Source organism: Balaenoptera ricei, chromosome 18 (genome assembly GCF_028023285.1).
Source record: "Balaenoptera ricei isolate mBalRic1 chromosome 18, mBalRic1.hap2, whole genome shotgun sequence".
In the NCBI taxonomy this organism is placed as follows: domain Eukaryota; kingdom Metazoa; phylum Chordata; class Mammalia; order Artiodactyla; family Balaenopteridae; genus Balaenoptera; species Balaenoptera ricei.
In genome coordinates this window covers 29,319,199-29,391,287 of record NC_082656.1, presented here as the reverse complement: position 1 = coordinate 29,391,287, position 72,089 = coordinate 29,319,199, and positions in this window count along the sequence as shown.

Below are 72,089 nucleotides of genomic sequence, written 5' to 3'. Positions count from 1 at the left end.
TATGGATGTAATTTTGAAATGCATCATTCATTATCAGGTTATATTTAGAGTAATTCAACAACATGACAGGAGTTTCCCACTCTCTTTAGATTTTGGGTGATTTCTATCAGCTAATGTGACATTCATAAAAAAGAACACAATATCAAGGGACAGGCCAAGGAGAGATGAGCAAATGTACCAGAAAAGAAGAATCTTTTTAATTAAACTGCATTTCCATCCTCTTATTGCATAATTTAATTATAGAGTTTGATTACTTGTTTAGAAATTTTAGCTGCTACACAAGAAAACTGACCGGAATTTATATTCATATGGACTTTTGTTATTTATAATAATGATTTACTTTTTTCATATTTTATCTTGCCTTAAGTGGATTCCTAGTGATTGAGTTTATAGTGATCACAAATATGTGAGATCACTTAATATTACATTTTGGTTTTAGATGTTTACATATGTAAAATGCTCATTAACATTTACACAATATTTTATTTCTTGACAATTTTAAGGTAACACAATTCACCAAACTATCTAACATATATATGTGTATGTGTGTGTGTGTATACACACTAACCCTAACTCTAAGCCTATCATTAGATCATTACTATTAACATCAATATAATTCAACCTAAATTTTTAATTCACACATTTTTTTATTTTCATTTTTTTAGAATAAAATACATAAAATAAAGTGAAACACAATGCTTTTTCCCCACCCATTTTGAAAGTTTTCTCATATTTTGCACCATATATATTTAATTTCATCATAATGTTCACAATTAATTTAGATAAGCTATTAATCAAAAACAGCCTGATGTTAATATATGTTTTCTTTGTTGTTAATTAAAGCCCAATCAAGCACTAATTACAATTACCCTAGAGAGTCCTCAATATGTTTATACTAGTGTTGTAGTAGAACAAATGTGTATGATTGGAAAAATTCTTTAAAATAGTGTGAGTACTGTAAAATATTTTCAGTGAACCAAAATACCTTTGCATAAACTATTCGGAGCCATTTGGTTAGCAAGTTTTAGTCTCTTCTAGATGTATCGAGATTGTTTCTGAATTTTGTATCTACTAAAGAAAACTCACTTGATTATTTTGAAATAAAAATACACTTATTCTTGTCATTTATTTGCTTTTATGAGAAAGCTTATGTTAATTTCTGTTAGATATACAGACTAGCACACTTTTTAAATTTCGGTTTTACAGTAATAGATAACACATCTTCTAACTAATATCTATATTTTCATACTAAATTTTTGAAAACCTACTTATTCATTGCAAATTATGAAATTAGCTATTTCAGTTTAAGCCTTATTAATTTGAAATAGACATATTGACTTAGATTATTATATGGACAATTTTTAGATGATATTCTAATCACTTTATTCTATTCCCACAGAAGGTATAAAATAGTCACAAAAATTATCCACAGGTAGAACTTTTCTCCCCATCACATAGAGTGATGAAAGAATAGGAATTCTCAGGCCATCCACAAGTAATGTTGCTATTTCTCTCAACTCTTTCAGAGCAGCTGTTTACACTAGACAAAGTGACATCCAGATCTTGGAGATACTTTTGGATTTTACAATAATACTAATTATTAGAGATTTCAGAATGTATCTGTGGTCAATGGGTCAGAGTGGTCTTAATGGAATCAGGAGATAAATGCTGTTTTGATCTAAGTCTACTATGGTAGATTGATGCATATCTATCACCCATACGATGTTTATTTCCCCACACCCTGCGTGTACTATCATAATAAATATTTTGACTAATTGAAAGAACACCCACAATGTTATCTTGCACAGAGATAATGGTTATGATGTTAGAAAAAGTCAGGTGGAAGTATTCAGAATTCCCACTCCCTCCCAAAATAGTAAATAGAAAATCAATTCCAATGGTATAACTTCAAGGGGATTACAAGAATTAGTGTCATACTGAAGGACTGTAAGTTTCAAAGATATTGATTCTTAAAACATCCACATTTCCACTCTCCAGCATAAGGATAGATCGTATTTGAGAATGGCAGTGGATTGTTTTAAGATTAATCATCTGTAAATACAATTACAGCCATTGTTTTTGATGTAAACTTACTGACTGAGCAAATCAAACAGTCCTTGGCAATCAATATGCAGTTATTAAGTGGGAAATACTGTTATCTCTAGTCCAAAGAACAGAGAATTTCATAATTGGCTGACTATTATCTGGAATAGATAGCAATACATGTTTCCTACCTTGGAAGACTGCTGAGAAGGAGAGTTGCAGAATGTTCAGAGGGATAACTACTAAAAACAGACTTAATTTGTAGAGTATTTTTGTCCCACATGAATTCTCTTACAGAGTTCCGCTATGAATATGCTCACTGATCAAGTGTAAAGGTGATGCTGGTCATCCACAGATCCCAACTTGTTTGACAGATTCATGGACAAAGTAGGTAGAATGGTAGCAATGGAGACTGTACATGGGGTAAAAAAAAATGGATTCTCTAAACCAGGGCCAATCTAGCCACCACTATTTTTTCAGTGCTCAAGTTGCCAGTGGCAGGGAAAAACCCAAACATTTGATATGGTGCTATAAACCATAGTGGACGAGCCAGCTTTATGTGGCAAATCGATTACACTGAACCTTTTCCTTCATTGAAGAACTAGTAATATGTTCTCATGGGAAGAGATGATGTATTTGGATTGGATTTCCTTATCTACTATTATTACAGTTGTCTATTCCTACATAACAAAATTTCCCAAATCTGAGCAGTTCGCTTCTAAGTCACGTGACATATGTTAGGGTGGGCTTCTGCTAGGGTATCCACTTCCAAGGTGGCTTCTTCTTTCACATGTCTTGTTCCTAATTGACCCTGAGTCAGCCTCTCTGTCTCTGTCTCTATCTCTCTCTCTATCCATGTGCTATCTACCTCCAACTTCTATTTACATGCCTTGAGCTTTTCACAGTATAAGAGTTTCTGGGCCTATTTCCCAAATTAAGTGTCCCAGTGTCCCAAAAGCAAGCACTCCATGAAGTCTAAGCAGCGGCTGCAAAACTTATCATGACCAAGACTCAACAGTCCAAGACTTATTCTATTTGCTAATCAAGTCACTAAGGATATCTTTATCCAAGAAGAGGAAAAGAATAGACATCTAGGAGTCAGAGAAGATGGAGGAAGAGTAAGATGCGGAGATCACCTTCCTCCCCACAGATACATCAGAAATACATCTACACGTGGAACTGCTCCTACAGAACACCCACTGAACGCTGGCAGAACACCTCAGACCTCCCAAAAGGCAAGAAACTCCCCACATACCTGGGTAGGGCAAAAGAAAAAAGAAAGAACAGAGACAAAAGAATAGGGACGGGACCTGCACCAGTGGGAGGGAGCTGTGAAGGAGGAAAGGTTTCCACACACTAGGAAGCCCCTTCACGGGCGGAGACTGCGGGTGGCAGAGGGGGGAAGCGTCAGAGCTACGGAGGAGAGCGCAGCAACAGAGGTGCGGAGGGCAAAGCGGAGAGATTCCCACACAGAGGATTGGTGCCAACCAGCACTCACCAGCCCGAGAGGCTTGTCTGCTCACCCGCCGGGACAGGTGGGGGCTCGGAGCTGAGGCTTGGGCTTCGGAGGTCAGATCCCAAGGAGAGAACTGGGGTTGGCGGCGTGAACACAGCCTGAAGGGGGCTAGTGAGCCACAGCTAGCCAGGAGGGAGTCCGGGAAAAAGTCTGGACCTGCCGAAGAAGCAAGAGACTTTTTCTTCCCTCTTTGTTTCCTGGTGCATGAGGACAGGGGATTAAGAGCGCTGCTTAAAGGAGCTCCAGAGACGGGCGCAAGCCGCGACTATCAGCGCGGACCCCAGAGACGGGCATGAGATGCTAAGGCTGCTGCCACCACCACCAAGAAGCCTGTGTGCAAACATAGGTCACTATCCACACCTCCCTTCCCGGGAGCCTGTGCAGCCCGCTACTGCCAGGGTCCCGTGATCCAGGGACAACTTCCCCAGGAGAATGCACGGTGCACCTCAGGCTACTGCAACATCATGCCAGCCTCAGCCGCCTGAGGCTCGCCCCACATCGATACCACTCCCTCCCCCCGGCCTGAGTGAGCCAGAACCCCCGAATCAGCTGCTCCTTTAACCCCGTACTCTCTGAGCGAAGAACAGATGCCCTCAGGTGACGTACATGCAGAGGTGGGGCCAAATCTAAAGCTGAACCCCAGGAGCTGTGCTAACAAAGAGGAGAAAGGGAAATCCCTCCCAGCAGCCTCAAGAGCAGTGGATTAAAGCTCCACAATCAACTTGATGTACGCTGCATCTGTGGAATACCTGAATAGACCACGAATCATCCCAAAATGAGGAGGTGGACTTTGGAAGCAAGATATATTATTTTTCCCCTTTTCCTCTTTTGTGTGTATGTGTATGCTTCAGTGTGAGATTTTGTCTGTATAGCTTTGCTTTCACCATTTGTCCTAGGGTTCGGTCCGTCCACTTTCTTTTTCTTTTTTTTACTTTAAAAAAAATTTGTTCTTAATAATTATTTTTTATTTTTTGTTTTAATAATATTTTATTTTATCTTTATTTTATTTTATCCTCTTTCTTTCTTTCTAATTTTTCTCCCTTTTATTCTGAGCTGTGTGGATGAAAGGCACTTGGTGCTCCAACCAGGAGTCAGTACTGTGCCTCTGAGGTGGGAGAGCAAACTTCAGGACACTGGTCCACAAGAGACCTCCCAGCTCCACGTAATACCAAACAGTGAAAATCTCCCAGAGATCTCCATCTCAACACCAAGACCCAGCTTCACTCAAAGAGCAGCAAGCTACAGTGCTGGACACCCTATGCCAAACAACTTGCAAGACAGGAACACAACCCCACCCATTAGCAGAGAGGCTGCCTAAAATCATAATAAGGCCACAGACACCCCAAAATACACCACCAGACGTGGACATGCCCACCAGAAAGACAAGATCCAGCCTCATCCACCAGAGCTCAGGCACTAGTTCCCTCCACCAGGAAGCCTACACAACCCACTGAACCAACCTTACCCACTGGGGACAGATACCAAAAACAACGGGAACTACAAACCTGCAACCTGTGATAAGGAGACCCCAAAAACAGTAAGATAAGCAAAATGAGATGACAGAAAAACACACAGCAGATGAAGGAGCAGGGTCAAAACACACTAGACTTAACAAATGAAGAGGAAATAGGTAGTCTACCTGAAAAAGAATTCAGAATAATGATAGTAAGGATAATCCAAAATCTTAGAAATAGAATAGACAAAATGCAAGAAACATTTAACAAGGACGTAGAAGAACTAAAGAGGAACCAAGCAATGATGAAAAACACAATAAATGAAATTAAAAATACTCTAGATGGGATCAATAGCAGAATAACTGAGGCAGAAGAAAGGATAAGTGACCTGGAAGATAAAATGGTGGAAATAACTACTGCAGAGCAGGATAAAGAAAAAAGAATGAAAAGAACTGAGGACAGTCTCAGAGACCTCTGGGACAACATTAAACACACCAACATTCGAATTATAGGGGTCCCAGAAGAAGAAGAGAAAAAGAAAGGGACTGAGAAAATATTTGAAGAGATTATAGTTGAAAACTTCCCTAATATGGGAAAGGAAATAGTTAATCAAGTCCTGGAAGCACAGAGAGTCCCATACAGGATAAACCCAAGGAGAAACACACCAAGACACATATTAATCAAACTGTCAAAAATTAAATATAAGGAAAACGTATTAAAGGCAGCAAGGGAAAAAAAACAAATAACACACAAGGGAATCCCCATAAGGTTAACATCTGATCTTTCAGCAGAAACTCTGCAAGCCAGAAGGGAGTGGCAGGATATACTTAAAGTGATGAAGGAGAAAAACCTACAACCAAGATTACTCTACCCAGCAAGGATCTCATTCAGATGTGATGGAGAAATTAAAACCTTTACAGACAAGCAAAAGCTGAGAGAGTTCAGCAACACCAAACCAGCTTTACAACAAATGCTAAAGGAACTTCTCTAGGCAAGAAACACAAGAGAAGGAAAACACCTACAATAACAAACCCAAAACATTTAAGAAAATGGGAATAGGAACATACATATCGATAATTACCTTGAATGTAAATGGATTAAATGCTCCCACCAAAAGACACAGACTGGCTGAATGGATACAAAAACAAGACCCATATATATGCTGTCTACAAGAGACCCACTTCAGACTTAGAGACACATACAGACTGAAAGTGAGAGGATGGAAAAAGATATTCCATGCAAATGGAAATCAAAAGAAAGCTGGAGTAGCAATTCTCATATCAGACAAAATAGACTTTAAAATAAAGACTATTACAAGAGACAAAGAAGGACACTATATAAGAATCAAGGGATCGATCCAAGAGGAAGGTATAACAATTGTAAATATTTATGCACCCAACATAGGAGCACCTCAATACATAAGGCAAATACTAACAGCCATAAAAGGGGAAATCGACAGCAACACAATCATAGTAGGGGACTTTAACACCCCACTTTCACCAATGGACAGATCATCCAAAATGAAAATAAATAAGGAAACACAAGCTTTAAATGATACATTAAACAAGATGGACTTAATTGATATTTATAGGACGTTCCACCCAAAAACAACAGAATACACATTTTTCTCAAGTGCTCATGGAACATTCTGCAGGATAGATCATATCTTGGGTCACAAATCAAGCCTTGGTAAATTTAAGAAAATTGAAATCGTATCAAGTATCTTTTCCGACCACAACGCTATGAGACTAGATATCAATTACAGGAAAAGATCTGTAAAAAATACAAACACATGGAGGCTACACCATACACTACTTAATAACGAAGTGATCACTGAAGAAATCAAAGGGGAAATCAAAAAATACCTAGAAACAAATGACAATGGAGATACGACGACCCAAAACCTATGGGACACAGCAAAAGCAGTGCTAGGAGGGAAGTTTATAGCAATACAAGCCTACCTCAAGAAACAGGAAACATCTCGAATAAACAACCTAACCTTGCACCTAAAGCAAATAGAGAAAGAAGAACAAAAAAACCCCAAAGCTAGCAGAAGGAAAGAAATTATAAAGATCAGGTCAGAAATAAATGAAAAAGAAATGAGGAAGCAATAGCAAAAATCAATGAATCTAAAAGCTGGTTCTTTGAGAAGATAAACATAATTGATAAACCATTAGCCAGACACATCAAGAGAAAAAGGGAGAAGACTCAAATCAATAGAATTAGAAATAAAAACGGAGAAGTAACCACTGACACTGCAGAAATACAAAAGATAATGAGAGACTACTACAAGCAACTCTATGCCAATAAAATGGACAACCAGGAAGAAATGGACAGATTCTTAGAAATGCACGAACTGCCGAGACTGAACTAGGAAGAAATAGAAAGTATGAACAGACCAATCACAAGCACTGAAATTGAAACTGTGGTTAAAAACCTTCCAACAAACAAAAGCCCAGGACCAGATGGCTTCACAGGTGAATTCTATCAAACATTTAGAGAAGAGCTAACACTTATCCTTCTCAAACTCTTCCAAAATATTGCAGAGGGAGGAACACTCCCAAACTCATTCTACAAGGCCACCATCACCCTGATACCAAAACCAGATAAAGATATCACAAAGAAAGAAAACTACAGGCCAATATCACTGATGAACATAGATGCAAAAATCCTCAACAAAATACTCGCAAACAGAATCCAACAGCACATTAAAAGGATCATACACCATGATCAAGTGGGGTTTATCCCAGGAATGCAAGGATTCTTCAATATACGCAAATCAATCAATGTGATACATCATATTAACAAATTGAAGGAGAAAAACCATATGATCATCTCAATAGATGCAGAGAAAGCTTTCGACAAAATTCAACACCCATTTATGATAAAAGCCCTGCAGAAAGTAGGCATAGAGGGAACTTTCCTCAACATAATAAAGGCCATATATGACAAACCCACAGCCAACATTGTCCTCAATGGTGAAAAACTGAAACCATTTCCACTAAGATCAGGAACAAGACAAGGTTGCCCACTCTCCCCACTATTATTCAACATAGTTTTGGAAGTGTTAGCCACAGCAATCAGAGAAGACAAAGAAATAAAAGGAATCCAAACTGGAAAAGAAGAAGTAAAGCTGTCACTATTTGCAGATGACATGATACTATACATAGAAAATCCTAAAGATGCTACCAGAAAACTCCTAGAGCTAATCAATGAATTTGGTAAAGTAGCAGGATACAAAATTAATGCACAGAAATCTCTTGCATTTCTATACACTAATGAGGAAAAATCTGAAAGTGAAATTCAGGAAACACTCCCGTTTACCATTGCAACAAAAAGAATAAAATATCTAGGAATAAACCTACCTAAGGAGACAAAAGACCTGTATGCAGAAAATTATAAGACACTGATGAAAGAAGTTAAAGATGATACAAATAGATGGAGAGATATACCATGTTCCTGGATTGGAAGAATCAACATTGTGAAAATGACTCTACTACCCAAAGCAATCTACAGATTCAATGCAATCCCTATCAAACTACCAGTGGCATTTTTCACAGAACTAGAACAAAAAATTTCACAATTTGTATGGAAACACAAAAGACCCCGAATAGCCAAAAGAATCTTGAGAACGAAAAATGGAGCTGGGGGAATCAGGCTCCCTGACTTCAGACTATATTACAAAGCTACAGTATTCAAGACAGTTTGGTACTGGCACAAAAACAGAAATATAGATCAATGGAACAGGATAGAAAACCCAGAGATAAACCCACACACATATGGTCACCTTATCTTTGATAAAGGAGGCAAGCATATACAGTGGAGAAAAGACAGCCTCTTCAATAAGTGGTGCTGGGAAAACTGGACAGGTACATGTAAAAGTATGAAATTAGAACACTCCCTGACACCATGCACAAAAATAAACTCAAAATGGATTAAAGACCTAAGTGTAAGGGCAGACACTATCCAACTCTTAGAGGAAAACTTAGGCAGAACACTCTATGACATACATCACAGCAATATTCTTTTTGACCCAGCTCCCAGAGAAATGGAAATAAGAACACAAATAAACAAATGGGACCTAATGAAACTTAAAAGCTTTTGCACAGCAAAGGAAACCATAAACAAGACCAAAAGACAACCATCAGAATGGGAGAAAATATTTGCAAATGAAGCAACTGACAAAGGATTAATCTCCAAGATTTACAAGCAGCTCATGCAGCTCAATAACAAAAAAACGAACAACCCAATCCAAAAATGGGCAGAAGACCTAAATAGACATTTCTCCAAAGAAGATATACAGATGGCCTACAGACACATGAAAGAATGCTCAACATCATTAATCATTAGAGAAATGCAAATCAAAACTACAATGAGATATCATCTCACACCGGTCAGAATGGCCATCATCAAAAAATCTAGAAACAATAAATGCTGGAGAGGGTGTGGAGGAAAGGGAACCCTCTTGCACTGTTGGTGGGAATGTAAATTGATACAGCCACTATGGAGAACAGTATGGAGGTTCCTTAAAAAACTACAAATAGAACTACCATATGACCCAGCAATCCCACTACTGGGCATATACCCTGAGAAAACCATCGTTCAAAAAGAGTCATGTACCAAAATGTTCATTGCAGCTCTATTTACAATAGCCAGGACCTGGAAGCAACCTAAATGTCCATCGACAGATGAATGGATAAAGAAGATGTGGCACATATATACAATGGAATATTACTCAGCCATAAAAAGAAATGAAATGGAGGTATTTGTAATGAGGTGGATGGAGTTAGAGTCTGTCATACAGAGTCCAGTAAGTCAGAAAGAGAAAAACAAATACAGTATGCTCACACATATATACGGAATCTAAGGAAAAAAAAAAAAAAAAGGCCATGAAGAACCTAGTGGCAAGACGGGAATAAAGACACAGACCTACTAGAGAATGGACTTGAGGATATGGGGAGGGGGTGGGGTGAGATGTGACAGGGTAAGAGAGTGTCATGGACATATATACACTACCAAATGTAAAATAGATAGCTAGTGGGAAGCAGCCGCATAGCACAGGGAAATCAGCTCGGTTCTTTGTGACCACCTAGAGGGGTGGGATGGGGAGGGTGGGAGGGAGGGAGATGCAAGAGGGAAGAGAAATGGGAACATATTGTATATGTATAACTGATTCACTTTGTTATAAAGCAGAAGCTAACACACCATTGTAAGGCAATTATACTTCAATAAAGATGTTTAAAAAAAAAAAAGAATGGATAAAATAAACAAATAATTAGTTAAAAACATATTTAATTAGCTACTGTGCAAAAGAATTGAAATAGAACAGAAAATGGGAAAGATTTTTAAAGACTGACCAAATACCTGGCTATATGACCAACTAACAAATAGGAATTAAATGAAATAAGTAGACTTTTTTGACAAAGAAAAAATACTTCTATGGTAACAAATCCAGGTAGTGTAGAAATGTTTGGTGCTAATTTTTTCTTATGAAAATATCCTTTACACCTCCACTTTCTATAATATGATTGAAAATAACAAGATACTTGAATTATCACTTTGTATCTTTGTTTAAGGTAAGAGTTATTTTTAATCAACTAGCATTTTTACCTGTGCTGAGCAAACTAGTTTGATAAGCCTCCTCTCCCCAAACTAGGTCTCAGGTGGTATTTAATTTGAAAGCACGCACTTTCTTGCTACATTGAATAATTGTTTTGATATTCTCAGAAAAAAAATATATGCATCTATTTTAGAAACTAAAAATCTTGAATGAAATCACAGTTAAATAGACAACTAAGTTATCCTTTAGACTCCTTGTTGACTTTGAGCTTCCTCCTCTATGTCATCTCTTTCCTTAAATAATTAGGAAAAACTCTGGCAAATTAGTTTATACAAATGAAAAAAGTCTTAGAGTGTGACATAAATTTTTCTATTACAGTTGAGCAAAATCACCAAGCTTTAGGACTCAGTTAAAACAATAGCAAAATATTCTTAACATCATCAGAAAATTCTTGGGACCTCAGAGAATAGCTCAAGGAAGCTGGGTATATCAATACTTGAAGAGGAATTCTCTAAAGATGAGATACAAAGGGTACCAGTAGGTAAAGTTGAGGACTAATTTATTCTACACAACCAGGGATGGAGTTTTGCTGCAAATAAAATAAAATAATAATAATAATAATAATCCTTGAAAATGGGAGAATTAACATAAAGTAATACCAATAATTTAAGCTCATCATTTATTTGTTCAAATATTCATTTATTGAATATATTATTAATTGAACACTATATTTGTGGCATTCTGCTATTCCCTAGATATACAAATATGAATACATTAGAACAGGTCTCTGCTCTCATGAAGATTGAATTCTGCAGTAGGAAAGACAAATAATAATGCAGCTTCTAGTCCCATTACTCACTCTTTCTTTGAATCTTAGTGTTGTTTTTTTTTTTTTTTTTTTCTCCATGATACTCTCTTCCACAGAATACATATTAAAAGTCATACCTACTCTTCTAATTTAAGGCATCCCATTACCATTCTCCTATAAAAAGAAAGAAAGCCTAAACACCTTATCCCAGTTTAAAAGCATTCACTAATAGTTTGTTTTCATTTTCAAGTAATGTGTTATTAATCCAATCTAAATATTCTTCCTCTCATTTCACTCTTTCCAGACCCCCATTTCAGTTGGTAAATACTTTCCAATTATTCTTTAACAGGATTTCTTAACCTGGGAATTATCTTTATCCCAGGGAAAAATGTGGGTATTTTAGGTTGTCACAGTGACTGTAGAGACTTGTCACTCTTAACCTGGGGTGGGACTGATAAAACTAAATGGTCTGCAATATGGGACAGTCAAATTAGTAAAGGATCGTTCTACCCAAAATCCAATGGCACCTCCATGGAGAATCATATGCAGGTTCTCACTTCTTAATGATTTCCACTTTGTTCTCCCTAAAAACAAAATCTTCCAAGTGCCTTACTTTCTTGAAATATTTCTTCCTCTTTCAACATCACAACATCAACATATCAAGATTGTCCCAATATTAAGGCAAAGAAATGTTTCAGATGACTTTCTCCTTGCCTTAGGTAACAACACTTGAGTTGTGAAGGTGAGGATAGCTTCAAGATTTCCAATATTAGGTCCACAGGTCATTGTTACTCCTCACTACTTCTGTTAAATTTAACTTTAGATGCCGAAGAATGAAAAGTGAGATATTATTGGTAAAGAGTGCCATTTATTGGTAGATATGTGTGTAAGTTGCTGGCTAGGAAGTTAAGACTTAAACCAAGCAATTACTGAAGCAAGGACAAGTGAAATTCTCAGAGCAGGTTCCCATTTTCTGCTAGCAAGTTTAAGAATGATGATGATGGTAAAACTACTAATGAGAGAGAGGGAGAGGCTGAGTGAAGGGCACATAGGAAATGATGCTAGCCCAAGCTTGTTGTTTACAAGCTCCATTTAAAAAAAGAACTGTAGAACAAGAGAGATTGTGTGACACAGCACAGATCCCCAGATTCAGAGATTGGAAAAGGACAATAACCACTGAAGAAAACCTTTGAATTTGGCCTTCCTTTAGTTTATATCAAATATTCTTAGCGTTTCAAATTAGGTGAATGAATGTCAACCATGCATAAATTTCTAAGGTTAACCAGGAGTAAGAATTGCAGTCAATGAACTTATAAAGACATTAGTTGGACCCTCCTCCTTAAGAAGCTCCATGGGAACCACAGTCTTCATAATAATATAAGTTTTGATCAAGTTAGAATCCCTTTCATTTGGACAATGATAAAGGTAAAAGCTAAGAAATTAACAATGGCAGACCTTATCCTAAGTGCCTTAAATGCAAAGATCCTCTTAAGTAGGCACTATTTTATCTACATTTTACAGACATGGGAACATAGAGTGGTGTTGGACAGGATGAAATATGTTACAAGGTGCTTTTAATCCCTAAGAATATCAAAATACTTTATTTCATTTTATAGCTAAATATATAGTGCATGGGTTCCTGCAGTTCATGCAGAAGTGAGTAGCCTCAAGCTTTTACAAATTTATGCAATCAGCAGTGCCATGAAGGTCAGACAGCAAAAGAGTAGCAATCTTCAAAAGAACTCATTTTTACAAAACTATCATTGAAAGGACCTTACATTTTATCTCTCCATTAACCCTGTTCACACCACCCTTATCTTTATGCTTAACCAACTGTCTTGCAAAATAGCATTGAACAATATATTCTATAAGTAGTTTCATGTACAGTCAGAATGACTACAGTAAAATTACCATAATAAACATTTGTGTCTCACATTTATTAAATTCAAGGTTCTACAAATAAAGCACGTGTCTGATAAAAGTAACAGAACACAGAAAAGCTACCTAAACCATTTCCTTAAATTATCTAAAATAATATTTTCTATTTTATTTTTATGAAAAAATTTATTTGTTTATGGGGAAAATGCATATATTTATATGTTTAACTGTCCACCGGATATTTCCAGTGAGAACTGAAACCACTGAAACCACTGACACACACATAGTTTATTTTCTGTCTACTTTAATGTAACTTTATTATTCCATTGTATCCATCAGCATGTCATTCTTATTCTTAAAATCATTTGAATAGAAATATTCAAATTATAAACAACTTTATTTTTTTCTTCTGGGAACTTCCGGAAAAAAAACAAAACAAAACAAAAAACATTTAAATGTATATGAAACTGTTCAACTTCTTGATAAATAATATCAAAGGACTGTTGTATATTTTGGTTGTGAAGGGTTGATTGCTTTTGGTATTTGTTTGTTTTTTTACCAAGAGTCTTTGAACCTCTTGCTCAGAACAAAAAGGGGGGGGGGGAACACACCAAAAACATTGTACATTTGTATATGCATAAGAACACTTTAACAATATTCAGAACAAAAAATTACTCCATTAAGCTATTCCTGGACTGAACCAAAGAAAAATTTGAAATAAACCTAAAACTATCTTCTTTTAGATTCTCTACCTCAAAACTAGAAGCTAAATGCTTGTATCTTACTTAACTCTTCCCTAATTCTTTGCTCCATCATTTCTCTCTGACCCTAATCCTCTCTCTGAACTGCTCTCCTTCCCTCTTGGCCTGGTAAAAAAAAGCCCCCAAACTCAATTACTTCTTAAAGTTAAATCATTCTTAGAACAAGCAAGGACCATTTTAAGATTTAGGCTTACACTGAACTGACAGCTATCATCAAAGACTTTTCAAAACTTATACAAAATAGAAAGAAATTTTCAGAGGAATATAAATTACTTATAAGGATGTATAACCCAGGGCTCTTAGATATATGACAGTTAATTCAAATGTTAGTGGAAATCTCAACTGCAAAAAATTGGATCGAAAATACAGAATGAGAAGACTCCAGAGTGACTTAAAAGGACTCCAAACTGAACAGAAAATCAGAAACATTTGGGAAAACTATAGACATTAAACATGGTATTTTGGAGGGTATCTCCAAAGTCTTTCCTATGAAATAGTTTTGCTACGATCCAGTCCTCTAAGCAAGGACAGGTTGAATCTTTGGGGGACTTTTGAAATAGCTCTCTCACAATTTTAATTAGACAACAGGCAAGAGTAGATCCTAAAATACATGTGACCCCAATTCTTTCCTCAAGTTTTGCTAATGTCTTTAAGTCAGATGTAAGAAATTTAATATGGAACAAAATACTAGAATCATACATTGTCCTATTGCAAACCTCCAGTACTTTGTTAAGCATTTTTTTTAAAGCTTGTACACAATGTTGAAAAACTGAAAGCTTTTCATTTATTTTTATTTTATTTTTTTAACTTTTTTATTTTAAACATCTTGAAAGAGTCTTAGAACAAAAACATAATACAACTCAGATAAATGATGTCTTTACAGATTAGAACAAAACAAGAAATAAAAATTCCCACCCTAGTCTGTGAACAGGGTCTCTAGGTACAATACCAAAAGATATTGATTTTTTTTAAAGTTTCTTGTGTAGTTAAAGTAAAATAAAATGTTAGTGATCAGTGAAGGTGGTACTAAGAAAATTTAGCACCTCAGTTTCCTTTTGTTTTCTTTAACTCAAAAAGGATAATTTTCCTAATATACATAAGGGCAACCTTGAGAAAACAACTTCCAGAATAGATGAATGAGTACCTCAGTGGCCTTGCTATAACAAAAATATGGGCAAGATAACTATAAATCAAACATATCAGAACTCTGGCAATTAATCAAATTATCTATCAAATAAAATGACAACCTCAGTAAGACAATTGGTTCAGTAGTTTTTAAATTGGGACTATTCCCATACTTCTTCCCTTCCCAGCTCAGTGGTGTGATAAACAAAAACCAGTAGCACTACAGGCAACAGAGAGGACTAACAGTTTTTGGAGATCTATTAAAATAACTGTATTCAGAGTATAGTCAGTATTTTGTCTGAACTTGAAGTTTTAGGAAAATCTCTACTATAAAACAAGCCTCAATAAATTGAAATGTTAAAATCATACATATTATGCATTATGATCGCATTGCAAATAAATAAAAAATCAACAACGGGTAAATTTGGGTCACTCACATATATGTGAAAATTAAAAACAATATCTTAAATAATCAAGGGTCAAAGAAAAAATAGCAAGAGAAACTAGGAAATATTGTGACATGAAAGAAAATGAAAGCAAAACCTACTAAACTTTATGAGATGCAACAAAAGCAGTGCTTACAGGCGAATTTATAGCCATAAGTGTTTTTACTGAAAAACAGAAGAAAGATGTAAAATCAATAATAAACCTCCCATCACAAGAGTTAGAAAATGAGAAAGTTAAATGTAAAGCAAAAAAAAAAAGATTAAAATTAAAATTATTAAAAGAGAATAGTAAAACAATTAGAAAATCAATAAAGTAGAAAATGTATTTTTGAAAAGGTCAAAAAAATTAAATAAAAACTCTTTACCTAGATGGACCAAGAGAAAAAGAGAATATACAAATTACTAAAATCAGGAATGAAAGAGGAGACATTATAACTGGTCTTAAAGAAATTAAAAAAGGATAATAAAATAATACTATGAACATCTGTGTTAACAAATAAGATAAATTGGATGCAGTAGTCAAATTCCTAGACAGACACAAAGTACCAAAACTGACTCAAGAAGAAATAGATAGGCTGAATATATTTGTAACATGTAAAATGATTGAAATAATAACTTTAAAAATTTCAACAAGGACATATTCTGACATCAGATAATTTCAATGGTGATATTGATGAAACATTTCAAGAATCAATACCATTCACAATTTTTTTCAAAATATAAAAGAGGAGGAAACACTTCCTTACTCATTCTATGAGACAATTATTATGCTGATAACAAAACTAGCTAAACACAAGAAAACTACAGAACAGTATTCCTTATGAATGTATACATAAAATTTATCAACATATTGCTGGCAACCTGAATCCAGCAACGATTAAAATGGAGCATATACCATGGCCAAGTGGTGATTATTCCATGCTTGCAGGGTTCACTTAACATCTAAAAATCAATCAATGTAATATACCACATTTATAGAATAAAGGACAAAAGTAACACATGATCACATCAATAGACACAGAGAAAACATTTTACAAAATCCAACACCTTTTCATGGTAAAAAAAAAACAAAAAACAAAATACAAACACTTAAACTAGGAGTTGAAGGGAATTATCTCAATCTGTTAAAGAACAACTACCAATAAGCCATAACTTAACGGTGAAAGATGGAATGCTTTACACCCAAGATCAGGAACCAGGCAAGGATATCTTATCTTACACTTATATTTAACGATAGTACTGGAGGTTTTAGCTAGGGCAATCAGGCAAGAACAAAAGTAGAAGCTGTCCATATTGTAAAGAAAGTAGTAAATTAGCTCTATTTGTAGAAGACATGATCTTACATATAGAAAATCATAATGAATGTGTCAAACTTATTAGAACTAACAAATCAGTTTAGCAATGTGATAAGATATAACATTAATTTTAAAATTCATTGTATTTCTATCCACTAATGAAAAATCTAAAAACCTAATGAAGAAAACAATTTTATTTATAATAGCATCTACAAGAATAAAATACTAGAAATACATTTAACAAAAAAGTGCAAAATTGATACACTGAAAACTATGAAATATCACTGAAAGAAACTGAAAGAATATACTGAATAAATAAAAGAGATTCCATGTCCATGGATTAGATGACTTAACATTGTTAAGGTGACAATACTACTCAAGAAGGATGAGTCCCCCCAGTTTGTTCTTTTTAAGAGAGTTTTGGCTATTCTAGGTCCTTTGAATTTCCATATGAATTTTAGGTTTAAGTTACCATTTTGCTTACAATTAAGAATAGGTGGGGCTTTAATAGGGATAGTGGGTATCTCTAACAATCATAATCCTCAGACATTCCCTTTGTCCCAGTCCAGACCTGTTACCTCACTCCTTTACACAAGAAACAGTCTTCCTTATTTCTGAGCCCACATCCACTAACTTAATTATGAGACTTTTCTACTGGGCAAATGGAACTGCTAGTTTAAGTGCTCTCCTAGAGGTCTTCTTGAAATTTCTGAAGACATCTATTTTCATAATGAAGTAATGGCTATATTGAACACTGACTTATCAGTATTCTTGTGCCTAAATTAAGTTAAAATTAAAGGCTTTAACAAGGTGCTGGCTTCTTGTGGAGGAAAACAATCTATTTTCATAGGTTGGATTTTGAAAGTTGAGTTCATTTATGTTCCCACTGAAACATCTAAACCTCTAGCCAAACTAACAAAATTAGACTAGACTCAATCATTAAGATCCTAGTAATAAAGGACTCAACAGCATACCTTAACTCACTCTTATAGTACTCCTAACCTCCCTATTAAAACACACTACACAAGGATATACGTTTATTTGGAAGCTGGGAGCTGTAAACAAATATAATATCATTTTATTTCACTGTATTATGAAGCTGGGATTTGTTTTACCCTCAGTACCTCCTGATTCTGCATATTTTGCAGTCGCAGGTTTCTGCACTGCTCTTTTTAGTGTCCCTTTAGAATTAGATCAATATAGGCAATATTTGTTTGCCTTCTCCTGGAAGAAAATCAAACAGCAAAACATCTAGATAATACCCAAGAATTTAGTAAGGAACTCTACTACTTTTCACAAGTCCTCAACCAATACCTAAAGGAAACATTACATTTTTCTTATTCAAGATTTATAGGACCATTTGTTGTGTTTTAAAGATAAAGAAAATTCTAAGACTGATTCTATATATCTATTAACTACTATAGTTTAGAAAGGTTATAAGATTTCTGAAGAGAATTTAAATGTTTTCTTAAGTAAAGTTCATTACCTGGATCACGAGTTATCCCAAGGAGATAGCTCTCTTATTCCTGACTGAGTACAAGTCATTCATAACTTTCTAAGACCAATAACAAAAAGACAATTAAAAGGAATTCCTAGATTTTATTGAATTCTACCAGCAATGGACCCCAATTTTTCTGAAATCACCGTCACACTATAGGATTTAATCAAATCCTTGTTAGGTGAACATTTTCCCTGGAAACCTAAAGAGTGGCAGATTTGTGTGTGTGTGTGTGTGTGTGTGTGTGTGTCTGTGTCTGTGAGCTAAATTAGATCTTCAAACATCTGATATGGGTTTACCTAATTATCATAAGCATTTCTACCTCTTCATATATAAAAGCTCTAGACAAGCCCTTAGTGTTCTTTATTAATATTTTGGGAATGACCATAAACCAATAGCTAACTATAGTTTCTTTCTGAGCCCATGTCACAAGCCATATCATCTGCTTTGTTTAAAGGTAATAGCCAGAGTAGATAGATAATCAGAGGCTTCTGCCAATTTTATTTTAGCATCTCCTTTCAACTGGATCATCCCCTCATGTTTTAAAATGGTTGCTCACTGAAAAACACATTTCTTAGCAAGCAGGCTTACACCCTATGAAATTCAATTATTTTTCTCCCTCACACATTTCCATTAATCACTAGAATGTTTCAAACCCTGCTCCTTTTATTACATTACATGGAAAAGGGAAAACTCATAATTGTCTAATCTCTTGTTCATGAACTATGTTCCTGGTCGATTTATTAGAAAACCCTTTAGAATACAGACTTAATCTTTTTGGTTGATTGTCTGTATTTTGAGATTGAACCCAGAAAAACATCATGGATGTCCCTCTGATAGATTTGACTTCACCCTCAGAATATGACTTATTGTCAGACGCAAAATATACCCAGAAGACAAAATTCCAAGTGCTCACCAGAGCTGTTCATTTAGCCAGAGATTAGAGAGTAATGTGAACAATAATAATGGATAAGCTTTGGGGAGTGGACCATAATTTTGGAATTCTTTTAAAAATAAGGAGGGTTCCTGACCACATCTGAGTAGTCAATACATGAACTTTTGTCTCTCAAATGCTTTCTTAAGACATGGACATAAATGAATAAACTGGAGCCTACAGAATATGACATGCTGCTCATTTTCCTAAAGAGACTGCACTCATTAATATCCTAGTTATACGCCCAAAGAGTAAATCTTTAAAAAGCTTCGAAAGTTTATCATAATATGCCAGCAGTTGGTGCCAGAGTCAGAGAAAAAGGTACTGGGAAGAATATGAATGTAGATTGAATGAGAATAATCTCCAAAAATGACCACTTAGGAGCAATGGTACCACAAATGGAAGCATGCAACTCTACATGAAATTTCCTACTACAACAAGACAAAGTAGCTCTTGTATTCAATCAACATTGACGGGAAAACTTTACAAAAATTTCTGAGGGTGTCTACAGTGCATGTCTCATCTTTCACCAGCATAATTTTGGTAAAACTGTAAAGGTAAGGGACAAGGTTTAAGAACCCAAACCTCAGTAATCCTTTGATTACCTCTAAATGAATTACATATACCTGAATAGCTTTTGTGTATGTGTCTGCTACTGTTTTCATATTCTCAAAATAGATTGAATCTTTTTATTGCCTGAAAATATAACAATTACTTGACAAAAATAAATTAAATTAAATTAAAAATAACTAAAAATAAAATAAAAATACATTTAAAAAATGTAACTTTCTCAAGTTTGTCTTACCAACACAAGAAAACTCATTCTGTCCCTCAAGTGCCCTCTAGTGACAGGGGTGCTCATTTTATTGAAACGTTGTAACAAAAACTTTACAAAGCTTTGAAATTTTGAGAAAAGTAGAAAGACAAAATGTAATTCTGAAACTGAAAGTAGCAAAACTCTCAGAGATTCTCCAACTTTTGTCCATTTAAAGTATTACCATTGGATTAATGACAATGAGATCAGCTCCTTCTGGGTATCATCAATCAATTCTCCCTTTATATGATAGTAACAGGCAGAAACATGTGTTTGGATGTATCATCTCCAATTCTGGACACCATATTATTACAAGAATACATTGCCAAAATTACAAGAGAAAGCAATGCACTCAGGTCTGCCATCAATAGCTATGAGAAGGCTTTCCTCAAATTTTTAAACAATAAATATTGCATAACAATACCTGGAGGCCTATTCTAGAAACATAAAGATATCAAAGGTATTAGAGAAACACAGACCTTGGACTCTGATGGAAAGGGGTCCATGTATCCCAATAAAAAAACATATATAGCATTCTTGAACCACTGGAAGATAATCCCTTCTAGAGCCTTCAAGAAGAGGAATATTTGGAAAACTCCAGAAGTATATGATCTTTGTAAGGAGACAGATTCCAATGAAGACACTTGGATCAAGTCAACGACATGAGATGTAGACGGTATTAACCAAAATTTCAGAAATGGGACCCGATTGAAATAAAAAGGTGTCATTTGAAGTTTGTTAGGACGGCAGCCTGGGAGACACAGATTCAAAATGTACCTGAATTATGTTCCACTGAACTACAAAATGCAGGAGGCTTTTTTAAATTTTTTTTTAAATATTTGACTTTTATTTTATTTATTTTTCTATACAGCAGGATCTTATTAGTTTCCCACTTTATACATATTAGTGTATATATGTCAATCTCTATCTCCCAATTCATCAAATTACCACCCCCCGCCCCTGCCGCATCCCCCCTTGCTGTCCATACGTTTGTACTCTACATCTGTGTCTCAATTTCTGCCCTGCAACCCAGTTCATCTGCACCATTTTTCTAGGTTCCACATATATGCGTTAATATATGATATTTGTTTTTCTCTTTCTGACTTACTTCCCTCTGTATGACAGTCTCCAGATTCATCCACATCTCAACAAATGATCCAATTTTGCTCCTTTTTATGGCGGAGTAATATTCCATTGTATATATGTACCAATTCTTCTTTACCCATTCATCTGTTGAAGAGCACTTAGGTTGCTTCTATGACCTGGCTATTGTAAATAGTGTTGCAATGAATATTGGGGTGCATGTGTCTTTTAGAAATATGGTTTTCTCTGGGTATTTGCCCAGTCCTGGGATTGCTGGGTCATATTGTAATTCTATTTGTAGTCTTTTAAGGAACTTCCATACTGTTCTCCATAGTGACTGTATAAATTTACATTCCCAGCAACCGTGCAAGAGGGCTCCCTTTTCTCCACAGCCTCTCCAGCATTTGTTGTTTGTAGATTTTCTGATGATGCCCATTCTAACTGTTGTGAGTTGATACCTCACTGTAGCTTTGATTTCCATTTCTCTAATAATTAGTGATGTTGAGCAGTATTTCATGTGCTTCTTGGCCATCTGTATGCCTTCTTTGGAGAAATGTCTATTTAGGTCTTTTGCCCATTTTTGGATTGTGTTGTTTGTTTTTTTAATATTGAGCTGCATGAGCTGTTTATATTTTTTAGAGATTAATCCTTTGCCCATTGATTGATTTGTAAATATTTTCTGCCATTCTGAGGGTTGTCTTTTCGTCTTGTTTGTAGTTCACTTTGTTTTGTAAAAGTGTTTAAGTTTCATTAGGTCCCATTTGTTTATTTTTGTTTTTATCTCCATTTCTCTAGGAGGTAGATCAAAAAAGATCTTGCTGTGATTTATGTCAAAGAGCCTTCTTCCTATGTTTTCTTCTAAGAGTTTTATAGTGTCGGGTCTTACATTTAGGTCTCTAATCCATTTTGAGTTTATTTTTGGGTATGGTGTTAGGGAGTGTTCTAATTTCATTCTTTTACATGTAGCTGTCCAGTTTTCCCAGCACCATTTATTGAAGAGACTGTGTTTTCTCCCTTGTACGTCCTTGTCTCCTTTGTCACAGATTAGTTGACCATAGGTGCGTGGGTTTATATCTGGGCTTTCTATCCTGTTGCTTTGATCTACATTTCTGTTTTTGTGCCACTACCATACTGTCTTGATTACTGTAGCTTTGTAGTATAGTTTGAAGTCAGGGAGTCTGATTCCTCCAACTCTGTTTTTTCCCCTCAAGACTGCTTTGGCTATTCGGGGTCTTTGTGTCTCCATACAAATTTTAAGATATTTTGTTCTAGTTCTGTAAAAAATGCCATTGGTAATTTGATAGGGATTGCATTAAACCTGTAGATTGTTTTGGGTAGTATAGTCATTTTCACAATGTTGATTCTTCCAATCTAAGAACATGGTATATCTCTCCATCTGTTTGTATCATCTTTAATTTCTCTCATCAGTGCCTTATAGTCTTCTGCCTAAAGGTCTTTTGTATCTCTAGGTCCGTTAATTCCTAGGTGTTTTATTCTTTTTGTTGCAATGGTAAATGGGAGTGTTTCTTTAATTTCTCTTTCAGATTTTTCATCATTAGTGTATAAGAATGCAAGAGATTTCTGTGCATTAATTTTGTATCCTGCAACTTTACCAAATTCATTCATTACCTCTAGTAGTTTTCTGGTGGCATCTTTAGGATTCTCTATGTAGAGTATCATGTCATCTACAATCAGTGACAGTTTTAATTCTTTTCCAATTTGTATTCTTTTTATTTCTTTTTTTTCTCTGATTGCCATGGCTAGGACTTCCAAAGCTATGTTGAATAATAGTGGTGACAGTGGACATCCTTGTCTTGTTCCTGATCTTAGAGGAAATGCTTTCAGTTTTTCACCATTGAGAATGATGTTTGTTGTGGATTTGCAGTATATGGCCTTTATTACGTTGAGGTAGGTTCCCTCTATGCTCACTTTCTGGAGAGTTTTTATCATAAATAGGTGTTGAATTTTGTCAAAACATTTTTCTGCATCTATTGAGATGATCATATGGTTTATCTTCTTCAATTTGTTAATATGGTGTATCACAATGATTGATTTGTGTATATTGAAGAATCCTTGCACCCTGAGATAAATCCCACTTGATCATGGTGTATGATTCTTTTAATGTGTTGTTGAATTCTGTTTGCTAGTATTTTGTGGAGGATTTTGCGTCTTTATTCATCAGTGATATTGGTCTGTAATTTTCTTTTTTTTGTAGTATCTTTGTCTGGTTTTGGTATCAGGGTGATGGTGGCCTCATAGAATGAGTTTGGGAGTGTTCTTTCCTCTGCAATTTTTTGGAAGAGTTTGAGAAGGATGGGTGTTAGCTCTTCTCTAAATGTTTGATAGAATTCGCCTGTGAAGCCATCTGGTCCTGGACTTTTGTTTGTTGGAAGATATTTAATCACAATTTCAATTTCATTACTTGTGATTGGTCTGTTCATATTTTCTATTTCTTCCTGGTTCAGTCTTAGAAGGTTATACATTTCTAAGAATTTGTCCATTTCTCCCAGGTTGTCCATTTTATTGGCATAGAGTTATTTGTAGTAGTCTCAGGATGTTTTGTATTTCTGCAGTGCCTGTTGTAACTTCTACTTTTTCATTTCTAATTTTATTGATTTGAGTCCTCTCCCTATTTTTCTTGATGAGTCTGGCTAAGGTTTATCAATTTTGTTTATCTTCTCAAAGAACCAGCTTTTAGCTTTATTCATCTTTGCTATTGTTTTCTTTGTTTCTTCTTCATTTATTTCTGCTCTGATTTATGATTTCTTTCCTTCTGCTAACTTTGGGTTTTGTTTGTTCTTTCTCTAGTTCCTTTAGGTGTAAGGTTAGATTGTTTATTTGAGATTTTTCTTGTTTCTTGAGGTAGACTTGTATTGCTATAAACTTCCCACTTAGAACTGCTTTTACTGCTTTCTGTAGGTTTTGGATCATTGTGTTTCATTGTCATTTTTCTCTAGGTACTTTTTGATTTCCTCTTTGATTTCTTCAGTGATCTCTTGGTTATTTAGTAACGTATTATTTAGCCTCCATGTGTTTGTGTTTTTTACGTTTTTTCTCCTGTAATTGATTTTTAATCTCATAGTGTTGTGGTCAGAAAAGATGCTTGATATAATTTCAATTTTCTTAAATTTACTGAGGCTTGATTTGTGACCCAAGATGTGATCTATCCTGGAGAATGTTCCATGTGCACTTGAGAAGAAAGTTTAACCTGCTATTTTTGGATGGAATGCCCTATAAATACCTATGAAATCTCTCTGGTCTATTGTGTCATTTAAAGCTTGTGTTTCCTTATTAATTTTCTGTTTGGATTGTCTGTCCATTGGTGTAAGTGAGGTGTTAAAATCTCCCAATATTCTTGTGTTACTGTCGATTTCCTCTTTTATAGCTGTTAGCAGTTGCCTTATGTATTTAGGTGCTCCTATGTTAGGTTCATATATATTTATAATTGTTACATCTTCTTCTTGGATTGAACCCTTGATCATATGTCATGCCCTTCCTTGTCTCTTGTAACATTCCTTATTTTAAAGTCTATTTTATCTGATATGAATATTGCTACTCCAGCTTTCTTTTGATTTCCATTTGCATGGAATATCTTTTTCCATCCCCCCACTTTCAATCTGTGTGTGTGCCTAGGTCTGAAGTGGGTCTCTTGTAGACAGTATATGTATGCATCTTTGTTTTGTATCCATTCAGCAAGCCTTTGTCTTTTGGTTGGAGCATTTAATCCATTCACGTTTAAGGTAATTATTGATATCTATGTTCCTATTACCATTTTCTTAACTGTTTTTTTTTTTTTTTTTTTTTTCCGTAGGTCTTTTTCTTCTCTTGTGTTTCCCACTTAGAGAAGTTCCTTTAGCATTTGTTGTAGAGCTGGTTTGGTGGTGCTGAATTCTCTTAGCTTTTGCTTGTCTGTAAAGCTTTTGATTTCTCCATCAAATCTGAATGAGATCCTTGCTGGGTAGAGTAATCTTGGTTGTAGGTTCTTCCCTTTCATCACTTTAAGTATATCATGCCACTCCCTTCTGGCTTGTAGAGTTTCTGCTGAGAAATCAGCTGTTAACCTTATGGGAGTTCCCTTGTATGTTATTTGTCATTTTTCCTTTGCTGCTTTCAATAATTTTTCTTTGTCTTTAATTTTTGCCAATTTGATTACTATGTGTCTTGGCGTGTTTCTCCTTGGGTTTATCCTGTATGGGACTCACTGTGCTTCCTGGACTTGGATGGCTGTTTCCTTTCCCATGTTAGGGAAGTTTTCAATTATAATCTCTTCAAATATTTTCTCTGGTCCTTTCTCTCTCTCTTCTCCTTCTGGGACCCCTATAATGCAAATGTTGTTGTGTTTAATGTTGTCTCAGAGATCTCTCATGCTGTCTTCATTCCCTTTCATTCTTTTTTCTTTATTCTGTTTCACAGCAGTGAATTCCACTCTTCTGTCTCCCAGGTCACTTATCTGTTCTTCTGCCTCAGTTATTCTGCTATTGATTCCTTCTAGTGTATTTTTGATTTCAGTTATTATATTGTTCATCTTGGTTTGTTTGTTCTGTAATTCTTCTAGTTCTTTGTTAAACATTTTTTGCTTCTTCTCGATCTTTGCCTCCATTCTTTTTTCGAGGTCCTGGATGATCTTCACTATCATTATTTTGAATTCTTTTTCTGGAAGGTTGCCTATCTGTACTTCATTTAGTTGTTTTTCTGTGGTTTTATCTTGTTCCTTCATCTGGTACATAGCCCTCTGCCTTTTCCTCTTGTCTATCTTTCTGTGAAGGTGGTTTTTGTTCCACAGGCTACAGGATTGTGGTTCTTCTTGCTTCTACTGTCTGCTCTTTGTTGGATGAGTGTACTTAAGAGGCTTGTGCAAGTTTCCTCATGGGAGGCTTTAAAAAGCAAAAATCACAAGGTTACAGTTAGTTACATGAGTTGGCTATCAATAATTATAATAGGAGCTGACAAGAAGTAATGTTGCTTTTTAAGAAGGTATTGGTTGGGGTCGAAATTTTTGCATAGTTATAAAGGGGAACCTTGAGACTGGAAGGTTGCAGCTGGCAGGGTTCTGAATAGTGCCAGTGGTGTCCTTGGGTCTGGTTCAGTTCAAAGAAAGTTCAAGTTCTCAGTGGTGCAGAGAAGTGCTTGAGACCTGATTGTCATTGGTTGCCCAACTCCAATTTTGTATGTCTGAATGGTGATTTCTACATTCAAATTTCAATTTGTCATCAATAGCTTTCACTGAAGTTTCAGTGAAGAAAACAGCAGATTGTTGTATTTTATCTCCATTCTTTTGTTCATTTTCCTAGCTATAAAGCAAGTCTCTGTTCTTAATATTGCTTTTTACTTCTTTATCCAATCTTTGGTATGAGTTCAATCCTTGCTACAATTGGCTTGTGAACTGGTTAAATCATACAACAAAATGACTGTTGGATTTGTGCACACACTTTTTTTTTTTTTTCTGAGAACCACCCAGCTTCCCTTAATACTAGTTATTTGTAATGAATCAGTTGATTTCCTCGTTAACTGAATTCAACCTATATGGGACTTTGTAGGTGGCAAACACAACAACGGGTCAGACATCCCAAAGTCTAAAAATCTAAAACTCACATCTTACACAGAAAACTAGATTCCTTTCTTTAATTAAACATGACTTGAGGACCTTATGTGGGAATTAGCTTTTGTAACTGAACTTCTAAGAAATAAAACTGGAAGAGAAAGAGAGAACAGATGGTGACTATTTGGAGTCTGTCTCATTTTTCACAGATCTCACAAGTAAGACAAACTTCTCTTTCACTTTAGATCTACCTAATGATCTCAACAGTACAAGTTAATTGTCTGGCACTGGGCCATTCTAAATGGGTAGCACCATAACATTATAATACTATTTAGCAAACCACTAGGGTTATTTTGGTCAAAAAAAAAAAAAAAAAAAAATGACCTCCAGTGTCTGATATTAGATCTGTGGCATAAAAGTCAACTGGCTTCTACCTGCTGACTAGACCCAAACTTGATAAATTAATTCTTTCCTCAAAGCTATTCACTGATATCAATCAGGGTGCACCCCAATAGCAAATATCTTACTGTCTACATTAATACAACTTTGTTTTTCCACTTTATTATTACAGGAAAGTTTTGTCCAGAAAAGAAAATATTGAGAATAATTTTAGTGTTTCTTCCCATGATTCTTCTTCTCTTCACCCAAAATGAACATCAAACTGTTCAACTCTACAAAGGACATCATTGGACAATTGTTTTCTTTCCAGAAGTTTTGAAGTCGTCAAATAAAATCCTCACTTTGTTGTGCCCCCAATTTTAAACCATTATATCATGATTCTTATAAAACCAAACACTTTGATTGAAAAAATCACCTTAAATCAGACTCTAAAACCTCACAATTATATCAAGTTTACTTTCCCCTTCTCTGAGATGCTACTAAACTCTGACAAACCAATTCCTCTCTTACTCAATATGAATAAACTCAGTGTTTTCCTGTTAAATGGTTAATTTAGTTGTATTTTTACATGGTTAGCATTCAACATCACTTAGAAGCTTCAAAATCAAGACAGACACATTTGGCATTGCTGCAGTAGGTGGGATCAATTGCCTTATATAATGAGATTGACCAAAAGAGGAAAATAACCAAAAGAGGAAAATATTGAGTTGAGCACTTGATATGCTTAAGACTTTATCCTTGGCACTATAACACATTCATTAAATACCTCACAAGCACCCTTATGACATAGCTATTACTTTATTCATTTTATAGATGAAGAAGCTAAGGCTTAGAAAGATTAAGTAAGTAGTTTGAGGTTAGTCTAGTGTAGAGGCTTGACCTTGCAGTCTTTCATCTCTAAGTTTCCATGGATCTATAATTTGAATTTTCTGAATAGAAAATAAATTAATGGATGCCCCTCAAATGTGGTTTCCTATTCATCTGGGAGAAAGAAAAAATGAGAAGCCTTACAAAGAACACCTTTTTGAACAGAGATTGTCTATGAAAAGTAATGCCAGAATTTATGTTAGAAATGTCAGCTGTCATCCCTAAAATATGATACCCAAAGAGACAGATCAGGAAGCTTTCATGTGCAAATTGTTAAGTGAAGAGTATTCCACCTTCCAAGTCCATGGATATGAACTACTGAAAAACAGATGATTAGATAGACAGATAGATAGATACCATTATCCAAGTAGGACATTTTTTCCTGTGTTTATTTTGGCAATCATTTCAGTACTGGATCAACTGGAAATATTTAACTTACACTGGTAATGCATTGTATTCAATTTAACCATGTTCAATATTTTAAAAAAGGAAAATAATCTGTTTGAAATATAATATTGACATATTTGACCTTTAAAGATATCATAACTTCAAAGAAATTGATCCAGAATAGTATTTATTCTTCCATATAGGATGATATTTTTAATTAATACAATTCATCTTTTCAAATTTAAAGGTGAAAGAATAGTTCAGAAAACTTAATATTAGGGGGTATAGAGGAGGAAACAAACCTAACAATAGACTATGGAGAAATTAAATAAAATACAAATTGATTACTTAAATAAATATTATTTTAATTAATTTTCCATATGATTAAGAATGTGACATGAAACTGGAAAATGATAAATTCCTATAGGAGTACATAGACATATATAAAATGATCAAATATAAACAGGCACTGATAGTTACATATAAACTCTAAATACTAAATATTGGGGAAAATTTTCTCTATTACCTCCTGGCAGACAATAACCTCTTCAAATACTCCTCTAGAATTTTTTAACCAGAGAGTATTGAGTAGATCCCAAACACTGAGTTGGGACAGCAGGTAAGGAAAAGTTAAATACCCAAATTTGGTATTTCTCCTGAGTGTACTTAAGTCAAAACTGACAAATCTTTACTCCTTTATTCCCACCTCCTACAAGCCCTGCAGACCCCAGGCACATTTGGATAAAAGTGGAAGTCCTTTCTTGTCAGATGCCAGAATAAGTGGCTGTAGCTGGAGATGAGGAGATTAGCCTCTTCATGGCCAGAGGACGTCCAGTGAACAATAGCTTCAAAATACTGAATTACCCATATTTATGTTATAAAACATTGATGTGTTAAATATTGTCCACTGAGAATCAATTTTAAAATTTTTTAGTGACCTTTCTTTAAGTTTACAATTGAAAAGCACACATAAAAATAAATGTTAAAGTTTAAAAATTAAGAAAAAAATTAGATTTTTGTATCAGGAACTCTGGTCGAAGGGCTGGGGTTGAGGCCCCTGCACACACAACACCTTGTGAGCCAGTGAAACCAGATGAAGCACAATGAAAAAAAAAAAGAAAGTGACCTTCACATAAACAGATTCCTACTTGCTGGTGTGAAGGGTCATTCCAAGCCGTGTCGCTGACAGGGTCTTGGAGCTCCGTCCTGGTGTCAGGCCTGAGCCTCCGAGGTGAGAGAGCCGAGTTCAGGATATTGGACCACCGGAGACCTCCCAGTTCAACATAATATCAATCAGCGAGAGCTCTCCCAGAGATCTCCATCCCAATGCTAAGACCCAACTCCACCCATTGGCCAGCAAGCTCCAGTGCTGGACACTCCATGCCAAACAACTAGAAAACAGGAACACAACCCTACCCATTAGCAGAGAGGCTGCCTAAAATCATACTAATTTCACAGATAACCCAAAACACACCAACAGACACAGTCTTGCCCACCAGAAAGACAAGACCAAGCCACACTCACCAGAACACAGGCACCAGTACCCTCCACCAGAAAGCCTTCACAAGCCACTGAACCAACCTTGGCAAATGGGGGCAGACATTAAAAACAACAGGAACTACGAACATGTAGCCTGTGAAAAGGAGACCCCAAACAGAGTAAGTTAAGCAAAATGGGAAGACAGAGAAATACACAGAAGATGAAGGAGCAAGGTAAAAACCCACCAGACCAAACAAAGGAAGAGGAAATAGGCAGTCTACCTGAAAAAGAATTCAGAGTAATGATAGTAAAGATGATCCAAACTCTTGGAAATAAAATGGAGAAAACACAAGAAACGTTTAACAAGGACCTAGAAGTACTAAAGAGCAAACAATGATGAACAGCACAAAAAATGAAATTAAAAATTCTCTAGAAGGAATCAATAGCAGAATAACTGAGGCAGAAGAACGGATAAGTGACCTAGAAGATAAAATAGTGGAAATAACTACTTCACAGCAGAATAAAGAAAAAAAGAATGAAAACAATTGAGAAAAGTCTCAGAGACCTCCAGGACAACAATAAAGGAACCAACATTTGAATTATAGGGGTCACAGAAGAAGAAGAGAAAAAAAAAAAGGGACTGAGAAAATATTTGAATAAATTATAGTTGAAACCTTCCTTAATAAGGGAAAGGAAATAGTGAATCAAGTCCAAGAGGCACAGAGAGTCCCATACAGGATAAATCCAAAGAGAAACATGCCAAGACACATATTAATCAAACTATCAAAAATTAAATACAAAGTAAAAATATTACAAGCAGCAACGGAAAAGCAACAAAAAACATAAAAGGGAATCCCCATAAGGTTAACAACTGATCTTTCAACAGAAACTCTGCAAACCAGAAGTGAGTAGCAGGACATATTTAAAGTTATGAAAGGGAAAAAAACTACAACAAAGATTACTCTAGCCAGCATGGATCTGATTCAGATTCGATGGAGAAATTAAAACCTTTTCAGAAAAGCAAAAGTTAAGAGAATTTAGCACCACCAATCCAGCTTTACAACAAATGCTAAAGGAACATCTCTAGGCAGGAAACGCAAGAGAAGGAAAAGACGTACAATAACAAACCCAGAACAATTAACAAAACGGTAATAGGAACATACATATCAATAATTACCTTAAATGTAAATGGATTAAATGCCCCAACCATAAGACATAGGCTGGCTGAATGGACACAAAAACAAGACCCATATATATGCTGTCTACAAGAGGCCCACTTCAGACCTAGGGACACATACAGACTGAAAGTGAGAGGATGGAAAAAGATATTCCATGCAAATGGAAATCAAAAGAAAGCTGGAGTAGGAACTCTCATATCAGACAAAATACACTTTAAAATAAAGAGTATTACAAGAGACAAAGAAGGACACTACATAATGATCAAAGGACCAGTCCAAGAAGAAGATATAACTATTGCAAATATTTATGCACCCAACATAGGAGTACCTCAATATATAAGGCAAATGTTAACAGCCATAAAAAGGGAAATCAACAGTAACACAAAAATAGTAGGGGACTTTTAACACCCCACTTTCACCAATGGACAGATCACCCAAAATGAAAAAGAAATAAGGAAACACAAGCTTTAAATGACACATTAAACAAGATGGACTAAATTGGTATTTATAAGACGTTCCATCTAAAAACAACAGAATACACTTTCTTGTCAAGTGCACATGGAACATTTTCCAAGATAGATCATGTCTTGAGTCACAAATCAAGCCTTGGTAAATTTAAAAAAAATTTAAATCGTATCAAGTAACTTTTCCAACCACAACACTATGAACTAGATATCAATTACAGGAAAAAACCTGTAAAAAATACCAACACATGGAAGCTAAGCAATATGCTACTAAATAACCAACAGATCACTCAAAAAATCAAAGAAAAAATCAAAAAATACCTAGAAACAAATGACATTGAAAATATGACGACTCAAAACCTAGGGGATGCAGCAAAAGCAGTTCTAAGAGGGAAGTTTATAGCAAACAATCTTACCTCAAGAAGCAAGAAAAGTCTCAAATAAACAACCTAAAGTTACACTTAAAGCAATTAGAAAGAGAAGAACAAAAAATCCCAAAGTTAGCAGAAGGAAAGAAATCATAAAGATCAGACCAGAAATAAATGAAAAAGAAATGAAGGAAACAGAGCAATTATCAAAAAACTAAAGCCTGGTTCTTTGAGAAGATAAACAAAATTGATAAACCACTAGCCAGACTCATCAAGAAGAAAAGGGAGAAGACTCAAATCAACAGTATTAGAAATGAAAAAGGACAAGTAACAACTGACAAGGCAGAAATACAAACTATCATGAGGGATTGCTACAAGCCAACTATACGCCAATAAAATGGACAACCTGGAAGAAATGGACAAATTCTTAGAAAAGCACAACCTTCCAACACTGAACCAGGAAGAAATAGAAAGTATAAAAAGACAAAACACAAGCACTGAAATTGAAGCTGTGACTAACAATCTTCCAACAAACAAAAGCCCAGGACCAGATGGTTTCACAAGCAAATTCAACTAAACATTTAGAGAAGAGCAAACACCTATCCTTCTCGAACTCTTCCAAAATATAGCAGAGGGAGGAACACATGCAAACTCATTCTACGAGGCCACCATCACACTGATACCAAAACCAGACAAAGATGTCAGAAAAAAAGAAAACTACAGACCAATATCACAGATGAGCATAGATGCAAAAATCCTCAACAAATACTAATAAACAGAATCAAACAGCACATTAAAAGGATCATACACCATGATCAAGTGGGGTCTATCCCAGGAATGAAAGGATTCTTCAATATACACAAAGTAATCAGTTGATACACCATATTAAAAACCTGAAGGAAAAAAAAAACGTGATAATCTCAGTAGAGGCAGAAAAACTTTTGACAAAATTCAACACCCATTTATGATAAAAACTCTCCAGAAAGTGGGCATAGAGGGAGCTTACCTCAACATAATAAAGGGCATATATGACAAACCCATGGCCAATATCATTCTCAATGGTCAAAAACTGAAACCATTTACTCTACAATCAGGAACAAGACAAGAATGCCCACTCTCACCATTATTATTAAACATACTTTTGGAAGTTTTAGCCACAGCAATCAGAGACAAAAGAGAAATAAAAGGAATCCAAATTGGAAAAGAAGAAGTAAAACTGTCACTGTTTTCAGATGACATGATACTATACATAGGGAATCCTAAAGATGCTACCAGATAACTACTAGAAAGCTAATCAATGAATTTCGTGAAGTAAAAGGATACAAAATTAATGCACAAAAATCTACTGCATTCCTATACACTATTGATGAAAAATCTGAAAGAGAAATTAAGGAAACACTCCGTTTTACCTTTGCAACAAAAAGAATAAAATACCTCGGAATAAACTTACCTAAGGAGACAAAAGACCTGTATGCAGAAAACTATAAGACACTGATGAAAGAAATTAAAGATGATACAAACAGATGGAGAGATATACCATGTTCTTGGATTGGAAGAATCAACATTGTGAAAATGACTATACTATGTAAATCAATCTACAGATTCAATGTAATCCCTATCAAACTACCACTGGCATTTTTCACAGAACTAGAACAAAAAATTTCACAATTTGTATGAAAACAAAAAAGACCCTGAATAGTCAAAGCAATCTTGATAAAGAAAAATGGAGCTGGAGGAATCAGGCTCCCTGACTTCAGAAAAAGTCTGAAGCTACAAAGCTACAGTAATCAAGACAGTATCATACTGGCACAAAAACAGAAATATAAATCAATGGAACAGGATAGAAAGCCCAGAGGTAAACCCACACATATATGGTCACCTTATCTTTGATAAAAGAGGCAAGAATACACAGTGGAGAAAAGACAGCCTCTTCAATAAGTGGTGCTTGCAAAACTGGACAGCTACATGTAAAAGAATGAAATTAGAACACTTCCTAACACCATACCCAAAAATAAACTCAAAATGGATTAAAGACCTAAATGTAAGGTCAGACACTATCAAACTCTTAGAGGAAAACATAGGAAGAACACTCTTTGACATAAATCACAGCAAGATCCTTTTTGACACACCTCCTAGCAAAATGGAAATAAAAACAAAAATAAAGAAATGGGACCTAATGAAATTTAAATGCTTTTGCACAGCAAAAGAAAACATAAACAAGACGAAAAGACAACACTCACAATCGGAGAAAATAGTTGGAAATGAAGCAACTGACAAAGGGTTAATCTCCAAAGTATGCAAGCAGCCCCTGCAGCTTAATATCAAAAAAAACATACAACCCAATCCAAAAATGGGCAGAAGGCCTAAATAGACATTTCTCCAAAGAAGATACGCAGATTGCCAACAAACACATGAAAGGATGCTCAACATCACTAATCATTAGAGAAATGCAAATCAAAACTACAATGAGGTATCACCTCACACCAGTTAGAATGTATATCATCAGAAAATCTACAAACAACAAATGCTGGAGAGAGTGTGGAGAAAAGGCAACCCTCTTGCACTGTTGGTGGGAATGAAATTTGATACAGCCACTATGGAGAACAGTATGGATGTTCCTTAAAAAGCTAAAAATAGAACTACCATTTGACCCAGCAATCCCACTACTGGGCATATACCCTGAGAAAACCATAATTGAAAAAGAGTCATGTACCAAAATATTCATTGCAGCTCTATTTACAATAACCAGGATATGGAAGCAACCTAAGTGTCCATCAACAGATGAATCGATAAAGAAGATATGGCACATATATAGAATGGAATATTACTCAGCCAGAAAAAGAAATGAAATTGAGTTATTTCTAGTGAGGTGGATGGACGTAGAGTCTATCATACAGACTGAAGTAAGTCAGAAAGAGAAAAACAAATACTGTATGCTAACTCATAAATATGGAATCTAAAAAAAGAAAAAAAAAAAGAAATCTTTCTGTTGAACCTAGGGGCAGGACAGGAATAAACACGCAGATGCAGAGAATGGACTTGAGGACACAGGGAGGGAGAAGGGTAAACTGGACAAAGTGAGAGAGTAGCAGTGACGTATATACATTACCAAATGTAAAATAAATAGCTAGTGGCAAGCAGCTGCATAGCACAGGGAGATCAGCTCAGTGCTTTGTGACCACCTAGAGGGGTGGGATAGGGAGGGTGGGAGGGACATGAAAGAGGGAGGGAATATGGGGATATATTTATACATATGGGTGATTCACTTTGTTACACAGCAGAAACTAACACAATATTGTAAATCAATTGTACTCAAAGATATTTTTTAAAAAAAGAAAAAAAAAATTAAGTGACTTTCACATGCTAAGATATATGCCAAGAACCAAGCAAACAGATGGAATAAACAGTAGGCAGTTAGAAACTTAAAATCATATTTGATGAGCCCAAGTAATGCCATCTGATATCCAGTTACAAAACTGTAGTAAATTATATTTTCTTGTTATCTCCATATGAAATCTATTGGTAAAATAAGGCAATAACATATCGAACAATGATATTTTCTTCCTGATACTGTCAATTCTATAGCATTTTCCTTGATACTTGCCTCTCTTATCCAGAGATGAAATCTAGCAATGCCTTACATGGCAACCCTCTTTAAAAACACACTTAGGAAAATAATGTTAATGTGTTGGCATAAGTCAGCTCTACTGAGAAAGAGTGAAACTCCCATATGGTTTACTGACAATAATAAAACCATATCATCTTAGGCATCGTTTGCAATGGTTCTAATCTGATTCTAATTATTTAAAGAGAGGTCTAACCATCAAAATCATTTTTGCAGTTCTATCTGAAGATCAAAGTCAACAGCATGCATATTTCTAGTGTTATGCTGTTTATTCTCTTTAGATTTTGTAATAGAAGCTGAATGGATGGCACATTATAGTTTAGAAGTAATTTTAATTAGATTGTTCCTGTGGTAAGCTAAAATAATACAGGGGAAATATTTAGGATATAAGAGTTATTTTAAGGATTTCTTAATTCCCATCTCTAGATATAATAATATCACACTTCTTGAAAGAAAACTACTATAACTTACCTGAATATTTTCAACTTTATAAAACTCAGTCTTTAGCCTGACATTCAAGGCTGATTAACATTTCATTTCACCTTTAGTCTCAAACACAATTTTCAACATTATGTTCTGTAAACCCATCAGTGAAAGAACCTGGGAACATTAAAAAATATTGAGCTTGCTATACTTTTTCAATTAATAGGGTTTATGATTACCATAGAAGTTAATGTATGATTCATGGTTTTCTGATTTCCAGCTTCATATACAATCCTATCAATCCATAAAGGACTAATCAATTCAGAAGTTGCTTCTTCTGAGAAGCATATCTTCACCTCCTAACTGAACTCTACAAACCAGACCTGGGAATCATCTGCATTAATTCCTTGAATTTCAGTATTAGTTTTATATATTTCTTTTAAGTCACCTTAATATCACATTAAACTTATTCATTCACATATCCAGTGCCTCAATACACTATGAATTCCTTGATTTTCATACTCCTTTTATTCCCAGCATAATATAATACTTTCTATTGCAGATTTCTAATAAAATTGCTTCCTTTTCCTACTTAAACATTCAAATAGTATTAAAGTGTTACTTTAACTGAGATAATTATCAGCCACACATTTCTTACATATTTATGTATAGATACATTCTTAATAGTATAACAGAGATCATTTTTAGCTTAAGTTACATATACTATTTCTAGGTCTGTCAGAAGCACTTTATATAAATTGAATCTTGGGAAAGTTTTTATCAATGGGGCAAGAATTAATGTTCTCAGAGTTGGAAAGGGAAAAAAGGAAGATTTATGAAGGATGAAACTAATCTGAGCTTGTTCTCTGGCTATCTTCCGTTCTCTTGCTAAACCCTTTGTTAAAAGGGCTACACTGCAGCCAGTTACATTTTTAAAGCACAAATTTGATCATGTCTGTCCCTAATGAAAACCCACAGATTTATTAAATTTCCTTGATGTGGAACAGTCAGTAAAATGAATAATGAAAAGATATTAAAAATAATATACGTAGAACACAAATGTATCTGGTACAAAAGTCTTTAAATAGACAGGTTTTTAGAAAGAACAAGAAAAAACAGAGGAGAGGAAAATACCTAAGATAATGCAAGGTAATTTCACAAAACCAAAAGATAAAATTCTATATAAAAGGGGTCAGTGAGTTCATGGAACACACACACACACACACACACACACACACACACACAAATCTCTAACCATATATTGTGGCATTTTAGACCACATAGAAGGAAAATTATAAAAGCTTCCTGGAAGAAAACATAAAAAATAAAAACAAACCAAAAAAATCTCCCAAATAACCCACTATGAAACAGATTACTATGAAAATAAGTAATAATCAAACTGGAATTAGACTTCCCATCAGCAACACTGATGATAAAAAGCAATAAAAACATCAGAAAAATGATATTTAATATAGATTTATTAAATTTAGCTAAATTATTGAATAATGATGACAAAATAAAGACATTTTTACACATATGAAGAAGTTCTTAGAAAATATTTCCACAAGCTATTTCTTGGCATATTATGAATGATGTCCTTTAGCGATATAAAAATTTACTTAAGGAATTGAAGTAACAAAGGATCAAATCAGCAGAGCAGTAGTGAAATGGTGTTTCATGAATGCCTCTCTGCTGCTCACTTAATAAGAACTCAGTTAAAATTATATCAGAATGATGGAAGAATTCCAGGAGGAAGTTTTCCCAAGGAAAAGATATTCAAAAGATTCAGAATTTGAAATAAGGTACAAAGATTTTAAAGTACAAGATAAAAGAAAATTCAATCATAGTATTTTAAATAATTTTACATAAACTGTATTTACATAGTGACAATATTAATACTGATTTTTATTTTCAAATTTGACTCAATATAGAAGCTTAATAATATCAATAATAATGACAAAAAATTTCACAGAAACTGAGTCAATCAATTGTAAGATACACAATTATATAATGGAATTCAAGGTCAAACTTTTGTTAGATACACCATATGTCCCATACCACAGAGGAAAACACTAGCAGCTAAAACATGATCCAGGATCAATAGTAAAACATGCATATTAGAATTGAAAAAAGAGTGAAAACTCTAACAATAACTAACACTTATTAAGTACTTACTATGTGCCAATTCTGTTTTTTTTTTTTTTTAATGCATAAAATAATAGAATTCTAACAGCCACTCTTCACAGTTGAGGAAACAGGCAAAATGAAGTAGAGTAAGCTATCCAAGAAACAGTTGTAAAAAACTGTACAGCAGTTATTTGAACAGGCAACTCTGCTCTTAATAAAACAAGACCAGGCAGTATTGTAGATACAAGAAACAAATGTGAATGCTTTCCTTAAATTTGGAAAGGAGCTAGTATAAGATACAAAGTTAATTCTATGTCTATCCTGAAATTTGTGTTGGCTGGGTGTGGTGAATTGTGTTAAAATGACCTAAATTTTTATTTATTATAACAGACAAAATATATAATGGTAAAACATGTTACTTAGTAAAATAGAGGTAATGAGAAAATAATAAAATAATTTAAAATATATTCTTCTAGAGAGCAGAAGTGAGATGATGGGGTAGGATACTATTACTGTTCATTATAAAGCTATTTATTAAATCTTGTTTTTAATATAACTTCTGTATCAATTTCATAAAAACTAAATTATACACATTTAAAATGTGAATATAAATGTTATACTTCAAAACACATAAAATATTAAAATACTGTAGTGGCTTCAATTTACCATCAAAACCTAATAGAAGTAACCAACCTTTTATCACTTGATTCTTGTTAAATCTCCCTCCTCATTGCTTGTTTCTACTAATCCAAATCCCCATTGAACAAATTCCTAAACAAAGATCGATGCAGCTTTGGTAAGAACTGTTTACATTAATGTCAATTCATCATTCTACTAAAGAATTTCAGCTCTTCTAAGCTTCTTTGTTTCTTATGTCTCCTTCCCATGGGATCTTCTCACCTTAGGTCTTTAAACTTGTTAAAACTGTTTTATTACAGGTTGCTTCCTTGGTTTGGTAGATTTTTATTTATCTCTAATCGTCATTTCATTTTTCCTTTGGCTCTGGAACACTTTCTCATTCTTATTTTATGTTATTTTTCCAAGATCGACTCCCATGGGTGGACATAACTTGTGCTATATTCTGTAATTGAGCTTGAAATATTCTTTTATAGCTGAGTTGTAAGCCTATCATAAGCAGGACCAAGTCAAAAGAACTTACAGTGTCAAATTCTAGAGTTAATTTGTTCTTAAGGGCTAGTGCTGTTATTAGCTTAAAGAATGTTTTCAAGAGGTGACGAAAGTTCCTAAGAGGTAAGGATATATAAGACATTACTATCTTATTCAGAAATACAGCTGTTAATTTATTTCAGACCAAAGGAATGCCATTCCCTTGTTCAGATGTTATCGAAATTTGTTTTATTCAAAAAGTTTAGCTTCAAATACCACTAAATGTATTAACTGAGCTTTAAGTGAATCAAGTGAGCACATTAATTTCAGTTTAATAAAATTCCATCTTATATTTCTTTAATCAAACTTAACAGAAAGTATTTCATTTTGTCCAGTCAATAAGTACAATTTGGAAACTGACAGCTGTTAGAGAAACCAAGTGTCTGATGTTAAAACAAGTGAGGTACTTTTCTTGAAACTGAATACACTGTGCAGTTATCACTCTTCACATCTTTCACCCACTGATTTAGGTATGTTGAAACTAGATCCACATGATTCTGCTATGTAAGGAGCATTTTAAAGAGTACGTCAAACATGACAATACAACTTTAGGGTGTAAATAAGCAGCAAATAGTATTATCTTTCCCTGGGAAAGAATAAAGTCTTTATACTCTGTATTAAGTTGATAGCAAGTATAAAAGAAAAGGTAAGCAGGAAGAAAATGGAAAATGCTCTTTAGTTTTAAGGAAAATGCATTGCATTGTAAGGTACTTAAAAATATATATCTTCTTGTTTATATGTTTCATGTCTAAATAGCTTTGGTTTGGTTGGTGGGCAACAAAAAATATAAATTGTTTATTATGCTCTCAGCTAAGGAAAATTCTAACTCATGACTTCTAAATAAGAATAAGGTTTTCTCTTTTTATTTATGTATTATGAAACAAAATACAGTTTTCTTTCTAAGAAAGGGAAGTTTAATTTAATTTAGTAAAGATTACCACACCTCTCTATCAATCATGAAGTATTTACTAATATTGGGAGACATAAAATACGAAATTGAAATTTTAGGTTTCAAGACTCATGACTTAATTCTATAATTTACTTATTAGCAGAACATAACCCATGTCTTGAACCATATCCAGTAAGCATGTAGGATTGTTATACAGTCTGACAATTCTTTTTTAAATATTAACTTCAACTTTGACACCATAATAAATATAGTAGTTGCAGGGCTTACTTGTTTTTTAAAGTCTACAGTTTACAGTGTTTATAGTCTATAGGTTACAGTTTTTAAAAGAATGTGTTTTGGAAATTGTATATAGACTATCATGATGGAATCCATACTTTCAAATACAGAAAATCTCTGAAATTTCTAGTATCCATTGATGTTTATAGTCTCTGGATTGGCTGATAATGGCCTACCTCTGTTGTCCCCAACATTTTTGGCACCAGGGACCAGTTTTGTGGAAGACAATTTTTCCACAGACTGGGGTGGGCATGTTTTCAGGATGATTCAAGTACATTGCATTTATTGTGCTCTTTATTTCTATTATTATTACATTGCAATATATAATGAAATAATTATACAACTCATCATAATGCAGAATTAGTGAGAGCCCTGAGCTTGTTTTCCTACAACTAGATGGTCCCATCTTGGGGTGATGGGAGAAAGTGACACCTGAAGTGTGTTGCTTATGTCCAGTCTACTCCATAAGATTCAGCTTAATTGTCACTTTCCACTCATGGATAGGGTTTTGATATGAGTCTGCAAGCAACTGATTTATTATGGTCTCTGTGCAGTTAAACCTCTCTGCTAATGATAATCTGTATTTTCAGCCACTCCCCAGTGCTAGCATCACTGCCTCAGCTCCACCTCAGATCATTAGGCATTGGATTCTCATAAGGAGTGCGTGACCTAGATCCCTCGTATGCACAGTTCACAGTAGGGTTTGCACTCCTATGAGAATCTAATGTCGCTGCTGATCTGACAGGAGGCGGAGCTCAGGCAGTAAAGTGAGAGATGGGGAGCGGCTATAAATACAACTGAAACTTCACTCTCTCGCCCGCCGTGCACTTCCTGCTGTGTGGCCTGGTTCTTAACAGGCCATGGACCAATACTGGTCCATGGCTTGGGGGTTGGGGATCCCTGGCCTATATCACACACTATAGGAGGGTCTTTCAAAGACACTCCACGTTCTTCTATATCAAATGGTGTTACCCACTAGCATGACAAGATATTTATCTCTTATTGCTTGCATCTGATTGAATATATTGCCAGCTGACAGTATAAAGTGATTTATGAAACATTTACTTTTTCTTGTTATTTCCTCATAATAATTACACATAAATTTATACACATAACAGTATGTATTAGGAAGAGCTATATAAATGGAAAGGTCTGCTTTTAGTATTAGATTGCTAATAATCCTGTATGTGGCTTTGTCAAACTGATTGAACTTCACTGGGATTCTGTTGTATAACAAGCTTTAAGGGATCTTTCATATCTAAAGATAAAATACTGCTGTAATAGAAACAAATATTTCTTCCAAAATTTTTAGTGAACTAAACTTCTTTAGGGAAACTGATTTCAAATTATTTTAGAAAAGTCATAATTTAAAACTCATTTTAAAAAATAGAAAAATGTGGAATACATCCAATTGTATATGTATTATAAGCAATGAATTTCACTTGTGACTGATCTGAACTTAATAACATATAATTAAAATGAAAAAGGAGAAATTATTGAATTCAACCTCATTAGTTTTTAAGGACTGAATAACAAAATAACTTGCCATTTTATATATGCCCTTTTAATTAACAAATTATAGAATTAAATAACCTATATTATATAAATTTATGATTTATAAATTAAATTATTATGTTAAAATTATTATTTTGTAAATCATGAATAAATGAATTGAATTATTATAAAACACATTATTTTATAAATTATAAATAAATTAAATTATAATTATGACATTTGTGATGAGTCAATAAATACATAACTATTATACTTCCTGTTTAGTGGGTATCTTTTTAGTGTGATAGGTTAACCTTTTAATTAATTATTGAGGCTTTCCATATGATGGTTTTACATGACTCTTGGACTTTGAAATCAATTTTTTTCTATCATATAAAGACATTCTTTATTCCTTTGTATGTTAGAAACTATACTAATACTTGTAGATCTTTAGTTCCTGACACTGTCTTCAGAATCTAAGCCTCTACTACAGATTGGAACCATAAATTATGTTTCTATGTGAACACTCACTGCATATTATGGTAAACATAATAACCATGTGTGTATATGCACAGACACTTTACCAGGCTCACTCTAAATGTTCATGATAGTTTTTCCTTTGCTCACATTGCAACCTTTTCCGCATAATTAGAAGAAACCCATGGTACAGTCGATTTTCTGGATTTGTCATATATGACTGGAAAATAATTAGAAAATTAGTAGCTATAGAGAAAAATGAATGAGGGAGAGAACCATAAAATAAGTACTTGTGGTCTAACTCAGCAGTTAGACCACAAGTACTAACTGGGAAAGGAAGATTGGGAAATGAGCAATTTTAGAGTTTTTGAGCCTTAAGAAGAGTTACAGAATGTTTAAAAAAAATGAACTGAGAAATCACAGAAAATTTAGCAAATGTTTCTATGATTTACAAATCCTTACCTTTAGGTGGAAGAAAAAAATATTTTTAAGACGTCAGTATTTCCCGAATTAGTTTATACATTAAGTTTCTAATCAAAATTATACCAAGATTGTAGTAGACAGCCTTTAAGGTGGCCCCCTGATGATCCCGTACTGATTTTTACATATTAGTGTTATCTACTCCCTTTGAGTATGGGCTGGACTCACTGACACACTTGAAACTAGTAGAATATGATAGAAATGATGTCATATTGTATGCTCCTTCCAATATTAGGTTAGTAAGAGTCTTGCTTCTGCTTGCACATACTCTCAAGTTCTATCTGGGTCACTCACCCTGGCAGAAACCAGCTGCCATGTTGGAAGGTAGCCTTGTGGAGATTCATGTGACAAAGTACTGTGATCTGCAAATAATTACATAAATGAGCTTGGAAGAGGATTCCTATCCTTACAGTAGAACTTTCAGAAGAGACCACAGCCCAAATTGACAGATTTCTTGAGCCAGAAGCAATCAGATAAGCTGAACAAGATAACTGATTAGCTGTGAGAAAATAAATGTGTAAAACTAAGTTTTGATGCAATTTATTACATGGAAATGAAAAAATAATACAGAATTTGGCACCTGAATGTTGGGAACTGCCAAAAGAAATGACTAAAATGGGGGGAGTAAGCTTTGAAATCATGCTGCAGTCAGAATCTGGAAAAGCTGTAATTTTGAGGAGAGTGTTAATGAAAGCATTAAGTGCATTGAACACACCATAAAATTTTGAACTTTGAAAATGTTATATGTAAAGGCTAAGCAGGATAATGAGAAAAATCTTATTTGAAACTAAAGGAAATTAATTCTAGTTACATAGTGACAGAAAGTCACTGAAGTTATGTGGAATATGCTTATTTGTAGGAAATTAATTTTACTCACTTAAAGTGATAATGTGTGCAGCAGTGTAATCATAAACTCATTTTCTAAGACACCACTGATTTTATACATATTTATATAAAATTATATATGCATATTATATTCTACACACATATTACATATTTTATACATAAATATACATTACATATGTATATGTAATGTATATATATGTTCATATATATATATATATATATATATATATACACACAGACACACACAACTCATTTTCAATATTTATTCCCTCACACCACATCCTTAAGGGCTATTTTCATCTTGGTTTCTCAGAGACCCCTGTGGATAGGTCATGTGCCATCTTGAATATTACTTATTACCACATCAGAGAGAAAAGAGTTTTGTAGGGAATCACAGTAGTGACTAAATGCTTCAGCCTTCCAGACAATAATGTTTCTTCCTATCACAACTATTAAGATATTCAAACAATCAAAAGGAACCCATGATACACATGTCCATGGAAAGGGAGAGTTCCAGCAGTATTTGGAAAATAGTCTGAATGACAATTAAAATTATTATCAGTATTTTTCAGTGATATATCATGATGTTCAGAAAGGCTAAACCTAAATGTATGAAAAGTCTACAAGAGTACACTATGAAGAATATGTTTGAGGGTTAGAGAATCAATCAAGATAAATGATGTGATGAATGTAAAGAAGGAGGGAGAGTTCAATACATCTTTATAACACACACACAGAGCCAATACACTGCTGCATTTGGGATGCCATTGGCAGTTGCTTATCTGTACTGTTTGTGATTATATACAATACTAGAGTCATCTGAATATTTTGATCTTTTTTGTACCTTATGTTCTACTTCAAATCCATACTTATATATTCCATTGCCATCTTCACCTAAATTGCTTCACCATTGTTTGTAAAACAATGACAACAGCAGCAACAATAAAGTAAATTAAACTTTATTACATACATTCTACATAATAGTGTAGTATATTCATAAACAATTTATAAATTTCTTCATCTCTATATTCTATCCCATAAAATTCAAGTTCTTTTTCATACTCAGAAGGAACCTACAATATCTGACCCAAGAAAATTTAGTTTTAGGGTTTTTTCTCCCCTACAACTGGCACTATTACTGTTCCTGGAATTGCACTCCAAATGCAGCATGTGAGCATTCACTTCTCAACCCTCCATATGCAGAATTTGAATATTAATGTATCAACTGGAAAACTAACATTTTATATAATAGCTTCATGGTACATCAGTAGGGGTGCAAAATATACTTTTCCTTCTACCCTTCTAGGTTCTTGGCTAAGACCCCCACGTAATAACAAAGATTAACATGAGAAAAACTAATACAGGTTTAATATGATACATACCTCCTGTATTCATGGGAGGTACCCAGGAAGAGTGAGTAACTCCCCCCCACCAGTGGCCCAAGCCACCAACTTAAGTACCATCTCCAGATAAAGACTAAAGAAGATGTCATGGCTAGTGGGGAGGGAGGAGCCAGTTATAGGAGGTTATCAGTCAAACACAGTAAACAAGGGTAAAATTGTTATACAGATTTAAGTAGCTGCCTTCTCCATTGATAACAGTTTCTAGAAATTTGATCTCCCTTCTCTTCCTGGTACAAAGAGGGAGATATCCTTCCAGATAAAGATTTCCCTTATAAATACATTTTTTTTTTCCATACAAAAGATTAACTTCTACTTTGTTTTCAGAGCTTTTCCTATGTTTGCTGTTTCTTAAAAATAATCAGATCAAAATAATCCTTATGCCAAAGAGGCATATTTTGGGGTATTATGTCCCCTTCACCACAAAACAGTGACACTTGGGTTTTGACATTTTTGGTAGAACAATTATGTACCATGAAATTATTTTTGTATTTTATTGCATTTTTAAGCTCTTACCAAGTAGTAGAAAAAAAATTTAAAAGATTAAGCAGTGATGATACAAATATTAGAGAAAGTACGCAAACTAAAAAATTCTGTTAAAGATTAACTTTAACAACTTTGGCAATCTTCTAGCTTTAATTTGGCATTCCTTTTAACCTAGTCCACTGCATTTCCTAGAGTAAAAGAAAAAAACTAAAATAAAGTAAAACCACATACAATACTCCAAAATAATACTGAAGTAAAAGTGAGATATTTTCTTGTTCTCTCTCTGAGAACAGAACAAAGATCCATCTGTCACCCCAGCTCAACCTAGGAAAAGTCATTGTTTGGCTCATTTTTCTTTCATTAGTGTTTTAGAAATGCATTATGCAAGAAAGAAGCAGATTGCTGGTAATCTAATCACAAAGAAGGTTATAGCGACCTCCTAAAACTCAAAGGGAATGCCTGCAGGCAGTCTTCTCTTCAAATAAGGGAAAATGCTGGACACAAAGAAAGGTACTCTCCATTATAAAGGCTTTTAACAAAGAGTACAAAGGAAAGAGAAAGGTCTATTAGACTTTAGATGTAGAAATAGTACCTTAGAGAAAGTAGTATTCATCTTAAAAGATGATGGTAAAGAGAAAGAAGGGAAAAGAAACACTTAGAAAGGAAGGTTTGAACCCAGATTATCACCCTATATGATAGTAGTTCATGCTGATTCTGACCATTTTAAGCCTTTGCCAACAAACACTGAAAAATATAAAAAAATTAAACTTGAAAACTATCAATTTGGGATATAATAACAAAATTAGCAACATATAAATAAAATTTACTGTTAATGTAAATTTTATTTCACTGAAAATAATAATTTTTCTTAATGTCATTTCAAAAAAGTTTATTTTACATATTTTAAGATTAATATTACTTAATGTTAAATCAAACCTTTAGTGATTTTTGTTCAATTCAGTATTTTGATCCTCTGCGGGGTTCTAGATGAAAAAAGTATACAACTACGTAGAGAAGCTGTATTCCTTAAAGGGGTATAAAGAGTAGATTGGGACTCAGGTGTCCAGAGAACTAATGCAGACAGTATTGAGGGTGTGCCCCAAAGGCCAGAAACACTTAGCATCTCACAGCTTTAATTTTCCTTACATTCCCGTGTAAGAAGTGTGCTGCTCCAATGCTCATTTTATGAGGAAAAGGAAGCATAAAGAGGTTAAGTAACTGGCTGAAAATTATATTAGCAAATGTTGTATGCTTTAAGTGGAGTCAGTCATGATTCCAGCTCTAGCAGCTGGCTTTCAGGTTTGCTGCTCTTACACTACACTTGTTAAAAAACAAAATTCAATTGACTAAAATTCAAACATTTTACTGGCTTTATTCAACAAGTCATGAATCAGGCAGCATCCCTTCTAGCAGAGAGAAAGGAGCACCAAGGAGCTGTACAAACTGAAAGACTTCTATAGTCAGAAGGGAGCTGGAAAAGAAAGCTATACTAGCAAAAAGTGGATTGGTTGTGGCAAAGTCACTTTCCTTTAGGGGAAGGCAGGGGTCTATCAGGCAGATGACCTCACTAATGCTGACCAGGTGATTTCTGATTGACTCCCATTACTGGGAGAAGTTGAAACTATAATTAAGTCTTAGTTTGGTGGCATGGGGTTTAGCATAAGTGACTCCATTTTGGTCGTGTTGTTTTGTTTTTAACACACTCAGTGTGCTGCAGAAATGTACTCCTGCTGGCCTTTACCTAGACATGCTTGTACCAAGTCTCATCGCTTTTTGCCCCTATTTTTTTATGCATAAAATTTTAAGGTTGAAAGATAGAAGAACATGCCACCACAAAATAAGCATTGGTATGTATTGGCATAAGGATTATTTTGAGCTGATATTTTTTGTAAAACTATAGACACAGGAGAATCTGGAAAAAGAGTAGAACTTACCCTTTTGTAAGGAATCTCCATGTGTAAGGGTGTCTTCCTCACTGTACCAGAAAGAGAGGATTGTTACCAAGGTTGTTGCCCCACAATCATACCCCTGTCCCTTCCTCAAATAGAAACCATCTACTGTTATCTAAGTTTCAGGAAGATGATTCAAAGAGAAAAAAACAAGAACTGATTAAAACCAACTAGGCCCAAGATGGCAGAAGATTTGACTTCCAGTAGACCTTCAGCCTCATTACAAACTCATTGTAATACAGTAGCTAAATGACACACACACCAGCCCCATGACAGTTGACAATTGCCATGGCAACAACCAGAAAAGCCCATACAAGGACTGAAAAGAAGAGCTGCATCAGTTCCAGGTGCAAACCACAACCGTCTTCTCAGATACTCATGAATATTCCTTCCACTCTTTTCAAAGTCCTTCATTTTACTTCGACCCTCCTATATATTTGGTGTTTCCACCCAAACTGGGTTGAGAAGTTGATTTGCCAACTAGGTTCCAGCTTCTCCATTCTTGGCCATTGAATAAAGTTTCTGCTGTTCCTGTCTCAGCATTGATTTCATTATTGGCTGCATGAATCCAATTGTAAAAAGAACCTCCCTATTTGAGACAGGAGGTCTCTGGTCAGACTAGGACCCTGGTGGGGATCTGGTTGACCAGTTTGGTAATAGGATGACTCTAAATCATAAGAAGCTCATCAATGGAGAAGGCTCAGCCTTAAATCTGTATACCTGCCTTACCTCTGTTCACTGTCCTTTTCCTGATATACCTTCCCTTAACTGGTCTCCAACATCTTTCTTTCATCTTTAGCTGAAGATGGTATTTAAGGTGGTGGTTTGGGAAATTGCAGGGAGTTTTACTCAGTTTTTTTGGGTATCTCCCATGCATACAGGAGGTACACATGTTAATCAACTTCTGCTTTTTCTTCTCATTAATCTTTGAATAAGAGGGGTTCCGGCATAGAACTTAGGAAAATAGAGAAAAAAAAATTTTTCTTCCTCTACCAAGTTTAGTTTAACACACACATTTTGTTGCTCTTCTTTTTCCTCTCCTTTTTGCTCTTTCTTATTCCCCTTTTTCTTTATATGTCTAAACTATCCCTGTGTAATTCTAACTTATTCACCCTTTCAATATACACCTATGTCTATATGCATATGTATGCCATTGTTTTACTATATTTGTATACCCACAGCTGTATCATTGTAAATAACTTATAATATTTATCTCATCTTTATCTATAGCATTCACCTTTATATACTTTATACTTTAGTGAAAGAAATCCTTAATAAAGAGTTATTATTTCATCAGGGTCTTCTATACCTTTTCCTTTCCTTAACTGAATGTTTTCAGAGGCTGAATGTTTCAGCAGTATAAACTTAATGGGTACAATATTTTATTTATTCTGTCTAAATGCAGAGGTAACTTGACCTTTGCATAACTGAAGCTTTTTTTTTTTTAAAGAAAGTTGACATTTTAACTGCTTCTAAATGACCCAAAAAGATTATCTGTAGTAGCACAGAGTGAATTTGTCTTTTCAAAGAAAAGGCATCTCTTGGCCTATGGGTAGGGTACCTGTGTGTGCCCCCTGAGAACAATATGTTAAACCATGTTCATCACACAAAAAGCCTATTATACTAAGCATTTGGGAGAAAAATATTTTAATAAATGTTATATTAAGACAAAGAATGAACAGTATTATTATCTCTTCTTGGAAGAGTGAATGCAATTCCCTGAAAATAACAAAGGTTACAAAATAATTTGGAGAACAAGTCTGCTAGTAACTGTAAAGCATTTTTTCATTCTTTGAGAAACTCATGGAGAAAGATGAGATTGGCAGATTCATTCTTTGAGAAACTCATGGGGAAAGATGAGATAGGCAGAAACAATCACCTGGGATGTTCTAGCCTTCCTGGTGACAAATTCAAATCTGATTTGAAGGGAGAATACAAGCCAGTTTAAGGGCATGTGTGACATAATCAATGTGATATGTAATAATGATTATTTTAGCCCACTTGGGTGGGGGTGATAAGCCTGCCGGGTAGAAGGCTAATGAGGGGAAAGATGCTGGTTCATAAGTCAAGTACCTCAGGATCAATTGGTTAGGAGTGTCATAGCACTCCGAACATCAGGGAACAGTCACCCAGGGAGTGTGCAAAAATCCACCTATCTGATCATTATCTCTACTACCTATAAAGCACTTTCAGACAAAAAACATTATATGAAAACGCTTGTCAGTAGTTTTTCTTTAAAAGTTGCTTTCGTAGGTATGTGTAATATGAAAAAAAATCAAAGTTTCCTTTTGGAATAAAAAGGAAATAAAACCAAAGAATTCTTTTGTATTTGTAACAAAAAATAGAAGTTCATTGACATCTTTCTCGGTTACAAATACAAAGGAAAGTCACTTGTGCCAGAGGTACAAACAGAACTGCCCTGGACTGTGGGACATTCCTCTCTAAGGACACTTGCCTCTTTCACATACCTAGTACTCTCTGAATTTCTCTTGGTCTCATTCACAATTTTGCATCTTAGAAAGGCCCAGAAAAGTGAAAGATTGAAGTGTTCAGTTAGTTTAGGACTAATCCACATATTCTAGTGTAAAGATGGAACAAAAGTAAGTTAGTAGCAAATATTGTAGGGGTTCAGAACAGGTCTCTCCAAGATGTACCACTTTGGCATGTAAATTATTTTAAGCTAAAGGCAATGGAGACCCCAGGGGCTCAAGAGAAACAATTGCCCCTCCCTTAAATACCTGGAAGAATTTAAATAAGAAATTTCTCCCAGAAAAAGAATTACTGCCAGAGATAAATTTTATCTAAATGGCCCCACCTGTATGGCAGGGCAAACATATACCTACCAAACAGCTGCACTTCTTTTTATCATTCTCTGAATGACCCTCCTGTCCTTGGAAATTCCAGGTCCCTATTCTATTCCTTAGAAGAGGCTGGCATATATACTTCATTTTACATTTCTGTCTTGGAACCACTCAAGTATGTTGGTTTCCCATACATAAGGAATTAAATACGTTTTTCCTCTGTTAATCTGTTTCGTGTCATATTAATTATTCAGCCAGCCAAAAGAACCAGAAAGAAAGGAAGGGGGAATAGAGGTTTTTCCTTTCCTGTAACATAAATATTTATCTACCTAATTATTAAGAAGTTATAAGGTAATATATGTATAAAATATATTGACAGATATGTATCACATATAGGCATATCATAGACAACTGATTATGCTTGGATGAATTCAGAAGTTTCCTAACTATAACTACTTTGACTGGGTGCACCTCTTAAAGCCCAAAAGTTCAATTTGTTTCTGGTTCTTGCCATTTTCATCTCATGTTTTGCTCAACAAACATAAAATAACAGCAATAATCCCCCCAAATAACAAACAACCCCCTCCAAATCTCTTCTAATATAATTATTAGGGAACATACTATTTAGAAATCTATATCCATTCTTATTGTGGTTGAAAAAACTTGAAGCAATGCACTTTATTTTACTCAGGAAGATAAAGGTAAAATAATAAATAACAGGGAAAATGACAAAATACCCAACTTGTTATCTAAATCTGCCTATGACTTCCAGGCATTCTTAGCTCTCAAAATGAATTTCAGTTCTTCACAGATGCCATGGAAAAAATGTGATCCTGGAAAGGTAGATTTCATAATTAGAATAAATTGTACTAGACAGAGAAGGAAGAAAGCAAGCAAGAGGAACTGGACAGATATTATTAAGGTAATTGACATTTATTAACAATTTTTTCAGGTCATGTCTGACTTGAATGAAAAAGTCTTTCTTTTCCATAATCATTTACATTTTATGAAGTTTCTACAACGATTTTAATTTAGGGCAAATTATATTTTTTTCTCAACATCATATTATTTTTATAGAGATAAAATTGGATTAAAATGAGGTTTATTGGGTTTTTGGCCAATAAAACCCCAAAGACAATAGCAGAATATGTAGACTCTGCAATGTGTTTGATGAAAGTGAGGAAAGTCAGTTTAATTTATTTTTAAGTATAAAAAAATCTTCTTAAAAATTTTAGGAGACATTATTCTGGATTCAATGATGACATTTACATGCATTTTAGATCTTTCTGTTATTTAAAATTAATTCTATTTATTTATTTATTTTGGTTCTTAGCAGGAAGTAACATAAGCCTATCATTCTCTGTAAGCTGGCTGCTTTGATACTGCAGCTGGAGTAAGCATCCCAAAGTAGCTCCAGAGCCCAGGGCTCCTGGTAATAACCCCTGTCTCCACACTCCTTCTATTTCCATCTTCCTTTCAGTTACTTCTTGTTCTTACAGTTCTAAGAGTTATCATAGTAATGAATTTTATGATTCTTTTCTGAGAGCAGTTCCCAGAAGAGAGAAAAGCATAAATACTAATCCAAAACCATCCTCATCTCTGCACCATCTGAGATATTCATTAGAATTTTATGGCAACCATAATTACCATAATGATAACAATTTGCCAAGTGGTATGAAAAAATACAGCTAGTTTGAAAAACCTTGTTTTACAATGTTTTTATATTTCATGAAATTCTACTAAAAATTCCACATTAAACTCCTGGTTTTTGTTGTACTAATGAGTATGTGGTATTGTCATATTTAAACTGTTGATAATTTAAAGGTCATAAAGAAGGCAGATTTAAAAAAAAAATTAAATTAATTGCCTTGATGGTAAACTTCTTCATTTATTTAATTTTGTTTTTAATTTATTTTTCTATAACTTACTTTTTTCCTTTTTGGTACATGTTTTCTCTTCTTAGTATTTTTCCTGTAAACTTCAAGAATTCTTTATAAATTAAAGTTTTCAACATCTTGTCTAAAGCTATACTTCCCATTTGTGATTGTGCCTTTTAATTATGTATATACTTGTGGTTACTTAAATTTCTATTTTATACATTCTATAAGTTTCTCTTTATGATCCATCCACTAATTTTTTATGTTTTGAATAGCCTGTTAAACTCCAAGTATTGTAAATATACTCTTGAATGATTTTTCCATTTTTCCCCTTTTCCCATTTAATTCTAGTCCGGTATTTATCTTGAGATCTTGCATTAAGTAATAATCTGACTTGTACTATTTTCCTATTAGTGAGAACAATTTGCCCCCAAATTTTGTTTAAAATCCAACTCTCTTATTCACTAAATTTTATATGCCCTTCTGGGATCAGGTTCTTGGATATTTGTGGTAAGCAGAAATGTGTCTCTGAAAAATGTCAACATTCTAATCCCAGAACATGTGACTATTCTAGGTTTCACAGTAAAGGAGAATGAAAGTTGTAGATGGAATTAAGTTTGCAAATAGGGTGATCATTCCTTATTATCCAGGTGTGAAACTGAGCAGAGCCCTGTGGGATTCCTGGGCAGGAAGCCTTTCTGTTCAGCTTCTGTGACCTTTCCTGAGTTCCAAAGGGCACGTTCAAACAGTTGCTAATCAAGAAAGGCAGGGGATGCAGAGACCGGGGAGGAGCAACCAAGAAACGATAGTGCAGCCTTGGGGCAGAACCCTCCTGGTTCTGCCTCAGAGGATACACATAACAATATCTTTGAGCTCTTTACAGAACCAAAATCCCCAACAAATGGAGTGAGCATTCTTCATTCCAGAGAAGACCACCCGAGGCCAGATTAAAGGAACCAGAGAAACTCATCAAGAGATTTCCTGGGACCAGATTAAGGAGATCTGGCACTGTACACACCCTAATCTTATTGGCAACCCCGCTCTAGAACTATTGCTATAAAACTCCTCACCACATCCTCCCCTTTGCCTGGCAAAGCAATAAAACTATTTTTTTTTTCTACTTCACCCAAAACTCTGTCTCTAAGATTTGATTCGACACGGTGCACAGAGGCTGAGTTTTTGGCATCAAGTGTGTCCAATATGATCACAAGAGACATTAAAAGTGAAAAAAGAAAAGGTGGAAGATGAGAATCAGTTCTATCCTATAGAACTGCTATACAAGATCCAAAATCAAAACAGAAAAAGTCATCTTTAAGCTTCTAAATTTGTGGTAATTTGTTACAGTGGCATAGAAAAATGATATAGTACTGTATTTTATTGACTTCTGTGTAATCAGCACTCATTCATTCTTATTCTCATTTTCCATTCATTCTAGAAATGTGCATTAAGCTCCCTTCTAGACTCAGGGCTATAGTGGAGATGGGCAAACCAACATACAAATGTGTAATGTATCAGGTGATAATAGCTCTGAAGAACATTAAAACAAAATAACATGAAAATTAGTAAAGTTATATTTTATGAAGGCATACAAGAGCAAAAAGAGTGGGTTTTGGGGGCAGAGAAACATTGCCTGGAGATAAAATTTTTTGAATTATTAGTATGTTTAAAGCCAAAAACCTAGGAACTGCCACAGCCCTGGGTCAGTCCTAGGGTGTAAAGAAACCCTGGGGCCCTCTCAGATTTAGAGTTTCAAAAGAAAAGGAAGAAGTGACAGATAGAAGGCAGTGAAAGGAGAGGCAGAGGGGAACTGAGATTTTTTACCATCATAAGAGTGGATAATATGAGTAAAATTGTTTTTATTACTGCTGAAAGAAATATATTCAAGTTTCTCATTTTGTTGGAGCTATTGCATGGTTGGTTACAGTAATAAAAAGTGTAGGAACAGTTGGTAATTTCTCTTCTTTCTATACCCAGTCCTCAAAGCTCTTAGCTCATTTTCATAGAAAAAGTACTATTGTTTTCAGGACCCACAGCATTAATGTGAAAGAATAATACTATCTTTTCTTTTAAAGTTATTTTTGTATATTAATGGCATTAAAAGAGTACAGAATACAAGTGTTAATGCATATCAAAAATTCTGAATTAGTGAGGTTTTCCTTTTTTTAAATAATCTACTATGCATATTTAAGTTCCATGTTCCTATATTTTAGTTCAGCTTGATATTTTAGTTCTAATAGACTAGCACTGATATTTTTTATATGTGAATATAAAGATAACTAGTATTTCCAATTGCCCATGTAATGTTATTATGCCTGAAGTTTTCATAAACATAATATTTATTTAGTGTTTTCAGAATCATTCCACAATATATTTTTAGAGGGTATTTTTTGCTATAATTACATATGGTAAAATTTGGTAAGCATGATCCTTATCGTTTATATTTATATGATTAAAATATGATATTATGACCAGAAAATGAGATATAGCCTATGATGCTCAAATTTAATTTATTTCAGTACCAACAAATAGCTCTATGAAAATTAAACTTCCTAACTTGCGGTTTAAATATCTATTTGTTATTAAGATAAATGCAAGATTGATGTTATAAAGAAACTTGCAATTTTAAGAGGGTTAAAACAGATGGCTTATCTTTTTTTGCTTTTTTTTAATTAATTAATTTATTTTTGGCTGTGTTGGGTATTCGTTTCTCTGCGAGGGCTTTCTCTAGTTGCGGCGAGTGGGGGCCACTCTTCATCACGGTGCGCGGGCCTCTCACTGTCGTGGCCTCTCTTGTTGTGGAGCACAAGCTCCAGACACGCAGGCTCAGTAGTTGTGGCTCACGGGCCTACTAGCTCCGCGGCATGTGGGATCTTCCCAGACCAGGGCTCAAACCCGTGTCCCCTGCATCGGCAGGCAGATTCTCAACCACTGCGCCAATGACTTATCTTTTTAAAGAAGAATGAAAAGAAAGAAAGGCAAAGACTATACTTAGTTCATGATTTACCACTGAGGGTCTTAATGATAGCATCTGTTAGTGCTGTTAAAAAGTAGCTGAGCAGAGGATAGGAAGTTACATTTGTCCAGTAATTGAGCAATGCAGCCAGCAAGTTGACTGGGACAAAGAGAGAGAAGGAAAACGAGGAAGAGATAGACAGAGATGCCTGGAAGCAAGCTTTAATGAAGCAAAGAGTAAGAGATATCTGGCATTTTGACAGAATGGATCAACTCCTCTGTAGTAAACTTTTTTTTTCAATTTTTTCCCTTTAATCTTTAAGGTTAAATGCTGGTTTTCCATATAGATCTTATACTTAGAGTACTGTCATGCATGGATTGTTAAAAAAACAATGTGTGTGTGTGATAAACATTTATCAAAGAGCTTCGTTTAAAATTTATTCTGCCAGAGGACTTTTATTCAACATTTTACAAAATTTTATAACATGCCAGCTATATGCCAGGAACTAGGTTTTTTGAGGAAACAAACAAACAAACAAACAAACCAAAAACTCTGCTTCATGGTTGGGAAAATAATAGTTCCATTCGGTCATAATATACCTAGAAATTTACAAAGCAAATTTCAGCTACATTGCCTATTTAGTTCTCAGGACACCCTTGTGAGTTAAGTATTATTTTGCTCTTTTCTAGGTCAAGAAAATGAAGCTCAATGAGTTGAAAAAGTCATAAGTAAATGATGGAGATGACCTTTGAATTCAGAGTTCCCAAATTTAATGTTATTCTTATTCATATTTATTTTTGAAAAATATAGGGATTTTAAAGTATAAATTTCCTCATTCAGATATTCCTTACAAATTTTATTAAGAGCTCTTTATAATGAGGGCATGTTTAGAATTGTGAAGAGTTACCAAATTATATGAACTGTAATTCTAACATGAATTTTCTTATGTGGTGGTAGGCTAGATATTGAGCACATATTCAAATATGAAAAGTCATAAAAAAAAAAAACAAAAAAAAACTTGGCAGGTAGGTTTAAAATGATGACCGTGATAATAAATCACAAAAGAAGAATTCATTTAACTTTCGCTAACTCAGAAGTCACAGAGCATCAGCCTGAAGTTTCCTTAGTTTTTCTGTGATTTAACTAAATGAAGTAAATCAGTTTGCCAGACAAGATGTAAATATTTAAGAGAGCTATCTTTTCAATCATCTCAAACATTGTGATTGCACCTGTATTTATAGAATCATTATTTGCTAATTACAAATTTGTTCTCAACAGCTTCTAAACCATAAACCACTAAGGAGCTCTCCCAGTTACTATCCTTTGAGAAAATAACAAAAGAACATTCCTATTGTTAGGTAGTTAGACATTAGTAGCAAGGAGGTGACAATGGCGAGAGAGACAAGAAGAAGAAATCAAGCCACACCCAGCCATCTGGGGACTCTCCCTGAACCCCATCCAGAATGGATGAAACTATGGTCATGTGGTGGGCAGCTTATCCTGATAAAGAGGGGCACAGTAACACGAGGGGACTTCCCTGGGCTGCGCATGCCCAGACCAGACAGGCGTATAACCTATAGAAAAACCAAACTCATTATACCATAATTATAATAAAATCTACATGTGGTCTTGCCCCCCTGAGTGGGTGCTTCTTAGCGAGTCAAGGGTGAGAGCATGCGCGGCAGTAAACTTGTTACATAGCTTGGGACCGTCAATCAAATAATGATCCCCTGTCACTCACCCCCGCCTCCCTGCAAAACGCTTTTAAGGAAAAAGCGCCCTTAAGCCTGTATAGGAATGCTGCTTTCAATTCGCAGCAACAGCCGGCTCTCGCGCTCTCTCTCTCTCTCTGAGAGTGTACCTTTGCTTTGAAAAACTTTGGGCTTGCTTCACTTCGCTCTCTCTCTCTTTCTCTGTCTCCGTCTCTGAGAGTGTACTTATGCTTAAATAAACTTTGCTTTGTGCTTAAGCTTAACGTGGTAGTTTGTAATTCTTTGCTTACTTTCGTAGAACCGAGATTACTTGTGTGGGCCTTCCGCTGACCTCCTCTGTCGAAGTTCTTTTGTTACAATGCACGTCCACCCGGTGACGCTATAACCAGATTTTTAATTAAATCAACTTGTGTTTTCCTGGACCAAATGTGTTTTCTTTAATAAACGAATGATGTGTTGTTTCTATATTCCCCAAATAAATGAAAATATTAATCCTCTCCTTAATTCAGTATATAGTCCTGCAGAACGAGAAAATAAAATACCTACTTTATTTTTTTTGATGCAAATAAAAATAATGCTTTTTCCTTTCTATTAGGTCAGTAGAAATCCAGCATTAAAAAATGTTTAAAATTCACATTTTCGTTTTTTTTCTATCCATTGCCATAACATTTAAACTGAGTTTACTTAAACAGTTCAAATCTCAGTCACTACTATGTAAATGTTAGGTGGAGTTCTTATTTTTATATGTGTACTAAAATCTAAGTTCATGATAATTATTTTCCAGGTCATAAGATTTTCATAAGACATGTTATTATGCTTGCATCAATATAATAAAGTTAGTTAAAATTCAAATATAAACTAAAGTGGGACAATTAAAAGGATTTTTAAAAATAAAAGTTAAGAAAATTCACATATTTTTATAAGAATTGACTCTTTCATGGCAATTACTGAGACATGTTCATGTGGTACAGCCTATTTGTTTATCACCACTTTCCTTCTCTTCTCCAACCCCCTGCATGCCTGGTTCCCCTAATGCTGTCCGTGTGTTTTTTTTTTTTTTTTTTTTTTTCCCAATTCACTTGTTTTCTAATACAGTAGGTAATTTATCTCTATGCTATGTTCACTGTTTATTATTTGTCTCCTTCGTTCTACTAGAATATAAACTCCTCGGTCAGATTTTTCTTTGGTTTTAAAGGTCAAAGCAGTACTAGCCCCTTGCAGAAGTCCCTCTATTCATAGTTTGGAAAGAAGGGACAAATGAATCTAGTATTATTTTAAGGGAAAATACCTGCTGTGCTATCTTTCTATGGGTTTATAAGTAAGTAAGAAAGAAATTGCTTTACTCCTTAGGAAGCTTCATGCTGAGAATAGTTCAAAAGGGAAGTTTGAGGATTCCAAGGTAGAAGATACATCTACATTTATGTAGTCATTAAACAAGCATAAATTCACATACGGTGTGCCAGATGAAATTATAGGCACTGAACATACAGATTTCAAAAGCACAATTCCTCCTTTGAGGAACTAAAAATGTAACTGGCTATTTAGTTAAGAACATGACATTTGGAATGAAATCTGACTGGGAATCTGCACACTCTCCTTTTCTTTTTTAACTGGGTGTGAAACCAAGTTAATAAAACTGGAAATGTTTGATTCCCCATTTGTTATATAGGGGTAATAATAAAATTTATCTCATTGAGCTTCTGTTCAAAATTGAATGAAGTAAACTATACAGTATGCTGGGCATAGCATAGGTGCTTAATAAATATCAGTCAGAAGTAATGTGGTTGTCATTTTATTGCCAAATGCAAGTTCGTGTGCCCAGCGCACAGTGAGGCCAAACAGACCAAACTGTCAGAGTTTGGAGCAAAGAAACACTTACTGCAGGGTCAAGCAAAGAGAATGGGCAGCTCGTGCTCAAAAGACCCAATGGTTTTCAGGGAAGAGATTTTATAGACAAAATGTGGAGTGAGGGTTGCATGGTGTGTGACTTTCTTTTGATTGGTTGGTGGTTAGGTAACAGGGTGGTTTTCTAGGAATCTTGTGCTCAGCCTGAAGTTACCATCCTCCACCTGGGAAGGGGCCTTAGTTCCTTCAGAAAGACTCAAATATATATTGTTTTGTATATCCCTTGAGGAAGAACCAGGACCCTGTTTTATCACTGCGTATTGTTTCTTGACTGTTCCTCCTTTGTTCCTTCCCTAATTAGTAAGTTTTGAATCTGTCCTTTGGAACTAAGGGAAATTCTATGAGGCTGAAGTCTTTTCCTACAAACAAGAAACAGGCGACATGGAAAGGTTTTTGTACCCTGGAGGGCCCCACAGGGTCCTGCTCAGTTTCAATTGTAGTAAAATTTGGTTATTAGAGATTCCATTACAAAAAAAACAGTTTTATTTGTTTTTAATTCTGTTTTCTCATACATTTTTAGACTTACATCGTTCATATCTCAGTAGTTTTCATAGGAAATGGGTTTTTGGTCTCTTGTAAAATGCCAAATATCCTCTCTTCTATTTGAAACATTTATTTTTCCCTTGAGGACCACTGTTCCAAGAGAGCATGAACTGCACAAAACTTGTATCTGCATGGCATTTCTTCTTTTGGAGAATTGCTCTTCTCTCTTATATGGACCTGGTGGAGCTGTCTGTCAGTCATGCTGCTCAGTTCCTTAACACATTCAAAGAGTGAGTGTTTTACTCAAGACTGTCTAATGGTGTTGTTACTGAACTCAGGTTCAGCTGCTCTTGCTTGAAAGCCAATGCTCGAGCAGCAAGTGTTGGTTGGATAAAGAAAGTTTGCTTTACTCAGTAGGCCAACAACATGGGGAGAATGTGGACTCACGTCCAAAAACCGACTCTGAAGACTCTACTCAATTATTAAAGTTTTTAAAGGGAGAATCATTTGGGGAAGGAGCGAGAGTCTTTGTTATCTTCCACTGTTATCTTCCACTTTGTTATCTTCCACTGTTTTCTTCCACTTTGTTATCTTCCACTGTGATCATATTGTTTGTTCCTTTCAGTTGAACAGTGCCTGAAGCCAGCCTCAGGCATCTTAGATGTATGAGGTAATCTTGAGGTAGATTTCTGCTGCAGAGATTTCTATCACAACACTGAAATTTCCCAAGCAATCACCTTTCTCCAGGGTCTTGCCCTACAGTTAATAACTCTGTGTTCATTCTTCCTCTCTTCTGCTTTAATAACAAAAGAGTAAACAGGTCCCCTGAAAATACCCTCATCTTGGGATGTTTTATTCCCAGAGGGTTAAATTATGTAGATGTTGGGGAGAAAGAAATTTTCCTCTACACTTCTAGGTTCTTCTGGCTTGTCTAATAATTAAATTGACATGAGACAGATTAATAGGAGAAAATCAGATAAAATTTAACAACATGTATATATGAGAGAGACTCGAAAAAACTGAGTAACTCATCAAAATGGCCAAAGCCTTCACCTTAAACACCATCCTCAGCTAAAGACAGAATAAGATGTTGAGAGTGAAGATAGTCATTTATGGGAGGTTACCAGGAAAGGCACAGTAAACAAGGATGATTGTATTGCAGGTTTAAGTCATTGTCTTCTCCACTGATAAGAGTTTCTAGATATTTGGTCATCCTCCTGCTTTAGGTACAGAGATTGAAACACTCCATGTTTATGGAAATTTCTGTTACAAATGTAAATGTTTCTTACAGAAAGGCAAGTCTTACTTGGTTTTCAGAGCCTTTCCCTGTCTGCTGTTTCTCAGAAAGTAACCAGCTTAAAACAATATATGCCAAAGAGCCATATTTTAGGGTGGCAAATTCTTCTGCCCTACAGAGACATCCACTCAACAATCTCTCCTAATAGTGCTCAAATGGGCAAGGCCTAGGTACTCAATAAATTTAGAATATGCTTACCTCAACCAATGAGGTACTTTTAAACACAATGTTTTTATGAATTATTCTAATATTCTAAGTACAGAAGTGTGGGAGTTATTTATAGATTATTGTGTATAAATTGGAAAAGCTCTTTTCCAAATCTACCATTTTTCTACAAATGAATTTTAAGAGAATTTTGGATAGACCTTCCTTCTATTTTTCCGTTTGGATAATTTTCTATTTAATATTCATTATTCATCTAGGAGCTTCAATACTTAGCTTCAAATTTAGATGATATTCATAAAAATCCTATTTCAATTTTATAAATTATACACATATATGCATATATAAAGAGAGCTGTATAGTCCTCTAAATTTTTCAGGAAAAGTGTTGAAGTCTTTCTTGAATATTCAGGTTTGTTGTTCTGAGAAGCAATTATGTAATTGTGCTGAAATTTCTGCAGTTAGAGCCTTGAGGTTGACTGTGCAATGTGGGACCACTTAGCCTTGTGCAAAATCATCTCAGATTGTTGCTTTTTGCATTTTGTGTTCCCCTCTTTTTCTTGTCAGTAATCATTTCCTAATTGTGTATAGTTTGTTTTCTCTCAGAATTTCTTTCTTCCCCTTGTTATTTTCCTTAGTATCATGTTTATGTGACTGGAAACTGAATTACTAAACTAATTAGAATTATCTTTAAGTTAAAAGTAAATAAGCTTTAAGTGAAAAATTAAGGAATAATGATATGATAAAACTGTTTGTTTTAGTAAATCAGTATTAAGACAATCATTTTGATCTTTCAGAATTTTTTTTAAGCTGAGTTCATGTGGGTGATGTGTTGCCACATTTCATGTCTCATATAACTATGTAAATTCAAATATATCTAAAGCTATAACTGCTTACCATTCCAGGAACTATTCCTCTCAGTGCTAGTAAAAATTATTAGTTTATCTCTAGTTTAACATGCTTAATAAAAAGTAAATAGCTTTTGCAGGGATGTTTACATCTCCTTATCCTTTCATTACTGAGATTATCAAGGATCCATTATGAGTGTTCTCATATTTTGATTTACTTTTGGATGCACAGCAAAATCTTCAGGAGTATTAGAACTGGTCTTCAGTCAACAAGCACAGGTAGATAAGAGCCACAGGCTCAAAGCCACATAACACTTTTATTTACTGCAAATCATCCTTTCAAGGTGCTTTTCCCTCCTTACTTTCATCATCCTTTCAAAATGTGTAGGAATCATAAATGCTGATCATAGTTATTAGAGATAAGTTACGTGCTTAAGGAGGGGAAGGGGAAATGAAGACAGGTTGTAGGAGAGCCACGGATCTCGTTGCATTTGAGTCTTGCCATTATATGACAGTCTGAATTCTGACACTCACGTGCAATATTAAAAATAGAAAACAAGCACCAGCAAAAATCAAAAGTTAATGCTGCTTCTTGCATGTTGCCAGTTTGAGACATATACTGCTGAACCATTGGCCTCTGAGGTTTTTGAATGACTGTAGTGTGTGGCATTGCTTGAAGGAAAATACTTCTAGGATAGATCTTTACTCTCCACTGAATTACTTAGAACTGGAGATATTAAAATTCAACACAGGATTTTCATCATTCACTGATACATAGGGAATTATCTAGCTGTGACTGGCTCTGAGAAATACAAAGTGAACACCAGAGCACTACTTGATCTAAAAAAGAATTTCATGAGAAATTCAGAAAATGAAGTTCTACAAATAGAGACTACATTTTTAATATCTACATATTAATAATGATATTTTAAGCTGATTTTAGAGATGTACTTATATCTATAGTGTCTGTATTACTTAAAAATAAATGAAATATTTCAAATCAAGCTACAGTAGAACGCAAAATGACTAATCAGAACATAGGTTTAATACAGGAAGTAACATTTGAACAATTGTTTGCAAAGATTTATTTACATTGTTGACTTGCTGAAAATTATCTTTTAATAATCCAATTTTAATTTTCTACATTTTTAGTAATGTCTTCAAAGTCTGAAAATGTATTTCTTAAAATATTCAAAAAGTTGAGCCATAAACATTCTAAAACAAAAAATGATTTTGCTTAATGGTTATACTTATTCACATAATTTTATATGCTTAAATAACACATTGCATATTTAATCTTTTTTATCACTAACAATCATTAAATGTAAAAGTACCTTTTGAACTAATTATATGAGAAACAGTACTTTTTGAAAATAATTAAACTCTGAAAAGTCTTTGCTTACAGACAGCTTTCAAACTCAAGTTTTGTCACTTGATTAAATTGTTGTATGTGGACCACTTCTCCTCCTCCTTTATCGTTGTTTTCTTAACTTCTTGGGATGGAAATACCATCTCCCATCAAAAGCAATTTTTCCTTTTAGTGCACTGGATTTCTCTCATTAAAAAAATAAAATAAAATAACAATGATAACTGAAAAGTCACTGTTACTGCTTCATTTCTCCTTAGATGACATTTCAAAATTTTAATATTACCTTTTTCCTGATAATATCACTGCTATCAGTCTTGATATATCATTGGTATTTCCAATAACTGATAGCAATATATACTGTAAAATATTCATTTATATCAAATATCATTGAATTTGAGAAGTAAGAGCAATGTACCAACTCACCACTACATTTAGTCTACTGCTTCCCCATGTCCAAGTAAAAAAGGAAGTCCTTTACATTCTCAAGAGATAAAATCTGATATCTTTACAAACAGCCACACTTGAGTGTATTGCTATACAACATTCTCTAAAACATTCTTATAAGACACTTTTTCTTGTTCCCCTGTTGAGCACAGGGTAGGCATAATTATACATGCTACACTCTTCCAAATTTAAGATGCCATTCTTTAATTTTTCTATTATATATTCTTCATGTTAATGACCAAGATTGTTAATGATCTTTCTTTGGGAGAATACATTTAAACTAAAGAAACTCAGTTTTTCTTACATTAAAAACATCAAGGTGAATGCAGAACTGAATACAAATCAATAACACTTCATTGCATTATGTAAGCTATATAATTAGTTACTTATACTTAACTATCAAGCTTCTTAAAATATTTACATTCATCTCTCAGTAACATCCCAAATAACAATAAGCTATGATCATTTGGGGTCATGAAAATTGAGTGTGAAACTGAGTATTCAATCCCAAACTGCCCAGATATCATTATATCTATATCTTATGATAGTATTCACACTACCATAGCCATGGAAGGAAAATTAAACCAGTATTAGCTTGCAAAGATTTAAATTAGATCTTATTCCCCCTTGACTATTTCTAAATTATATTTTCTTCCAGAGGTGGAACAGACCAAAACAGCTGAAGGCAAAAGAGGCCCACCATTAACTGCCCATGCACTGACCGTCTGTTGATTTCAGCCTACTGTGAACCGTGGACCAGTGAGTTTGGTACTTGTGTTTTATCCTAGCTCTTCTCTCCTTTGAGGATTATATTTTTGCTATCTTCTCAGTGGATGCAGAAGATTAAAAGAGCTCCTGTGAGATTTGGCTACAGTACAATAGTTGAACTACATGAGCTGAAAAATGTGTAAAACAGCATCAATTGTAAATTTAGAACATCATTTGTTGGTTTTGGAGTCTTATTTTTATATAACTCAGAATAAGCAAAAAATACTTTATTTTGCCTCTTTCTTGGTTTTTACAAAGTTTACTAACAGACACATTTATGAAAATTTAGTATAGGATATTTCACATCTTAGTAATATTTTACAATTTAAAATTCTTAAACATTTGTTAATAATTGGTTTTAAGTAATAGTAATACATTTTTAAATAATAAATGAATAAAAGATAAATTAAGTCAATTTTTATTCTACAAATTGAAATAAATGAAAACTGATGCTTTTTCATTTTTGCCAACTTCTTCATCAAAATGCAAAGATTAAGTTTTATCACTGTTAAACAATTCTCACTGCCTAAACATGCAAAAACTACATTCTCCAGAATTTGGATGTGAGAAATTTTCCAAATGAGGTAAATTCAGAGAATATATTAATAAATTTGACAGAATAAAATCTGGTCCAGATATTATAGAGACTTCCCCTCCAAAGCAATTCCATTTGAAAGTAAACCTGTTTAAGCAAGGGAAGACTTTCTAGATAGGATTAAACAACAAACTCAATTAGTTTTAATCAGTAATGCAAGTGAAGCAGATTTTAATTTAATTAAAGTTAGCAGAAGTAAAATGCCTTGTAAGATAATAGGAGATAATGGAATTTGAATTCCCCTTCCTGGCAATAATATGACTAGGACTATCTGTCTGATAGGAGAAAGGTACAAAGGCTTTAATAGTTACTTGGGTGGTTCTAATAATTAAAAGCAAATGGATACCTTGATACGCTAAAGAAAGAGGTAGCTAGCTCCTAGTTAGTGCTTAAAAGTCACCAATTAATGTTATTGCTCTTGTCACATTTTTACTAATGAAAAAAATAGCTTTTGTAAGTAAAATACATTACACATAATATACTACTGAACAAAGTCCAACTTGTAGATGTGGTTAGGTGAAACCACATCAGTTTTGGATGTTTTGTCATTTTACTTAAAAAAAAAAGTTATAAAGCTTTATCTCTCCCATATTTATTTATGAAAATAAAAAGACATAAAAATAACATAACAGTAATGTTTGATTATTAACAAAATGAATAATAGTAACTATACCTTACATTTATTTAGCACATCATGGTTTCCAAACCTCAAGCAGGTAGAATTGATATGTTTATCTTCATTTTAAATATAAGAAGATGAGAGTCTTAGAGAATTTTATTCAAATTTTCAAAGAAAATAAAATCCAACCTTTATTTTTTTTACTTGTATTTTGTTAATTGATTTATCTTCTCTCCTGTATTGCTGCTCTGACCAACTGGCAAGACATTTCAAGGAGAAAGTTTTTAGTCAGTGATTTCATCATTTTCATGTCTGGGTGAGATGGGGTATGTAAAAATCACTTTGCTTAACCTGGGGATAAATCAAAATAGATATTTGAAGGTATTTTTGTGAAGCTAAGAGTATTTTTTTTACAAAATTTGAAAATATGGAAACCTATCTTTTGTGGGTAGATAAGATCCAAGAATGCAGTCATATGAAAGGGACTCTTCAGACAAGAGAATTTACAGTACATAGAGAATGGAATAAACCAATCTTTATAATTCACTGTAATATAACACATAAAAGTAAACTTGCCCCAATATAACTACAACTTCTGCTATAGCCCATAAAATTCTCTTTTCCATCTTAGTAGGTAGCCATGTGAATAACTATAGCCTGGGCTGAATCAGTCAGGGCCATTCTCTGGGACAATTTTATTCTATCTGCCTGCTGAGGTATAACAAATTTGTTCCAAGACAGAAGTAGGCAAATAAACATATGTGATGTTGCCCCAGACAGATCAGATGGAAGCATAATTGCAAAAAAAAAAAAAAAATGTTATGCTGAAACAAGTAAAACTCCAAACTGTGTAAGAAAACACAATTAAATATAAAAACAAAATGAAACATGTTCCTTTATGTAACTGTACCTTTTACTATCTTGGTTCTTGACTTTCCAGTTCTCAGTTTCAGCATCTTGTGAAACTGGCTGTTCTTTTTGCTTTGGTTTAGGTTTTTATGAAATATCCATGTATCTTCCCAATAGAATCTTGTCTACCATTCCACCAGTGTTAGTCTGGTTTGAATAGGTTTCTATTTCTTGTTTCAGACTGATTACATGTCTATGTAATACAAAGGGCAGCTATGTAAATAGAGTCTAGAATTGCACATAAATTAATCTTTTAAAAAATTCCAACTCCCCATACACTTTGCAAACATATCTGTATACTTACTGTATGTTATATTATATATATTATATATTACAGCATTTCTTTTAAAATGTGGTACTCATTTGTTAATTTTTCCCATAACATTGGGGCATAGATTTGTTGTTTCCTTCCTTCCTTCTTCAAATATTTATTGAACTCTTACTGATTGCTAGCCACTGTTAATAGGTATTATAGAAATAGTAGTGATTATAAATGTCAAAATATCTGCTTTCATTGAACTTTCATACTTAGATAGCAGAGGAAAAATATTTTTTTTTAAAGGCAACATGTCTAATATGTCAGTGTAGACCAGTGTTATGGAGGAAAATAAATAAATGGAAAGAATTTTTTAAATGATGGAGATGGTTTCTGGGTCTGCATGTAAGAAGTTTGAAAGTTGCCACTATGGCCTTACAAATAAAAAGCTGAAAAGACTGAAAAATTAACAACCCTTCTTGGATCTGTAAGAGAGGGGCAGCAAACTGCTGCCCTCCAAGCTGGAGAAACAGACAGGCACATACAGAGTCATGGTGTACTGGAGCAGAAACTCATGAGCTGAAACCACCAAGAGAACCAGAATTGGAGTAGGAAAACCTGAACTGTAATTGACAAATAGCTAGAGGCCCCATGTGGACAACTCTGAGTTGTATAAAATGCTCTGGTGTACATACACAATTCAAAAAACTTTGAATATCTTTACCATTCTCTTTTGTTGTAAACATAGCTATTTTTAGTAATATTTATGTTCTTATTAGTCTTATTATTTTTTAATTATAGTAACATAATATAGAATGCTACTTCTTCCTGAGCAATGAGTGCAGCAGATTTTATTTTCCAAAATGCCCACTGCAATATATCTGGTCCCTCAAGCTCTTCCCTAACTTTGTCAATCACCTTTCAAAAAATAGATACAATTGCCTTCCCTTGTACTGAACAGGCAGCACTTTTTCCACTGCAGCGGAAGTGACACAATGTGACTACTAAGGCTAGATATAAAAGGTAATGTGGACGGACCTAGAGGGTATTATGCTCAGTGAAATAAGTCAGATAAAGACAAGTACTTTATGATATCACTTACATGTAAAATCTAAAAAAAAATACAAATGAATGTATATGCAAAACAGAAACAGTTGTTGATATAGAAAACAAACTAGTGGTTACCAAAAAGGAGAAAAAAGGGAGGAGGGGCAAATTAGGGTATGAATTTAAGAGATACAAACTACTATGTATAAAATAGATAAACAATAAGGATATATTGTATAGCACAAGGAGTTATAGCCATTTTCTTGTAATAACTTTTAAAGGAGTATAATCTGTAAAAATACTGAATCACTATGCTCTAATCACTAATATAATATTGTAAACCAACTACACTTAAATTTTTAAAAATAATTAAACTTATTATTTAATAAAGGCAATGTGAATTTTAGCTAGTTCTTCTTCTCTCAAGATGCTTACCCTTAATCTGAAAAAAAAAAAACGGTACTGATGAACCTAGTGGCAGGGCAGGAATAAAGATACAGACGTAGCGAATAGACTTGAGGTCATGGGGATGGGGGAAGGGGAAGATGGGAGGAAATGAGAGAGTAACACTGACATATATACACTACCAAATGTAAAATGGTTGGCTAGAGGGAAGCTGCTGCATAGCACAGGGAGATGAGCTCGATGCTTTGTGATGACTTAGAGGGGTGGGATAGGGAGGGTGGGAGGGAGACACAAGAGGGAGGAAATATGGGGATATATGTATACATATAGCTGATTCACTTTGTTGTACAGCAGAAAATAACACAACATTGTAAAGCAATTATACTCCAATAAAGATATAAAAAAAAATGCTTACCCTTGAAATCTAGTTACTATATTTTAAGGAAACCCAGACCAAATGGAGAGAATGCATGAAGGTGTTCTAGTCAACAATACCAGCTGACAACCAGCATCAAACATTAAACACACCAGGGAAAAATACCTTCAAGTGATTGTAAATTCATTTTCAAATCTTCCAGCTGAGGCCTCAGATATCACAGAACAGAAACACAGCAATCTCTCAGAATTCCAGACCCAAAGAATCCAAGAGCATGAATGGATTGTTTTATACCAGTAAGTTTTATAGTTCTAGCAAAGGGAATCATGATTTTGTGCTAATTTCTAGACACTAATGACTTTTCGCCTGCTCATACATTTCTTTCTTTCTTTTTATTTTATTTTATTTTATTTTTGCTGTTAGAAAGTTGACATAAAAATGTGTAGCATCCTTCGGGTTAATGGTACAATTCAGATTTTCCATGTGTTAATCTTTCTTCTCAGTTAGTCTGCCTACTTAATATTCCCTTTGTTTAAGTCTCTCAAATATGAAATATTTTCTTGTAGGCAGAATTGTAAAAATGCACTCTTTCCTGAGATTTTACACCCTAATCCTCAAAACCTGTAAATATAATGACATATCACTCCATGATATGCTACATGATACAGTTAACCTTAAAATAGGGAGATTATGCTGCTTGGTCTAAACTAATCACATAAGCCTTAGAAAGCAGAACATTTTTTTTACAGTTTGTGGCAAAAGAGGAGGTAGATTCAAAGCAGAAGAAGGACTTGACACAGCTTTGCTGGTTTGAAGATGGAAAGAGCCACAGAAGAAGGAATGCAGGTGACACCTAGGAGCAGAGACCAGCCCCTGGCTGACAGCCAGCAAGAAAATAGGGAACTACTTCCTACACCAGCAAGGAACTGGATTCTCTCAACTTGAATAACTTGGAAGTGGATTTTTACCCAGAGCACCAATATAAGTTCCAAAACCTTGATATTGGCCTTCTGAACTACTAAGCAAACAATCCAGTTAAGCCATGCTGGACTTCAGACCCACAAAACTATGGATAATAAAAAGGTACTTTTTTCTTTTTAAAACCACTAATTTTTGTGATAATTATGTTATACAGCAAAATAAAACTAATCTATGTGTCATACATTCATTTTCAACTGTTAAATTTTCTGTAAATCTACTTGAGAAGTACATGTAAAAACAAAAATTAACAACTTTATATATATTTTTATTTTCTTATCTATCTAGTTTTTATTTTATTTATTTATTTATTTATTTATTTTATTTTTAACATCTTTATTGGAGTATAATTGCTTGACAATGGTGTGTTAGTGTCTGCTTTATAACAAAGTGAATCAGTTATACATATACACATGTTCCCAAATCTCTTCCCTCTTGCTTCTCCCTCCCTCCCAGCCTCCCTATCCCACTGCTCTAGCTGGTCATAAAGCACCGAGCTGATCTCCCTGTGCTATGCGGCTGCTTCCCACTAGCTATCTATTTTACATTTGGTAGTGTATATATGTCCATGCCACTCTCTCACCCTGTCACATCTTACCCCTCCCCCTCCCCATATCCTCAAGTCCATTCTTTAGTAGGTCTGTGTCTTTATTCCCGTCTTGCCACTAGGTTCTTCATGGCCTTTTTTTTTTTTTTCCCTTAAATTCCATATATATGTGTTAGCATACTGTATTTGTTTTTCTCTTTCTGACTTACTTCACTCTGTATGACAGACTCTAACTCCATCCACCTCACTACAAATACCTCCATTTCATTTCTTTTTATGGCCGAGTAATATTCCATTGTATATATGTGCCAAATCTTCTTTATCCATTCATCCAATGATGGACACTTAGGTTGCTTCCATGTCCTGGCTATTGTAAATAGAGCTGCAATGAACATTTTGGTACATGGCTCTTTTTGAATGATGCTTTTCTCAGGATATATGCCCAGTAGTGGGATTGCTGGGTCGTATGGTAGTTCTATTTTTACTTTTTTAAGGAACCTCCATACTGTTCTCCATAGTAGCTGTATCAATTTACATTCCCACCAACAGTGCAAGAGGGTTCCCTTTTCTCCACACCCTCACCAGCATTTATTGTTTCTAGATTTTTTGATGTTGGCCATTCTGAACGGTGTGAGATGATATCTCATTGTAGTTTTGATTTGCATTTGTCTAGTGATTAATGATGTTGAGAATTCTTTCATGTGTCTGTTGGCAATCTGTATATCTTCTTTGGAGAAATGTTTATTTAGGTCTTCTGCCCATTTTTGGATTGGGTTGTTTGTTTTTTTGTTATTGAGCTGCATGAGCTGCTTGTAAATCTTGGAGATTAATCCTTTGCCAGTTGCTTCATTTGCAAATATTTTCTCCCATTCTGAGGGATGTCTTTTGGTCTTATTTATGGTTTCCTTTGCTGTGCAAAAGCTTTTAAGTTTCATTAGGTCCCATTTGTTTATTTGTATTTTTATTTCCATTTCTCTAGGAGTTGGGTCAAAAAGGATCTTGCTGTGATTTATGTCATAGAGTGTTCTGCCTATGTTTTCCTCTAAGAGTTTGATAGTGTCTGGCCTTACATTTAGGTCTTTAATCCATTTTGAGTTTATTTTTGTGTATGGTGTTAGGGAGTGTTCTAATTTCATACTTTTACATGTACCTGTCCAGTTTTCCCAGCACCACTTATTGAAGAGGCTGTCTTTTCTCCACTGTATATGCTTGCCTCCTTTATCAAAGATAAGGTGACCATATGTGTGTGGGTTTATCTCTGGGTTTTCTATCCTGTTCCATTGATCTATGTTTCTGTTATTGTGCCAGTACAAACTGTCTTGATTACTGAGGCTTTGTAATATAGTCTGAAGTCAGGGAGCCTGATTCCTCCAGCTCCATTTTTCGTTCTCAAGATTGTTTTGGCTATTTGGGGTCTTTTGTGTTTCCCTACAAATTGTGAAATTTTTTGTTCTAGTTCTGTGAAAAATGCCACTGGTAGTTTGATAGGGATTGCATTGAATCTGTAGATTGCTTTGGGTAGTAGATTCATTTTCACAATGTTGATTCTTCCAATCCAAGAACATGGTATATCTCTCCATCTATTTGTATCATCTTTAATTTCTTTCATCAGTGTCTTATAATTTTCTGCATACAGGTCTTTTGTCTCCTTAAGTAGGTTTATTCCTAGATATTTTTTTCTTTTTGTTGCAATGGTAAACGGGAGTGTTTTCTTAATTTCACTTTCAGATTTTTTGTCATTAGTGTACAGGAATGCAAGAGAATTCTGTGCATTAATTTTGTATCCTGCTACTTTACCAAATTCATTGATTAGCTCTAGTAGTTTTCTGGTAGCATCTTTAGGATTCTCTATTTATAGTATCATGTCATCTGCAAACATTGACAGCTTTATTTCTTCTTTTCCGATTTGGATTCTTTTATTTCTTTTTCATCTCTGATTGCTGTGGCTAACACTTCCAAAACTATGTTGAATAATAGTGGTGAGAGTGGGCAACCTTGTCTTGTTCCTGATCTTAGTGGAAATGGTTTCAGTTTTTCACCATTGAGGACAATGTTGGCTGTGAGTTTGTCATATATGACCTTTATTCTGTTGAGGAAAGTTCCCTCTATGCCTACTTTCTGCAGGAATTTTATGATAAATGGGTGTTGAATTTTGTCAAAAGCTTTCTCTGCATCTATTGAGA